This window comes from Dipodomys spectabilis, unplaced genomic scaffold, assembly GCF_019054845.1.
Source record: "Dipodomys spectabilis isolate Male_0828 unplaced genomic scaffold, ASM1905484v1 ptg000145l, whole genome shotgun sequence".
Classification (NCBI taxonomy): domain Eukaryota; kingdom Metazoa; phylum Chordata; class Mammalia; order Rodentia; family Heteromyidae; genus Dipodomys; species Dipodomys spectabilis.
The window spans coordinates 23,809,197-23,870,144 of NW_024870822.1; the positions used below are offsets into that span (position 1 = coordinate 23,809,197).

A 60,948-nucleotide genomic window follows, 5' to 3' on the forward strand; every position below is an offset into this window, starting at 1 on the left:
CACACACACACACACACACACACACACACACACACCCTTTCCATTTTTATCCAAATCTGTATTATTTTGGCTCAACTACAAAAACTTAGTAATCTTCTCTATCACATACTTTCTTAGTACTTAATTCATCAAACTTATTATTTATAACCTTTTCTCTTTTTTAATCTTTACTTGACTCATTTACCATCATTCAGAAATCACCTCATTGATGCAAAATTGTTTCCGTTCATTTTTGCTCCAACATACATTTAGTTGTCAACTGTCAGTTTTTCCAGTTAATTGCACACATCATACCTTGGCTATTTACAAATGATTTGCATACTGCTTCAATTTTCATCTTTTTTTAGAAGACCTTAGATGTAGGTAATTTAGTATTATAACCAAATAAAACTTGGTAGAGAAAATCCATTATATCCTCTGTACAGTATCTTTACAATAAAATATATAATAAAAAATCCATTACAGTACATATTTATTTAGTGAGTTGTTACTACATTAAGACATAAGCATATATGTATAAAAAAGTGTTCCTAACACTGTTATATATTACAGACTGTGGTAGACAATTTGCTCCAGGGAAGTTAGAATGAACTTGTGACTTTGAAATTATGTAATCATTTAATCACAATCAAAAAAAAAAAAAAAAAAGAACCTCGGGGAAGGGAGGGAGGGAGGGGATGGTAGGGGGAAAACAATGGAGGGGGTAACAATGTTCAAGAGGAAGTGTACTCATAACCTCACTCATGTAACTGTGACCCTCTGTATAGTAGCTTTACAATAAAAAAAAAAAAAAAAGCCAAAACTAAAAAAAAAAAAAAAAAAAAAAAAAAAAAAAAAAAAGTGTTCCTGGATAAAGGGAGGCATACACCTAAAGTTTCTATGTCATGAGCTAGAGTATAGAAAAAGAAAGAAAGATGAAAAATATTGAAGGAGCAGAACACTACTTTCAGCGTATACTGGACAGGTCTGGACGGTACAGGTCAGCGGTACCCACATAGCAAGGCCTCTTCAGGTCACTGGCAGAAGGCAGGACCCACCTCTAAGTGTGTGAGGGGAAGGCCACACCTGCCTCTTCATTGTGGGATCCCCAGTGCCTGGCACAAACCTTGAACAGGCTCCACATCGATATGTGGAGGAAAAGAAGAACAGAATAATTTCCAAATATATGGCACGTTCTGTTTCCAATTACTTCAAGAAGCTAAATCATATATAACTAAGTCAGTGCAACCTTACACAGTGGATGATGTTATTAGTGTGACAAACCCAGAATCAGCAGATCTAGGGAGACAGAAAGTCAACCTGTAGTTTCCCTGGGCTGGGAGGAGGGGAAACGGACAGTGACGGCTGATGGGTTCCTTACTGGCATGATGAAAATATTCTCAAACTGTGGTGATAGTTGAGCAACTCTGAATGCAGTAGCTAAAAACATTAAGTTGTGTGCTTGACATGGATGAGTTCTTTAGTACATGAATTTTATCTCAGTAAAGTGACTATTAAAAATGGTGGCTCAGTAGTAGAGTGCTTGCTTTGCATGCATGGGGCTTTGGGTTCGATTCTTCAGTACTACATAAGCAGAAAAAGCCGGAAGTGGTGCTGTGGCTCAAATGGTGGAGTGTTAGCCTTGAGCTGAAGAGCTGAGGGACAGCGCTCAGGCCCAGAGTTCAGGCCCCACGACAGGACCCCCAAAAAAAAAAAATGGTGGAAGAGGCTGAGCACCAGTGGCCTGTAATCTTAGCCTCTGAGATCTGAGGATCACAGTTCAAAGCCAGGCCAGGCAGGCAAGTCCATGAGACTCTTTTTTTCGGGGGGAGGGGGTAGGAGGTCGGTAATGGGGCTTGAACTCTGGATCTGGGTGCTGTCCCTCAGCTCTTCAGCTCAAGGCAAGCACTCTACCACTTGAGTCACAGCACCATTCCATTTTTCTGGTGGTTAATTGGAGATAAGAGTCTCAAAGAGGGCTGGGAGTTGGCTCAGTGGTAGAGCGCTTGCCTTGCATGCATGAGGCCCTGGGTTCGATTCCTCAGCCCCACATAAGCAAAAAAAAGCCAGAAGTGGTGCTGTGGCCAAGTGGTAGAGCACTAGCCTTGAGCTGAAGAGCTAAGGGACAGCGCCCAGGCCCAGAGTTCAGGCCCCACGACTGAACCAAAAAAAAAAAAAAAGTCTCACAGACTTTTCTGCCTGGGATTGGCTTCAAATCTTGATCCTCAGATCTCAGCCTCCTGAGTAGCTAGGATTATGGGTGTTCTAATTTTTATTTTTGTTTTTATTATTTGGTTAGTGGTGGTGGTCGTGGGGCCTGAACTCATGCCCTGGACACTGTCCCTGAACTTTTCTGCTCAAGGCTAGTGCTCTACAACTTGATCTACACTTCCACTTCCAGCTTTTTGTTTGTTAATTGTCTGTCTGATTGGGAGGCTTGGGTTTATCGCTTTATCCTGCCATCTGCAAGCTGTTTAGGCCCCAATTACCTAACTTCCTGATTGTGTCAATATGACAGTGGCACTATGGCTGCCACATTGTTCCTGGTCTGAACATGATGCCAACGTACAGACATGGACAGAACAAAGAGCATTGAAACAGAGCCTGGCTGGGCACTGGTGGCTCATGCCTGTAATCCTAGCTATTCTGGGGGCTGAGATCTGAGGATCACGATTTGAAGCCAATCCCAGAAAGAAAAGTCTGTGAGACTCATCTCTACTTAATCACAGCTGCAAGTGGCACTGTGGTTCAACTGGTAGAGTGCTAGCCTTGAGCAAAAGGAGCCCAGGGATAAGGCCCAGAGTTCAAACCCCAGGACTAGCAAAAAGAAAGGGGAGAGAGCGAGTGATGGAGAGAGGGAGGGGGTCAGGGGAGAGAGAGAAGGAGGGAGAGAGGGAGGGAGTCAAAGTTTTCTGTTATTTTTCAGCCAAAAGGAAAGACTTACAGGCAAATTTTCTAAATAAAGGGAAGTTTTCTAAGTTTTGCTTGTTAAACATCTCAATTTGATAAACTAAACATCAATTCTATTGCAAGTTTTAGATTCACACCGAATCCCTTAGCACATTAAATAATCTAGAAACAGTGCAGAAAGACAAATTTCAGAACTTCATCCTCTGGATCCTAACCTGAGGACTGACTGATAACATGAGAAAAGTCTTAAACTAGCTGGGCACCAATGGCTCACGCCTATAATACTCAGGAGGCTGAGATCAGAGGATTGTGGTTTGAGGCCAATCCCAAGCAGAAAAGTCTGTGAGACATTTTTTTTTTCCAGTTGTGGGGTTTGAACTTGAGTCCTAGGCACTATTCGGAGTTTCTTTTGCTCAAGGCTAGTGCTCTAGCACTTGAGCCACAGCACCACTTCTATTTTTTTTCTGAGTAGTTTATTGGAGGTAAGAGTCTCATGGACTTTTCTGCCTCGGCTGGCTTTGAACCATGATCCTCCAATCTCAGCCCCTTGAGTAGCTAAGATTACAGGCATGAGACACCAGCACTCAGCTTGAGTACCTCACTTTTTTTGTTGGTGGTGGTCATAGGGCTTGGGAGCTCTCCCCACGCTCTTTTGCTCAAGTGGAACCACAGCTCCACTTCTGGTTTTTTGGTAGATAAGAGTTCATAGACTTTCCTGCCCAGGCTGGCTTTGAATCGTGATCCTCAGCTCTCATCCTCTTGAGTAGCTAGGATTACAAGGGTGAGCCACCAGGACCCAGCTAAGAGTACTCTTCCTTCACTCTCTCCAAGTTTTTCCTTTCCATCACCACCCATGGTCTCCTTTTTGATGGAGGAAGAGCCTAAAGGAACAGATGACTAGCAACTATACTTTCCAATACTGACCAAAAGGGACTTTTACAGGCATAGAGCCTCCAGTGGAAATGCCTTCAGAGCATGTGACAGATATATGACAAGCAGGTGACTCATGCCAGTCCACACATGAATGAAACTAACCGGAAGGAAAGCATCGGGAAATGGTGGACCTATCTAAAGAGGCCATCTGCTCTCACATCCAGAGAATGTCACCAAGAAGAAAAACAGCATTCAGATCCCCAAATCTTCTTCTATTCTTCAAGAAAAGCTAAAAACTTATATCCTTTACCTCTATCAATGTTTAGATTTGGGCTTCTAATTCAACTTTTTTTTTTTTTTTTGGGGGGGGGGTGTCCGGTCGTGGGGCCTGAACTCTGGGCCTGGGCGCTGTCCCTCAGTTCTTCAGCTCAAGGCTAGCGCTCTACCACTTGAGCCACAGCGCCACTTCCGGCTTTTTTTTTTCTTTTTTTTGCTTATGTGGTGCTGAGGAATCGAACCCAGGGCCTCAGGCATGCAAGGCAAGCGCTCTACCACTGAGCCACCTTCCCAGCCCTCTAATTCAACTTTAAAAGCAAATATATAACACAATGGTAGAAAAGAAAGAAACAAATCCACACACATTTATAGTCTGCCTGTGGTCCACAAGTGGCCACCTCAGCCACAAGGTTGCCTTAGGTAGCAGAGTGGTTATGCATTCCAGTTAAGGGATCCATCCCACACACAGCCAAACAGAGCTAATATTTCTCACCCATGGGAGCTTCTTGGAAATTTAGATTGTGGGCCAGAGTGCAGAAAAGATATGATTTAGACTAAGAACCCAGCAAGAAGTAGCTGACAAATGTTTCCAAGTAACTGAGTGGATTGACCTGATGCATGGGACTATTTAGTGTCGTCTGCTGAAAGAAGACCAACACAAAATTATCTTTTTGTTGTTGATGTTGGTGTTGGTGTTGGTGTTGAATTTAGGCTTGCACTGACTGTCTCTGACCATTTTTGCTCAAGGCTAGCACTCTACTGCTTTGAGCCACGGCACATCTTCTAGTTTTCTGGAGGTTAATTGAAGATAAAAGTCTCACAGACTAATGGATGTGGTGGTGGCTCATGCCTGTAATCCTAGCTACTCAGGTGGCTGAGATCTGAGGATCTTTTCAGCCCAGACAGAAAAGGCCATAAGACTCTTATCTCCAAGAAACCATTCAGAAAAACAGAAGTAGTGCTGTGGCCCAAGTGGTAGAGAGACAACCTAAAACTATTGGAACCAGCAGGACATGAAGCTTAAGGAAGATGGAGTATTGTCACATTTCTTTAAAAAAACTTCCCATGGGCTGGGAAGGTGGCTCAGTGGTAGAGCACTTGCCCTGATTCTCCAGCACCACATAAGCAAAAAGGAAAAAAGCCGGAAGTGGCGCTGTGGCTCAAGTGGTAGAGTTCTAGCCTTGAGCTGAAGAGCTGAGGGACAGCGCCCAGGCCCAGAGTTCAGGCCCACAACTGGACCAAAAAAAAAAAACTTCCCAGTCTAGCCCAGTACATCATGACCTGCAGAAATCACATAACAACTATTCACTGGTTTTTTTCTTTTTTTTTATTTTTATTTTGTCAGTCCTGAGGCTTGGACACAGGGCCTAGGGGCTGTCCTTGAGCTCTTTTGCTCAAGGCTGGCCCTCTACCACATTGAGACACAACTCCATTTCCAGTTTTGTAGTAGTTACTTGGAGATAAAAGTCTCACAGGAGCTGGGAATGTGGCTTAATAGTAGAGTGCTTGCCTAGCATGCATGAAGCCCTGAGTTTGATTCCTCAGTACCACATACACAGAAGAAGCCAGAAGTAGCACTGTGGCTCAAGTGGCAGAGTTTTAGTCTTAAGCACAAGAAGCCCAGGGACAGTGCCCAGGCCCTGAGTTCAAGCCTCAGAACTGGAAGAAAAAAAAAAAGCCAGGTGCTGGTGGCTCATACCTGTAATCCTAGCTACTCAGGAGGCTGAGATGTAAGGATCGCAGTTCAAAGTCAGCCTTGGCAGGAAAGCCCATGAAACTCTTATCTCCAATAAACTACTCACAAAAAGCCAGAAGTAGAGCTGTGACTTGAATGGTAATGCTAGTCTTGAGCAAAAGGACTCAAGGACAGTGCCCAAGTCTGAGTTCAAGCCCCAAGACCTGCAAAAAAAAAAAAGTCTCAGCCTCCTGAGATCTCAAGCTAGGATTACAGGCATGAGCCACCAATACCCAGCTATTTACTGGTTTCTCTGAACTTGTATGTCTCTGACTCATAGGAAAATCAGCTCATTTTCATGGGTCTGAGTGTTATTTTTAAAATAAGTGTGCTATGACACATTGGAGCAAGAAGAACTTAAGTTAATTATTAGGAACAATTTCCTCACTGGGCACTAGTGGTGCATACCTGTAGTCTTGGCTACTCAGGAGGCTGAGATCTGAGGACCATGGTTTGAAGCCAGACTGGGCAGGAAAGTCTATGAGACTCTTATTTCCAATTAACTAGCTAAAAGCCAGAAGTGGATCTGGGGCTCAAGTGGTAGAACACTAGTCTTGAACAAAAAAAAGCTCAAGGACTGTGCCCACACCCTGAGTTCAAGCCCCACAACTAACCAACTTGAAAAAAAAAAAAAGTTATCATGGGGCTAAACACCTGTAGCTCATGCCTGTAATCCTAGTTACTCAGAAGGCTGAGATCTGAGGATCATGGTTCATAGTCAGCCAGGGCAGGAAAGTCTGTAAGACTCTTTATCTTCAGTACACAAAAAGCCAAAAGTGGAGCTGTGGTTTAAGTGGTAAAGTGCTAGCCTTAAGCAAAAAAGCTCAGGGACAGTGCCCAGGCCCTGAGCTCAAACCGCAGGACCAATACACACCAAAAAAAAAGTTATCATGTGGAGGAGGGAAGACAGCATTCAGGGGATATGTGTACATCAACAATCCCTAGTAGTAAGAGTCACCCTTTGGAAAAGATTAATTTGCTTACACTCCTGGGTTCCTTATACTTCACATCATAGCCCAGAAAAACACCATCCTGAATGCCATAATTTCAAATGTTGAAATTCCAAAAGAGAGAAACTTCTGAAGTCTAAAATCTCCAAAGATCCAAATACTGAAACTATAATTCTAAAAAAACACATGTTTAGGGCTGGGAAGGTGGCTCAGTGGTAGAGCGCTTGCCTTGCATGCCTGAGGCCCTGGGTTCGATTCCTCAGCACCACATAAGCAAAAAGAAAAAAGCTGGAAGTGGTGCTGTGGATCAAATGGTAGAGTGCTAGCCTTGAGCTGAAGAGCTGAGGAACAACGCCCAGACCCAGAGTCCAGGCCCCACAACTGTACCCCCCCAAAAAAAAACATGTTTATGGCTGGGAATGTGGCTTAGTGGTAGAGTGCTTGCCTAGCATGCATAAAGCCCTGGGTTTGATTCCTCAGTTCCACCAAAAAGCCAGAAATGGTATTGTGGCTCAAGCGGTAGAATAGCAGCCTTGAACAAAAGAAGCTCAGGGACAGTGCCCAGGCCCTGAGTTCCAACCCTAGGACTGGCAAAAACAAGTTTAGATTTTTTAAATTCTTACCCCAGGTTCTCACTTGGCTGGCTTGCTCATGGATATTGCTCTACCATTTGAACCACATCTCTAGGAGAGCATATTTTGTGTCAGTCCTAGGGCTTGAATTCAGGGACTAGGTGTTGTCCCTGAGCATTTTTGCTCTACCACTTGTACCACAGCTCCACTTCTGGCTTTTTGGTGGTTAACTGGTAGTAAGAGTTTCATTGGCTTTCCTTCCTTCTCTGGCTTCCAATTGCAACCCTCAGACCTCAGCTTTCCAAATAGCTAGGATTAGAGGCATAAACCACTGGTGCCGGCTTTAGCTCAGCACTTTTTAAAACTGGTTTTTGTTTTCTTTGGGGGTTTTTGTCTTTTCTTTTTTGGTACTTTTTTTGAACCCAGGACATTGTACTTGCTAGGTACTTTGCTACTGAGCTACATCCCAGCCCAAGTTCAGTATTTTTTATAACTAGCCAGAGATAGTCTGGTAGACTTTTCTATCCCATCTTTGAACCACAATCCTCAGATCTCAGCCTCCTGAGTAGCTAATATTTCAGGGGTATAAACCACTAGTCTCCAACTTTAAAATTCCTTAAAATCATAGCTTACCTCTTAAGAACATGTACACATTTGTTTTTTACATGATGGATCTCCATGCTAGTCCATTCAAAACACCAATCTCCTCTAGGAAAACCCTCACAGATACTCCCAAAACAATATTCAACCAGATTTCTTCGTTTCTGACTGACATAATGTCCTGGTACAACTAAAACCTGTATTAATTCCTTCCTCAAATTTGTGATCCTCCTGCCTGGACCTCCCAATGTTGAGATTACAAGCATGTAACAAGCATGTACCACCATACAGCTTCTATGCCTTTTATATAACTTTTTCTTAAAAATAGGACTACTATTCAATGTTGGGCTGAGAAAGTGGCTCAGTGGTAGAGTGCTTGCCTCGCATGCATGAGACCTTGGGTTTGGTTCCTCAGCACCACATAAGCAGAAGAAGAAAAAAATCCGCAAGTGGCACTGTGGCTCTAGTGATAGAGCGCTAGCCTTGAGCTGAAGAACTGAGGGACAGTGCCCAGGCCCAGAATTCAGGCCCTATAACCCACCAAAAAGAAAAAAAAAAAAAGATGTCAATGTTCTGGACTTTAATCCTTCAGGATTTTAGACTTTGAAGATTTTCATCTTTCAAGATTCCAACAGTTAGGATTTGGGGGTCATTTCCCTTTTTTTTTTTTTTTAATCAAATCTTCACAGATTAATCATCCCCTTTTCACAGTAGAAGAACCTGAACATCTGCTCCTTTAAGTTCACCCCATTAACAAAAGGAAGAGAGGATTAGAATCCACATTTGTGGCTTCAAAACTGAAGCCTCTTCCACAAAGCCATACTGTTCCAGGTATCTGAGCAGAGCATCAACATCTATCTGTATGTGGGAAAAGACCCAATGGTAAGCACAGCCCAAGAAACTTCTTCTCCAAAGAAGTTTCAAAAGCATTGGTGGCTCATATGTATAATCCTAGCAGCTTAGGAGGCTAAGATCCAAGGATCATGATTTGAAGCCAGCCCAGAAGAAAAGCCCTGTGACTCTTATCTTTAATTAACCAGCAAAAATCTGAGAGTACAGATGAGTCAAGAAGTAGAGCACCAGTACTGAGCAAAAAAAGCTAAACGAAAACTCCAAGGCCCTGAGTTCAAGCCATAGTATCTGCCCCAAAAACTAAAGTTTTCAGTGCATGGCTGAGACCTGAGGAAGCAGTCAAGATTAGGAAGAGAGAGATGACATGCCTGCTGGGGAGAGGCAAGGTGGTCAGAATCTGAAAGTCAAGGCATATCCTTCCAGAAATCAGTTTGGAATGATTGGCACCATCCAGGAAGGAAACAGGGAGTTCCTTTTAGGCAACACCCAGAGCCTGCAAGTGCCAGGCTCAGACTTTCCTTTGCTAGTCCCTGGTCTATTGAAAATGTGTTTGGTAGTTCTCATTCCTAGCCACTTTCCCCAAGGGCTGGGCCATTGTTTCCATCAATGATTCTGCAATCTACGTAAATTCTTAGGTCCTTCCTTTGAATATCTAGTCATGAAACTTTACTTCTCAAAAAAAAATGCCCTACTGAGAACTAGTTTCTTAAAACAGTATTTTCATGCATGAGTAAAGGGCAGGCTGCCAGGTGCTGGTGACTTATACCAGTAATCCTAGCTACTCAGGAGGCTGAGATCTGAGGATCATGGTTCAAATCTAGCCCAGGCAGGAAACAACTGAAAGATTATGCCCAGGCTTAATTGGAGATAAGAGTCTCTTGGACTTTCCTGCCCTGGCTGGCTTAAAACTGTGATCCTCATATCTCATGAATTACAGTCATGAGCCACAAGTCCCCAATTGGTACTTTTAATTCAACTCAAAATTTCCTGAAAGCTCCAGGACCAGGAGACAGTCCAAAACCTGTCATTTCTTTGGGAGAAATTATGTCATTCTATTTGTGCTTTGCTAAACTCATCCCTTTTAATGAGGGCAGGAAGAACAAAACTAACTAGAAATCAACAAAAAAAATAACAAAATTGAAGGACTTTTTCCATGTCTAAATGATCTTAACTTTGTTAGCTAAACAAATAAATGCAAGCACAGATCTTCCTGAAAGTGTTCATCTAACTCTACCCACTATGAAATAAGTTAGAGCTGATTTATCTCCAACTCCAGGGAAAGGCTAAAGTTCTCCAGTGTTCCCTGAGATTTTGGCCTAGGGATTAACTTAAGTCTGGAGGAATGCTTTGGATTTTAGATGCCTTGAGCTACTCCACAATCATTTATTGAATATCTTCTATTTTCTAGTTGCTGTTAGAAATAGAATGAATGTTGTTGCGGAGAGTCTTAGCAGAGATGTTGCTAGTGCTTAGCCTCAAACATTATCTTAATAAAAGGGACCATTCTTCTTTTTTTGGGGGGTCTGGTCGTGGGGCCTGAACTCTGGGCCTGGGCACTGTCCCTCAGCTCTTCAGCTCAAGGCTATCACTCTACCACTTGTGCCACAGTGCCACTTCCGGCTTTTTCTGCTTATGTGGTGCTGAGGAATCGAACCCAGGGCCCCAATCATGCAAGGCAAGCACTCTATCACTGAGCCACCTTCCCAGCCCCCAACAATTCATTTTTTGAAGCAAACAAGTCGATTCTAAAGTTTATGTAAGTTAGGTGCCAGTGTCACATGCTTATAATCTTAGCTATTGAGAGGGCTGAGATCTGAAAGAGCTCAGTTTGAGGCTACCCTGGGCAGAGAAACTCATTGGACTCATCACCAAAATGCTCAGTAAAAAGTCAGGCAGACTGCATGGCTCAAATGATAAAGTGCCAGACAAGCAAGTAAGCTGAGCCAAGTACAAGTCCCTGAGTTCAAACCCCAATACTACAGGAAAAAAAAGTACACGTAAAAAGCTTATATTTAAAACAATTAACAATTAGAAATGGGAAATTTCTGACAAAGAAGAATAAAGAGGTAGGACAAGTCCTACCAAAAAATATAAAGCTATGATAATTAAAACATGGAATATTGAAGCATTAATAAACATTTTAGCAAAACAAAAGAGAAAATCTAGAAGATTCAAATATATGTAAGAGGGCTGGGAAGGTGGCTCAGTGGTAGAGTGCTTGTCTTGCATGCATGAGGCCCTGGGTTCGATTCCTCAGCACCACATATGCAAAAAGAAAAAAAGCCGGAAGTGGTGTTGTGGCTCAAGTGGTAGAGCACTAGCCTTGAGCTGAAGAGCTGAGGGACACCACCCAGGCCCAGAGTTCAGGCCCCATGACCGGACCCAAAAAAAAAAAATCAAATATATGTAAGAATTTTATTATGTTAATGGTGGCATTTCAAAACTGTTTACTTAATAATTAAATAATTAATTATTGAATAAATAGATTTAGATTATTGGATAGTGATCTGAAACTCAGTAAAGTTGGATTCCAGAATTTTATCTTATACCAAGCTAATTCTATACATGAGCAAAAAAGAAAAAATTATAAACTTAACCCAAAAAATAATAAAAGAAAAAAAGGTATTAAAAAATCATTGAGCTGGGCACCAAAACCACAAACAACAATAATAATTTCAGAGTAAAGTAATTCATCCTAAGCATAACACAAAAATAAGATATTAATTTTTTATGTATTTGAACTGGACATTTAGTGGTTCACACCTGGTAATACTAGTATTCAGGATGCTGAGATCTGGAGGATCACACTTTGAGGCTAGCATTCATCTCCAAAATAACCAGCAAAACTCAGGGTTAGAGACATGGAGCAAGTGCTAGAACTCCAACCTATCAAACACAAGATCCTTTGTTCAAACCTTAGTAACACCAAAAAGAAGAAAAAAGAAAGGAAAAAGCAGAAGTCATGTAAGACTACAGCAGCCAGGTACTGGTGGCTCACACCTGTAATCCTATGGAGGCTGAGATCTAAGGATCTTAGTTCAAAGCCAGCCCCAGAAGGAAAGTCCATGAGACTCTTATCTCCATTTAACCACCAGGAAGCCGGAAGTCACACTGTGGCTCAAAGTGGTAGAGTGTTAGCCTTGAACACAAAAGCTCAGGGACAGCTTCCTGGCCCTGAGTTCAAGGCCCACTACTGAAAAAAAGAAAAAGAAAAAAAAAAAAGATTAGGCCATTGAATTTGGCAGTTTAGAGATCACCAGTGACGGCTGGGAAGGTGGCTCAGTGGTAGAGCGCTTGCCTTGCATGCATGAGGCCCTGGGTTCGATTCCTCAGCACCACATAAACAAAAAGGAAAAAGCTGGAAGTGGCGCTGTGGCTCAAGTGGTAGAGCACTAGCTTTGAGCTGAAGAGCTAAGGGACAGTGCCCAGGCCCAGAGTTCAGGCCCCACGACCGGACCAAAAAAAAAAAAAGAGATCACCAGTGACGTTGACTTATGGTTTCAGCAATGGGTAAGGACAGAAACAAGGTGGAGGAGATTGAAGGCTATACAAGGAAGTGAACTTATACTCCAAAAACCCCTTCATTTCACATACCTAAGCATGACATTTAAAATACAAAGCTGACTTTTTAAAAGCCTGAACTGGATTCTGACAAACCCCCAAGAACCAGAAACAGATAGCAATCGAGGAAAGATGAGGTCAGACTGATAGGATTCTAAGTCTGAAAATCACACACTAATGACTAGCCGAGAGCTCAGCCCATGTGCAGACAGGGTGCTCTCTGTTGGATGCCAGAGGCCAGAGTGGCCTCCACTGCCTGGGACGAGGAGGTGAAGGCAATGGCAGTCTATCTGTGGACTGTGGTTTTCTTAGAGCTGAGGGAAGTGAGGGGCAAAGAGAACACCTGAGTAGCAGAATGGTCAAGCTGTCTGCTGGCCCCACGGTGACACTGACCCCATCCCTCAACACCCAGGGTAGAGAATCATGATTCAGTGAGACTCAAGTCTGGTTTGACACCCAGAGGCAAGATGGAGACATCCTGAAAAGGTAAGGGGGAAGTGAGAGAAGAAAAAAAAAAAAAAAAGAAAAATCCTTTTTTTTTTTTTGGTTGGTCATGGAACTTGAACTCTGGGCCTGACTGTCTGTCCCTCAGCTCTTCAGCTCAAGGCTAGCACTCTACCACTTGAGCCACAGCACTACTTCCGGCCTTTTCTGCTTATGTGGTGCTGAGGAATTGAACCCAGGTTCTCAGGCATGTGAGGCAAGCACTCTACCTTCCCAGCCTTGAAAATAATCAGGAAACACAGAAAAATACTAGTGGCAAGAAATATTTTTTTTTGGTTGGTTGTGGGGTTCAAACTCTGGGCCTGGTCGCTGTCCCTCAGCTCTTCAGCTCAAAGCTAGCGCTCTACCACTTAAGCCACAGCGCCACTTCCAGTTTTCTGGTGGTTTATTGGAGATAAGAGTTTCAGGGACTTTCCTGCCTGGGCTGGCTTTGAGCCAAGATCTTCAGATCTCAGCCTCCTGAGTAGCTAGGATTACAGGTATGAGCCACCAGCACCTAGCAAAAGATACTTTTTGACCTTTAAAATCTGACGAGAGGGATGGGAAGGTAGTTCAGTGGTAGAGTGCTTGCCTTGCATGCATGAGGCCCTGGGTTTGATTCCTCAGCACCACATAAGCAGAAAAAGCCAGAAGTGGCGCTGTGGCTCACGTGATAGAGTGCTAGCCTTGAGCTGAAGAGCTGATGGACAGCGCCCAAGCCCAGAGTTCAAGCCCCACGACCAACCAAAAAATAAAAAAAATAAACCAAGCTCAATGCTGATCTTAACTCCCCAGATGACTCCACGCACAACTTCTCTGATCTCACTTGACAGTAGCATCTTTTTTTCTGTTTTGGTTTATTCAAACAAAAACTGAATTGTTACACATCCTTTTTCTCTCACCTCTAATATCCAATCTGTCAGAAAATTCTGTTGGCTTTGCCTTCAAAATATATCCAAAATGAGCCAGGCACCAGTGGCTCACAACTGTAATCCTAGCTACTCAGGAAGCTGAGATCTGGAGATTGTGGTTCAAAGCTAGAAAGTCCATGAGATTCTTATTTCCAATTAACAATCAAAAAGCCAAAAATAGAGCTGTGGCTCCCGCAGTAGAATACTAGCCTTGATCAAAAAGCTAAACAACCAGGCACTAGTGGCTCACACTTGTAAAACTAGCAACTCAAGAGGCTGAGATCTGAGGATCCCAGTTCAAAGCCAGCCCAGGCAGAAAGTCCATAAGACTCTTATCTCCAATAAACCACCAGAAAACCAAAAGTGGCGCTGGGCTCAAATGGTAGAGCTCTTACCTTGAGCTGAAGAGCTCAGGGACAGCGCCCAAGACCCACGACTGGCAAGAAAAAAAAAATTAAAAATACACAAAAAGCCAGAAGTGGAGCTGTGACTCAATGGGTAGAGCCCTGAACACAAAAGCTCAGGCCCTGAGTTCAAGCCCAGGACCACCAGACACACACACACACACACACACACACACACAGAGTCAGAACATCTCATTCTCTCACTCAAATCCTTTCACCTTTTCTTAGCAGGAAAACTGTAGGTCCCACCAGATGTGGCCCCATGCTCTAAGCATACAGGGTTTTTCTTTCTTCCTTTCTTTCTTTCTTTCTTTTTTTTTTGGTCATGAGGCTTGAGCTCTGGGCCTGGGCGCTGTCCCTCAGCTCTTCAGCTCAAGGCTAGCGCCCTACCACTAGAGCCTCAGCCCTACTTCTGGCTTTTTCTGCTTATGTGGTGCTGAGGAATTGAACCCAGGGCCTCATGCATGCAAGGCAAGCACTCTACCACTGAGCTATCTTCCCAGCCCCTTAATGCTTTATTTTTTTATTTTTATTTTTTTTAGGTCGGTCGTGGGGCTTGAACTCTGGGCTTGGGTGCTGTCCCTGCACTCTTTCAGCTCAAGACAAGCGCTGTACCGCCTGAGCCACTGCTCCACTTTCCATACAGGGTTTATCTTTCTACTCATTGCCCCATCTTACTTCCCTCCAGTCACGCTGGTCTCCTCCAGCATACTAAGCACGCTCCCGCCCCAGGGCCTTTACGTTTGTATTTCCTGTCTAGAGAGTGTAACAACTACAACTGCTTTTCTGAAAAGCACTTACTCCTTACTTGAGCCCAGGAATGAACTAAAAGCAGAAGTAAAGCTTGGCATCCCTGCTTCCATTTTTGTAACTCATTCAGAGTCATTCTCTCTACAGTCACTCACAACCCAGGGAGGACAGGATTCATCAATAATATCTTTATGACAAGGGACCAAAAATACCCCTAAGGCTGGGTGCCCATGGCTCACACCTGTAATCCTAGCTACTCAGTAGGCTGAGATCTGAGGATCACAGTTCAAAGCCAGCCCAGGCAGGAAAGACCAGGAGACTCTTATCTCCAGTAAACTACTAGAAAACCGAAGTGGCGTGGCACTGCGGCTCAAGCGGTAGAACGCTCGCCTTGAGCTGAAGAGCTCAGGGACAGCGCCCAGGCCCAGAGTTCAAGCCCCATGACCGACAAAGAACAGCAGAGCCTCATTGGACAGACCCCTCCCACATGAGGACAATTATCTATAATGAGAAGGCTGCATCAGGAGCGCAAGTAGTCATTTGTAGAACTAGACTGCTCCTCAAAAGTGATTACAACAATAATAACAACTTCTCTACAAACCCAGGGAGCCGAAAGTGAGATAACGAACAGCCTGGCCACACCTATAATTGTGCCTGTTTACAAATACCCACACACACGAGGAAAGCAAACAAAAAATTGTATATCCAATCTCATCCACACTGCAAACCCTGTTCATTTCTGTATCCTCAGTGATGGGCTTCTCTGGAGCTAGAAATTGGCCTGGAAGCAGACTCACTGTAAAAACTCTGAGCACATTATTACGAACACACACACATACACATACACACAAACTTGGAACCCATGCAAATGCACAACAAAGGGAAATGATTAAGTGTACTTGTAGGGTAGAAAAGTATACAACCATTAAAAATATGAATTATGTTCATGTGTAGGTGGCCCATACCCGTTATAATCCTAGCTACTCAGGAAGCTGAGATCTGAGGATCATGATTCAAAGCCAGCCTTGGAAAGAAAGCCATGAGACTATCTCCAATTAACTACTAAAAAGCTGGAAATGGCAGTGTGGCTCAAAGTGGTAGACCAGTAGCTTTGAACACAAAAACTCAGGGACAGGCCTAAGTTCAAGCCCCAAGACTGGCACACACACACACATACAATACTAATTATGCAGACAGTAAAATGCTCATGGTATATTCCAGAAATGTAATGATTGTAAAACACTCTTACTTTTTTTTTTTTTTTTTTTTGGTCGGTCATGGGGCTTGAACTCTGGGCTTGGGTGCTGTCCCTGCACTCTTCAGCTCAAGGTGAGCACTCTACATTTTCTGGTGGTTTATTGGAGATAAGAGTTTCATGGACTTTCCTGCCCGGGCTGGCTTTGAACCATGATCCTCAGATCTCAGCCTCCTCAGTAGCTAGGATTACAGGCGTGAGCCACAGGTGCCCGGCTTCTTACTATTATTTTTAATATTCAGTTATACAGCTACAATCATAGCAATGTAAATTGTGAATATGTAGGAAAGCCACCATTAAAAACAAAATTATTGTTGAGTGGTTTTGTAACTTTATTCACAATTAAAACAATCTGGTCTCTTCTATTTTTTCCCATAAAAGGAACACACTTTGACTCCCTTAGGCACACTAGCTGAGGGAAATCCCCAAGTGAAGTCAGCACACAAATTCACCTCCCCCCACCCCCCAGGGACTCCATGCAGATGTGTGGCAGTGGAAAGGACCTGAACAGGGGTGCGAAAGAAGAGCCCCAGGGCTGAGAGCTGGTGGTAAGTGAGGCATGGAGAGTTTGCATGACTAACTGGGGGGAAAAAACCCACCAGAGAGCTATTTCTATTTAAACTCAACAAAATGAAGAAGTAAACATGCTTGAACTTAACTTGGCTTTAAAAGGAAACCAATGGTGCCCTTGGAGTTTTTGTTGGGTGAGAGGTGGGAGTGGGTGGGGAAGGGATAAGGGCAGTCCAGTCAAGACTCCAGTGACCTTCACAGGAAAACCAAACTATCCCTGGGACAGCCTGATTACCCAGCCTCAGGCAAAAGTTCAGTATTAGCGGGAAGCAGGTCTGATTCCATAAAACCCATTAGTATTGATTTTAGACCAGCAAACTAAAAAGATGAATTCTAGTCATCACAAAAACCAAGCCGGGCGCCGGTGGCTCATGCCTGTAATCCTAGCTACTCAGGAGGCTGAGATCTGAGAATCACGGTTCAAAGCCAGCTCGAGCAGTAAAGACCGTGAGACTCCTATCTCCAATAAACCACTAGAAAACCAGAAGTGGCGCTGTGGCTCAAGTGGTAGAGTGCTCGCCTTGAGCCGAAGAGCTGAGGGACAGCGCCCAGACCCAGAGTTCAAGCCCCATGACCGACCAAAAAAAAAAAAAAAACCAACAGGTGTTCCGGGGATGTGTGGTAAAGCACTTATCCTAGTTCAAGACCCTGAGTTAACACCACAATACAAGAGCCACCACAATAAAGTGATCCAAGAAAAACTACACATCAGCCCAGAAAAAGCTGAAACAATTTTGGAAATCTTATGGACCTCCTGAAACTCTGTCCTTCCTAGTTGAAACCAGACCTAATTAATGACCCCCTGATGGCTCTGAATAATTACAATGTGTTCGACGTGGACGCTATTTTTCTAGTCTACTAATAGGACTGTAATGACTAAAGACAAATTCACGGAAAAGAAATCCCAAGTTCGGGGACTTGTTAAGTATATTCTCTAGATGGGCTGTAGATGCCTATGCAGAGCAAAGGAACATAGGAAGAGGGTCCCTGGGCCTTGCAGCAAGGATATCTTCCTGAGGGCTCAAAGGGACCCAGTTTTCCCGTCCCAACGTGCAGGCACTGAAGGCTCTGGGCTCAGTGGGCTCAGGGCTTCACGCCCAGCTGGTTTGTGAGGCTGGATTAGGTTGGCTCTGTTTTGCTTTGTTTCCATGGAAATTCGGGGGCTGCAGGTCGGCTCACCGGTATTTAAGTTTTAGTCTCCAGTTCTGACCGTAGATTGTCAGCACGTGTCCAAGAAGTAACCAGCGTGATCTGGGCGCTAGGCTCAGCCACACGACCCTTAGAGGGATGGGCAGAGTGGAGCCCGGAGGGCCCAGGCCCGCGTGGGCCCTGCTCCCTGGCGCCTCAACCCGCGGCCTGGCACAGCCCGCGGGCTCCCTCTCCTGGGCGCGCCCGGCCACTGCCCGGGCCCCGGCGCCCGTACACAGGCGCGCGCGCGCGGGCCCTGCCACGAGCTGCACGCGCGGTCCCCGGCGGTGGCCGCAGCTGCAGACCTAGGACCGGCTGTGAGGCTCAGATCGCTGAAGAACCGGGAGAGGGGCAGGGCAGGGACGCAGTGCCCCGCCGATGGCCCATCGCAGCCGTCTCCTGGACCGTGTTTCCCAAAACCTCGCCACCCAACCTGGCTTAGGTGTCAACGGTTGGCTCCTTGCACGACACTCCACACTCCCGGGTCTGGCACCGCAGCTGAACCCCTAACGAGGGCGCTTTGCGTGTCGGAACCGTGGGCGTCAGCACGCCTTGCAGCAGGGGGTCCTGGTCGGGGAGATGAGCTGCCTCGGGGGGGGTCGGAGGGGAAGCCGGGGAGAGGACACGGAGCGGGTCCCGAGTTCAGCTTCTGCGTGGACCGCAGGCCGCGCCGAGAGCCCCTCGCAGCCTGGCGCCGTGTGGATGGCGGTGACACGGTGGGGATCCTGCGTGGGGCCCCTCTAGAAGAGCTAAGGCCGGACACTGGAAGTTCTCAGGCGGCCAGTGAGCAGCGGGCCTGCGGTCTATGGGTAGAGCGCCGGCTTAGCGCGCGGGAGACTCCAGCTGGGTTCCACTCCGCGCGAAAAGAAGGGAGGGGAGGGGTGTCCTGGCGCAGCGGCGCGTCCCCGGGGCTCAGCGGAGATTGGGTGCGTCCAGCGGGCCCGGCCCAGGTTTCTCAGGCCTTGGGCGCCAGGGCCGCCTGCAGGGGGCGCGATGTCCCCTGGTGACGGCTGGGCTTGCAACTCCAGACCCAGAAATAGAAGCTGACATCAGCTGAAAGGAACGAGACTGAGAGGGGAGAAAAAAGAAACCCAACACAGCTATGAATAATCCTGACGAAACCCGTGTGGACAAGTATTTCCAAACATGGAAGCAAAGAAGGGTTAACTATGGCAGGAATGCGAGGGGCAAGGAGTGTGGGAGGAGGGGGGAGGGTAGAATTCCATGTGCTTCAAATACATTCCAAGGGGAGTAAAATGGTAATTATTTTAAAGAGATACCATAGGCAAACGATGGTAAATGGGAGAAAGCAGGTATAGGTATGGTGTTCGTGGATAAGTGTCAGCCTTCTCAAAACTTGGAAACAATGGGAGACATCACAAAACAGGAAATCAATATGCAAAACTATAAAAATTGGACAGCTTTTAAAATATATTTTTATTGTTATTATAAAGGCGTATACATAAGGAGTTAGAGTTACCTAAGTCAGGCAAAGAGTACATTTCTTTTTGAAATGTACAATGTCACCCCTCCCTTCTCTCTCTTCCAGTTTTTCCCTCCCATCCCTACCCACAAGTTATATAGCTCATTTCCAACATAGTGTCTAGTGATACCATTGCTGCATTTGTTCACCCTTTGTCCCTCCTAGACATGACTTTTAAAACTAAGCTTGAGAAAAATAGCATTACTGAAAAACAAGCAGAAAAAACAGTTTTAATGGACAAAGTTTACTTAAATAAATAAAAACAAAACCTGTTATTCCAGCACTCGGAAGTCAGAAGATTCTCAAATTTGGAGCCAGCCTGGGCTACAGGAACTTACAGCAACCTTGCCTTTAGCACCTTTACTACAAAAGACTCAAAACATTTTAAAATTATAATGCATATTGAAATGGTAGCGCTTAGGGGTGAGGAGAAAGGGATTAATAGTAGAACTCATGTTCCAGACCCTGAATTGGGTCCACAAAAAATAAACAAACACAAAATGGTAAAAATAAATGAATAAGTTCTTTCTCTTCAGTATGGAGCATTAAACTCAAGGGCTTGTAGTTCCCAGAACCCTATCATTTAAGCCACACCTCCAGTTTTGCTCAGTTCTTTTTTATGTAAGTATCTTGAGGATATCAATTAAAGAATTGCCACATTTCAGACAAAGGGTCATGAAAGGGAAAGAAAGAATGTCTTAAGTGTGTCTGTCCAAGTTCGTGGTTTTAAATACCAATGCTGCTCTCTGTGATCTTCAAAGAATCCCTAACCCAGCCTCTGTCCAGAGCTCCACACTCAAAGGTCCTTCTGTCTACTTGACCTTTCCACTTAGATAGTTAATGAGCATCTCAAATGTAAGTGCCCACAACTGACCATTCATTCTCCGTTTGCTTCACCCAAACACTCCCCCTATACACACACAATCGTTTCTTTCTGAGAGTTAATAGCAAGTCAGTTTTTTCACTTGCTCTAGCCCAAAGTGCAGACTTATCCTTGACTTCCTCTCTTTTAGTATCATTTTTTATTATTAGTTTCAAGTAGTTGTACAAAGGGGAGTCAGTCCAATGTGTCAGTTTATGAGTATAATTCATCTCGACCAATGTCACCTCTTCCACCGTTCTCCCCCATCTCTCCCAACCACAAAAATCCTCTAAAGTTACCTGGTTCCATTTTCACGTATGTACATTGAATGTATAACTGTACTTGCCTGCTCTCCTTTCTTTTTTTCTTTTCTTTTTTTCTTTTTTTTGCCAGTCATGGGGCCTGAGCTCTGGGCCTGGGCGCTGTCCCTCAGCTCTTCTGCTCAAGGCTAGCACTCTACAGCGCCACTTCTGGCTTTTTCTGCTTATGTGGTGCTGAGGAATCGAACCCAGGGCCTCATGCATGCAAGGCAAGCACTCTACCACTGAGCCACCTTCCCAGCTACCTACTCTCCTTTCTTCCTTCCTTCTCTCTCCCTCTCCTCCCTCTTTCTCTTCCCCCTCCCTCTCCCTCATCCCTCCCCCCCCACTGTTTTTTGTTGTTCTTAGACGCTGAATTCAGCACCTTGGCGTTGTCCTAGAGCTAGTGCTCTACCACTTTGAGGCACAGTGCCACTTCTGTTTAATTGGAGATCAGAGTCTCACAGATTTTCACACCCCAGCTGGCTTCAAACTGTAATCCTCAGATCCCAGTGCCCTGAGTAGCTAGGATTACAGGCATGAGCCATGGGCACCTGGCTACAACTGGGGATTTTCAGGTTGTAAATCCTTAGATTATACCATCCTGAAATTACTGAGTTTCAGTCTTAGTTATATCTACCCCAAAGCAATGGCCAGGAAAAGAAGCTAACATACTCAAAAGGCAGAACTGCCTCAGTCCCTTTCCCAAACCAATTGCTGGACCATGGGGATGATGTTTCTCTGGCTAGTTTAGGACAAACTGCTGGGGCTGATCCACTAAGGGCCTAACTTCCTCATAGGCTTCTCAGGAGAAATTCTACCATTTTCCTGGATGGTCTAGTGTCCCTGTGGATAACACATTCTATAGTTTCATCTTAGAATCTCTGACCCCTTGGTGTAATCCCTGTTTTCACTGTATTTGATGTCAGTGACCTGCATCTTGAATATACATTTTTCTGATTTGGGGAGGGGAAGGGAAATACCAAAATGCTGAAATAAGGATAGAGGTTGACCCATTGTTATAATGAGATGTACAAGACACTATGCTGAAAACCAACTTTACAACTTGGCAGGGGAGGGGGGGAGAGGGAGGTGTTGGAGAAGTGGAGGGGGAAGGGATGGTAGGGAAAAACAAAGGAAGGGGTAACAATGCTTGGTAGAAAATGTACTCACCTTACTCATGTAACTGTAACCCCTCTGTGCAATATCTTTATTACATATGTTTAAAAAAAAGAATCTCTGACCCGTGGTCTCTCATGACCTGTGCCCTTCTTATAACTTGTCTCCCTCTATTACCACCACCCCTCTCCCCACCCCACTTCAGTAACACGCTGGCTTTTGCCATTATCTAGAAGTATGCTGACAAAATCCCAATTTCCAAACACAGCCACCTGCTCTTGCACTGTCCCTTCTTATCTCACTCCATCTGTGTGTCTTACTTCTTGTCCCCACATACTGCTGGGCAATGAGAGGTAAATCCTACTAATCCTGTGGACTGCTGCCTCCTGCATCTGGCCTCTTCTAGCTTTGCAGTGCTTTCTGTTTTGTTTTTTGTTTTTGTTACTACAAAGGCCCTTCAGTTATTTTCTTCTTAGTCCTCTTCTCTGACAGAACCCTCTTCCTTCTTTCCTTTTTTAAAATTCCTTTTTTTTCCCTTCTTCCCTCCCTCCTTTCCTTTCTCCTTCCTTCTACCCTCCCTCCCTTTCTCCTGCCTTCCCTTCCTTCCTTCTTCCCTTCTTCCTTCCCTCCTACCTTCCTCACTTCCTTCCTTTCTTCTCTCTTGACACAAGGTCTTGCTATTAGCCCAAGTTTAAACTGCAAATCCTGTGCCTCAGCCTCCAGAATGCTGAGCTCGCAGGTGAGTAGCAATACATGTGACTCATAGATTTCACTCTTGAAATTTTCTTTTCCTGGGGCTATTAAGGTGTTAAGCACCATACATTCTTTTCCTTGTTAGCTATGTTTGATCTTTTTTTTTTTTTTTTGGTTGGTGGGGCCTGAACTCTGGGCCTGGGCGCTGTCCCTCAGCTCTTCAGCTTAAGGCTAGGGCTCTACCACTTGAGCCACAGTGCCACTTCTGGCTTTTTCTGCTTATGTGGTGCTGAGGAATCAAACCCAGAGCCTCATGCATGCAAGGCAAGTGCTCTACCACTAAGCCACCTTCCCAGCCCCTTGATCATTTTTTTGAATACTTAAGGTTTCATGTAATTGTTTTTTTGGTCAGCTGTGGGGATTGAACTCTGAGCCTGGGCACTGTCCCTGAGCTCTTCAGCTCAAGGCTACAACTCTACCACTTGAACCAAAGCACCACTTCCAGTTTTCTGGTGAGTAATTGAGTTTCCACAGACTTTCCTGCCCAGGCTGGCTTTGAACCGTGATCCTCAGATCTCAGCTTCCTGAGTAGCATGAGCCACCAGTGCTTGGCTTCATGTAATCTTAGTATTAGCTGTAAACATAGCAATTCTAATCCTCCTTGTGTAGATAAGATAGTCAAGGACCTCAAAGGCCAAACAAGACAAAGTTAAATGTGTGTTGAGTGACAGAGCCAGAATTCAAATCCTTATTGGGTGTTTTGGGACGTCTCACTGTGTAGCCCAGATTAGCTTCAGACTCCAGCCTCAACCTCAAGTGTTGGGATTACAGAAGTGTGATACCATACCTGGTTCTGTTCTATTTCCTGGGATGTTCTTTCTCCCTCTACCTTAGTGGTAATTCCTTTTCCTTCATCAAACTTAATCAGCATTGCCATTCCCAGGCTCTGTCCTAGGTTAACATATCTGTCAGATGACCATACACCCAAGAGTCAACTATCTATAAATGCCAATTATGCTCAAATCAAAATCCTGGGCCTTGGCATGTAGCTTATTGCTCATTGGCTATTGCTACACAGAAGCCCTCAGAAACCTTAAACTCTCGTGGCTCAAGTGGTAGAGTGCTAGCCTTGATTAAAAGAAGATCAGAGACAGTGCCCGGGCCCTGAGTTCAAGCCCCAAGACAGGCAAAAAAGGAGAAAGAAGCCTTAAACTCTGTGTCTACAACCAAACTTCTAAGCAGAACCTGGTGGAACACACCCACAATCCTAGCCTTTACAGGGGAATCACAAGTTCATGTCCATGCTGGGCTACATAACAAGCCATTATACAAAAAATACAAAAAAAATTAATGGAATATTCTAGGAAGGTAATGTTACTTACTGGCAGAGCACTTACTTAGCATCTAGGTTGGAGCTCTAGTATTAGATAAAGCCCTAGATTCGATCTCTAGCATTTCAAGGAGAAAAAAAAAAGATTGTTATCAAAATTGAACTAAAACATGTTGCCTCGTGTGACATGCATACTGCATAGCAGGGTATAATTAAGACCTCTCTCCTGGATAGAAAAGAAATTTGGCCAGGTGCTAGTGGCTCACACCTATAATCCTAGCTACTCAGGAAGCTGAGATCTGAGGGTATGGATTCAAAGCCATCCTGGACAGAAAAGTCCATGAGACTCTTATCTCCCATAAACTACCTCCAAAAAAGCTAGAACTGGAGATCTAGCTCAAATAGTAGAGCAATAGTCTTGATCAAAAGGGACAATGCCCACACCCTGAGTTGAAAAAAAAAAAGAAATGAAAAAGAAAAAAAAAAGAAACTTGAGCAGTATTTGTTGTAACCAATTTGAGTTCAATGGGCACCAGAGGCTCATACCTATAATCCTATTCAGGAGACTGAAATCTGAGGATTGAGATTCAAAGTCAGCCTGGGCAGAAAACTCCATTAGACTCTTATCTCCAAAAAACCATAAGTGGCACTGTAGCTCAAGTAGTAGAGCCCTTGCCTTGAGCAAAAGAAGCTGATGCCCAGTCCTAAATGTTCGTTTTCTTCAAGTTAACGAATATAAACACACAATTCTGTGTTCCCTTTAAGATCTTCAATTGTTGAGCTATGAATTCTCATCCTGCCCCATGTCCTCGGGGCTAGGCTGGGCTCGGGCCAGCTGCCCACTGTGCACTGGGTTAGACGTGGACCATAGAGGGCACAGCAGAGTTGGTATGAGCACACACAGTGCACTTGCCTGCATATTTAGACATAGTCTGGTTTTATTGTAGTTACTAGGCTTAGTGCAAGAAAAGGCCAAGTCACAAGGAAAGTTGAAAAAACAGATGTCTTTCCCCTGAGTAACACTACCAGCAAGCATTTACTTTTCTTTTCTTTTCTAGTTCTCATGCTTTCTTCTGAACTGCAGAAACAAGGTTTTATACAAGCAGACTGAGAATTTCCTGGAAAGGGAAGCAGGCTCTGGCAACAGAGCTTCAAAACAAAACTAGCTATGAAGTTGGGAGGGGGTAAAGGCTAAGTGCTTGGTGACTAGGTTTCTTGTGAGTTCCCATTGGGATGGAAGGATGGAGAGCAATCTGAGTCTCAGAAGAAACTTTAGATAGCCCTAAGGAAACCCAGTTGATCTGTGAGTGAAAATACTTTCCTCCCCACCCCAGTCCTGGAGCTTGAACTCAAGGCCTGGGCACTATCCCTGAGCTTCTTTTGCTCAAGGCTAGCACTGTACCACTTGAGCCACAGGGATACTTCTGGCTTTTTCTATTTATGTGGTACTAAGGAACCAAACACAGGGCTTCATATATGCGAGGCAAACACTCTACCACTAAGCCACATTTCCAGATCCATGAGTGAAAATTCTTAAGAGCATGGAAAAAGTAACCAAGGACTTTTTTTTTTTTTTTCTTTTTGGGTCCAGTCATGGGGCCTGAACTCTGGGCCTGGGCGCTGTCCCTCAGCACTTCAGCTCAAGGCTAGCGCTCTACCACTTGAGCCACAGCGCCACTTCCGGCTTTTTTCTTTTTGCTTATGTGGTGCTGAGGAATCGAACCCAGGGCCTCAGGCATGCAAGGCAAGCGCTTTACCACTGAGCCAACTTCCCAGCCCCTAACCAAGGACTTTTTAAGAAAGAAAAATTGGGGGCTGGGAATTTGACTTTGTGATAGTGTGCTGGCTTAGCGTGCATGAAGCCCTGGGTTCAATTCCTCAGTACCACATAAACAGAAAAAGCCAGAAGTGGGGCTGTGGCTCAAGTAGTAGAGTGCTAGCCTTGAGCAAAAGAAGTTCAGGGACAGTGCCCAGGCCCAGAATTCAAGCCCCAAGACTGGAAAAAAGAAAAATTGGGAGATAGGCCATCAGAAAGAATGATACCGCCCCATTTGTTGGGAAATGGAAAGACTTGGAAAAATTATATTAAGTGAAGTAAGCCAGACCCAAAGGAACATAGGTCCCATGGTTTCCCTTATTTGCAAAAACTAGTATACGTATAGGATAATCTTACCAGACAAACAGAAAAGGTCAAAAGCTTATGTACATATGACCTTATAAGATAATGCTAAGCGAAATGATATGGACACAAGAGATTTTTTTTCTTTGTTGCTGTTATTTTTAATGTACTATGTGATTTTTTTTTTGTTTCTTTTGTATGTTCTTCCCCTATGGTATAACCCCTGTTGTCACTGTATTTGATACTGGTGCCCTGCATCTTATATATGTTTTTCTAATTTGGGGAGGGGAAGGGATGGGATAAAATGTTTAAACAAGAATACAGGTTGATCCCACTGTAACAATGAGACATACAAGACACTATGTTGAAAATGAACTTTACAACTTTGGGAGTGGGGGAGGCTGAGGGAGAGTTGGGGAAGTGGGGAAGGAAGGGATGGTAGGGGAAAAACAAAGGAGGGGTAACAATGGTCCATAAGAAATGTACTCATTACCTTATTCATGTAACTGTAACCCCTCTGAAAACTTGGGAGACAGGGCTTTCTAGAAGGACAATTGAGTCTTCAAGCAGCAGCTAAACTAGAAGAATGGAAGGGAAATCCTGAATGTGGGCCTCAGATAGATCAAGGATCAGTGACTGGTTCCAGATGCTTCAACTTTCCCCATTGAAGCTTAGAGTCATTTGACTGATCTCAGCCTCCTGAGTAGTTAGGGTTACAGGCATGAGCCACTGGTGCCTGGCCCGCTCCCATTTCTGGAAAATAATTTGTTGGTACTTAACTGTGCTTGTCTCTTCATCCTCACCCCACTGCCAAGTGGCTTTTGGTCCCTTCTCTACTGGCATTGCTCATCCAGTCTCCTAATAAACTCTTTTTATTTTTTGTCGGTCCTGGGGCTTGAACTCTGGGCCTGGGCGCTGTCCCTCAGCTCTTAAGCTCAAGGCGAGCGCTCTACCACTTGAGCTACAGCGCCACTTCCGGTTTTCTGGTGGTTTATTGAAGATAGGAGTCTCACAGTCTCTCCTGCACGAGCTGGCTTTGAACCGCAATCCTCAGATCTCAGTCTCCTGAGTAGCTAGGATTACAGGCGTGAGCCACCAGCGCCCGGCTTCCTAATAAACTCTTGAGAGACATTTTCTTGGAAAATTTGAGCCATTTCCTAGCCATTTTTAAAATACTCACAGTTATTTTTCCTCCGGACATTTTTCTTGGTGTCCACATTAAGTGTTCCAATTTTCCTAATTCTTATTTTGTTCTGTCTTTGCTCAGCTTTGCTGACTTTACTCTGATCTTTCATTAGTATTTGTTCTCAACAATCATAGGTTGGAAAAATATGATTCTTTGCAATAAGATCTAGTTGAAATTGTCTCTGCTCTTACTATAGTTCTTATTCCTAACTTGTTTAACTCTCTTGAGCCTCTATATTCTTGTCTCCACAAAGGTAACTTCTCTTCTAAATTATCATCCTAAATAGTGGTACACTGAACTGACCTGTATTTCCTGCTAGCATAATGGATTAGCAGACATAAATTAGAATTACTGGGGCTGGGAAGTGGCTTAGTGGTAGGGTGCTTGCCTAGCATACATGAAGCCCTGGGTTTGATTTCTCAGTACCACATCAACAGAAAAAGCCAGAAGTGGCACTGCAGCTCAAGTGGTAGAGTGCTAGCTCTGAGCAAAAGAAACTCAGGGACAGTGTCCAGGCCCTGAATTCAAGCCCCAGGACTGGCAAAAAATAAAATAATATAAATTAGAATTACAGATGTGCAAACTGATGATAGCATAAGGATATCAGAACTCCAAACAAACATATAGTCTTCAAAATATTTATTAATCATATAAAAGTAAACAATATGATCTATGATAGAAATGTCCTTTGGAAGTATGTTTCTTCAAGGGCTCACCTGGCCGAAGTTTCTTAGATTCTTAGTTTAATGAAGTTTCAATAGAGCATGACATCTTTTCCTGGTAAATCTTCCTAGAGCATAGATAGATATTTCTCCTTACTCCAGTGACTTTTGAACTGCATTGAAAATTAGGGACATCTGCCACAAAGAAAAAAAATTCAGTGATGTTCAGATGAGTGCCTATTAACGTATTTGAAAGCTAATTGTCGGGAGAGGGACAATTTCAATGATGTCTTATTCTTTCATTTTTTATTTAAATAAAAATCTACTTTGCTGAACTTCTGAGAAATTTGGAACAATATAACCAGTTTGAAGTAGTAACTACTACACCCACTAACTCTGCAATGTCTGCAATTTAAAAATAATGAGACAGGAAGTGGCACTATGGCTCAAGTGGTAGAGTGCTGGCCTCAAGCAAAAGGTCAGAGACAGCACCCAAGTCCTGAGTTCAAGCCTCAGGACAGGCACCAGAGGTAGATGAGTGGGGAGATAGGCAATGTCTATCTGTTTTAAAATAATGAGACAGGTTGGGTGGCAGTGGCTCACACCTGTAATCCTAGCTACTCAGGAGATCTGAAATATCACAGTCCAAAGCCAGCTTGGGCAGGAAAAGTCCATGAGACTCTTAACCACAAAAAAGCTGGAAGTGGAGCTGTATCTTAAGTGGTAGAATGCTAGCCTTGAGCACAAAAGCTTAGGGACGGTGCTTAAGCCAGGAGTTCTTTTTTTTGTTTGTTTGTTTGTTTTTTGGTCCGGTCATGGGGCTTGAACTCTGGGCCTGGGCATTGTCCCTCAGCTCTTCAGCTCAAGGCTAGCGCTCTACCACTTGAGCCCAGCGCCACTTCCGGCTTTCTTTTTTTTTTTTTTTTTTTGCTTATGTGGTGCTGAGGAATTGAACCCAGGGCCTCAGGTATGCAAGGCAAATGCTCTACCACTAAGTCTCCTTCCCAGCCCCTAAGCCAGGAGTTCTAAGACCAGCATAAAAAATAAAAATAAAAAGCATTTCCTCAAAATCTCTAGTCCCAGAATTCACTTGATTTTCACAATATTCATAAAACCTTGAAAACTTTTTTTACCCGCTCTCCTTGATTTTTTTTTTTTTTTTTTTTGTCCGTCAGTGGTGGAAGTTGAACCCTGGGCCTGGGCGCTGTTCCTCAGTTCTTCAGCTCAAGGCTAGCACCCTACCACTTGAGCCACAGCACCACTTCTGGCTTTTTTCCGAACCCATGGCCTCGTGCATGCGAGGCAAGCACTCTATCACTGAGCCTAAGCTTCCCGTTGGCCTTCAAAGTGTTCACAAGAATTTCTGGGTACTGGTGGCTCATTCCTATAATACTAGTCAGGAGGCTGAGATCTAAACCAGCCCAGGCAAATCTTCAAGATTCTTTTTTTTATTTTATTTTATTTTTTTATTTTGGGTCTGGTCGTGGGCCTGGACTCTGAGCCTGGTTGCTGCCCCTCAGCTCAAGGCTACCACTTGAGCCACAGCGCCACTTCCGGCTTGTTTTTTGCTTATGGGTGCTGAGGAATCGAACCCAGGGCCTCAAGCATGCAAGGCAAGCGCTTTGCCACTGAGCCACCTTCCCAGCCCCCTAAGATTCTTATCTTCAATTAAATAGCAAAAACCCAGAACTAGAAGTATGACTGAAATGGTATGGCACTAGCTGTGGGGAAAAAAAAGCAAGGCAAGAGATCTGAGTTCGAGCCCCAGTACAGACACACAGGCACACATGGACATATACAGTTCACAAAAAATGCCTTAAGGAGGACTGGAGACATGGCTCAAGTGGTAGAGCACCAGGCATGAACAAGAAAGCCAAGCAACTAAAAAGAAGAAAAAAGACAAGCAGCTGAGTTCAGTTGGTACCTAGAACCAACATACACACAAAAATGCAGGAAAGCAGCAGCATTTTCATTGGTTGGCTAAAGTCAAGGAGTTATTTTATGGAGAAGAAAAACTAGTCTAGTGCCAGGATGCTGTTATTTAAGAATTAGGTGATGGCCCTTTATAATAATAATTTTTTAAAGAATAAACATTCACAAAACAACAACAACAAAGAATTAGGTGATGACCTGAAGTATTACCTAAACCCAGCTATTGCAAAACTTTTTGAGCTATGCTTCCATTTCTGTTTTTTGCTGGTTAATTGGAGATGAGTCTCTCAAATTTGTCTGCTTAGGCTGGTTAATTGGAGATGAGTCTCTCAAATTTGTCTGCTTAGGCTGGCTTCTAATCTCATTTCTCAGATTTCCACTTCCTGAATTGCTAGGATTACAGGTATGACCCACCAAGCACCCAGCATAATTTTTTTTTTTTTAGTTGGTCATGGGGCTTGAACTCTGGGCCTTGGCACTGTCCCTGCAACCTTCAGCTCAAGGCAAGCGCTCTACCGTTTGAGCCACAGCACCACTTCCCGTTTTCTAGTGGTTTATTGGAGATAAGAGTCTCACCGACTTTCCTGCCCAGGCTGGCTTTGAATCATAATTCTCAGATCTCAGCCTTCTGAGCAGCTAGGATTACAGGTGTGAGCCAACGGCACCCGGCTTCATAAATTTTTTAAAACATCATTTCTTGACTTCTTAAACAAGAGTGAAAGCTTTAGAATTGGCTCAAAATATTACTTTCACTAATTAAAGGGACACTGCTCTCTTGAATTCTTGATAAAACTAAGGAAAGTTTTCATTTGCAGTCAGCTTCAATGTGATTCCTATCTTACTTCCTTTGCTAGTCAGCTTTTGAAAAATGTTTAATCATTGGTAAATAAGTATTTATCAAACAGTAACATACCTCTACACTTATTATTTTCTCTAAGTTCTTCAGTAATTCATTGGCATTTAAATTCCTAAACCTCAGCCAGGTGCTGGTGGCTCACGCCTGCAATCCTAGCTACTTAGGAGGCTGTGATCTGAGGATCACGGTCCAAAGCAAGCCTGGGCAGGAAAGTCTGTGAAACTCTTACCTCCACTAAACTACCAAAAATTCTGGAAGTAGAGCTGTGGCTCAAATAGTAGAGAATTAGCTTTGAGCACAAACACTCATGGACCAAGGCCTGGAGTTCAAGCCCCAGAATCAGCACAAAAAAAAAGGAGGAGGGGGAAACAGAGAAGGAGGAGGAGAAACAAGGAGGAGGAGAAGGAGAAGAAGAAAGCTTCATGTTTATAATTGGTCTTATATGAGGTCTTTAATATAAGAATGTTTTTCCTGTCAGGTGCTGGTGGCTCACGTCTTTAATCCTACTTAAGAGGCTGAGATCTGAGGATTGTGGTTCAAAGCCAGCCCTAGGCAGGAAAGTCCTAAGACTTATCTCCAATTAACCCCTAGAAAACTGGAAGTAGAGCTGCAGTGCAAAGTAGTGCAAAGGGCACACCAGGCACTGGTGGCTCACACCTGTAATCTTAGCTACTCAGGAGGCTGAGATCTGAGGATCACGGTTCAAAGCCAGCCCGGGCAGGAAAGTCTGTGAGACTCTGATCTCCAATAAGCCACCAGAAAACTGGAAGTGGCGCTGTGGCTCAAATGGTAGAGCACTAGCCTTGAGCTGAAGAGCTGAGGAACAGCTTCTAGGCCCAGAGTTCAAGCCCCACGACCGACAAAGAAAAAAAGAAAGAAAAAAAAGTAATAGGGCACTATCCCTGAGCAAATGAGCTCATTTGCTCATTTGCTCAGGGATAGTGCCCAGACCCTGACTGGCAAAATAATAATGATAAAATCAATCAATCCTAAACCTTGATTTTTTACTTTCTCATTCTGTTACTGAAAACAAAAACTGCTCAAACTACCATACTCCCATCTAAAGAAATCTCATTCCTCTTTCATTACAGTGACAACTCTTGACACTATCTCCTGGAATCCAGTCTCCACTATCAACACCCTCCAAGGTATGCCATCTTGAGAACACTATTCTACCTTGCCTAGCCCCCTTTCCTAAAGCATTAAGCACATGCTACTGTCATTATAAATTTACATGAATCTCCTCTATTTCACTGTCTTTGGTCTACCAGTTGGCACAGAATGCACTCCACAAAGATGAAAATGAACCTCTTATACTCACAGAGAAATAGATAGAACTAGAAAAAAACATTTTGAGTGAGATAAGCCGAGAGCAAAGAAATAAACGGCACATGGTGTCCCTGATATGTGGATGCTAAATCCAAAATGCAAGGAGATACCACAGGACTCAGGAAACAAAGGACCTCCACTCATTTTGTTTTATCATTACTAAATGACCCCATGTTTTTTACTATATATATGATATATATATAGTATATATATATATATGATATATAGTATACTATATATATGATATATATATATATATATATATATATATACTATATATGTGCATATCACCTGATGTGAAAGAAATAGTTGTATTGTCAAAGTTCATAGAATTCACAAAGTTTGGGCTGGGAAGGTGGCTCAGTGGTAGAGCACTTGCCTTGCATGCATGAGGCCCTGGGTTCAATTCCTCAGCACCACATAACCAAAAAGAAAAAAAGCCTGAGTGGCATTGTGGCTCTAGTGGTAGAGTGCTAGCCTTGAGCTGAAGAGCTGAGGGACAGCACCCAGGCCCAGAGTTCAGGCCCCCCGACCGGACCCAAAAAACAAAAACAAAAACAGAATTCACAAAGTTTATAGAACACGATGACTATTTGCCTTGCCTTATGAAGGTTAGGATGTGTTTGTGATTTTAACTTAGTATCACTATCTCACAATACTGTGAAATCTATGTAATCACTTAACCACAATAAAAAAAATTATTTAAAAAAAAAGAATTTAAGACAAAAAAAAATGAGCCTACTAGCTTTCTGATGGCTTAAGAATTCCCTCTAGGGCTGGGAATGTGGCTTAAGGTAGAGGGTTTGTCTAGCACATATGAAGCCCTGGGTTTGATTCCTCAGTACCACATAAACAAATAACAACAAAAAAGCGAGAAGTGGTGCAGTGATCTCAAGTGGTAGAATGCTGGTCTTGAGCAAAAGAAGCTCAAGGACAGTGCTCAGGCCCTGAGTTCAAGCCCCAGGACTGGCAAAAATTAAAATAAAAATCCCTCTAGACACAAAATACCAGACTTTTCTCCTAAATCTAATATGCTTTAAGCAGTATGTGAAGTTTCCCACAAATCTTGATGAAAAGCACCTTTTCTTTGAAGCAAGTACACTAGAGAAAAATGTACCATAGTGGGGAGCGGGGAATGTACCTAGCCAGGCACCGGTGGCTCACACCTGTAATTCTAGGTACTCAAGAGGCTGAGATCTGAGTTCGAAGCCAGCCTGAGCAAGAAAGTCCTTGACTCTTATCTCCAATAAACCACCAAAAAACTGGAAGTGGTGCTGTGTCTCAAATGGTAGAGCACTAGCCTTGAGCTGAAGAGCTGAGGGACAGCGCCCAGGCCGAGATCAAGCCCCATGACAGAGAGACAGACAGACAGACAGACAGACAGACACACACACACACACACACACACACACACACACACACACACACACACACACCCCTTAGTGACACACACACACACACACACACACACACACACCCCTTAGTGCCGCCCAGGCCGAGATCAAGCCCCATGACAGACAGACAGACAGACAGACAGACAGACAGACACATACACACACACACACACACACACACACACACCTTAGTGACTTGGGAGTAATCAAGACATTACATTGTCTTTTTTCCCCCTGAAGGCTATTGAAGTACTTCGCCAGTCTAAACAGCTTCTATATCTAAGTTACCCCTCACCTATCTCTCATAGTTCTAAATTTTCCTTTTTAAGATGCCACAGGGGCTGAGTATAGTGCTACATACTGATCTATAACCTAACACTCTGGAGGCTGAGACAAGAGGATAAATCCAAGGACAGTCTAGGCTATATAGTAATATCCTGTCTCAAAAAGCAAAATGCAAGCAAGATTCCATAGGCTGAGGAGCTAAAATAATTACAATGATGTTACAAGATCTATTTTAATATACTCAATAGCCTTCACAGGCTTCTGATTCTGTCAGAAGAAAAAACACAGTAAAACTACCACTAGTCACTTCAATTTACACTAAATTCATAAAAAGCCAGCCTAATTTAGTGAGTTCTCAGTACATATCAGTTACAAATCAGCTGCCATGGAGGAGGATATACCTGTAATCTCAGTTTATCAGCAAGTGAGATTGAGGCTCTGACAGACATCATCTGGTCCAAGACAGATGTGAAGGCTTGAGCATGTAATACACTCAGGAGGTCCTAAGTAGAAGGACTGAGGCCTAAGACTAGCCTGACCAAAAGAGATCCTGTCTGAAATACAACTAAAAGTAAACAAGGGCTAGGGATGTGGTTCAAGTAAATGGTAGAGTGTATGCTTAGTAAGCAAAAGTCCCTGAAACCACCAAAAAGTTCTTATCACTTGATTTACTTAGTAATCTACAGCTATTTTAAATAACGTTACATAGCACTTGCAGCAAGTCTGACACCTAAATACATAATGTATTATATTTAGCCAGATGCTGGTGGCTCCCATCCATAATCCTACTCAGGAGACTGAGATTTGAGGATTGCAGTTCGAAGCTAGCCTAGGGAGTAAAGTCCATGAGACTCTTATCACCAGTTAAGCCAGAAGTGAAGCTGTGGTTTAAGTGGTAGTGAGCTAGCCTCAAGTGAAAAAGCACAGGGGCAGTACACAGACCCTGAGTTCAAGCCCCAGGACTGGCACACACACAAAAATTTTAAGTTGATGGCCATATTTTCATGCAATCCCAAAATATCATATCAACTGTTGCTCCTCATTCAATAGCCAGTAGGTACAATATTTCACCAAAAACATGTGCTCCACTTTTAGTACTTTATATGTATAATACAGTAGCAAGAGATAGAATAGAAAACAGGACCAGAGATTTAACTAATTAAAGTAAGCTCAGAGTGATTTTTAATATGCCAATGGATGTTGATGAAACATATGTAACAAACAAGTGCAAACAGGATTTAGACCCAAATTAATGAGAAAGCAAAGAAACAATGTTTTTTTCTTTTTTGACAACATTAGCCAATATCATTAGTCAAGTGGCTAATACACATAAAATGTATTTAGTGAAGAACTTGCAAGAGTCATTCTGGCATTTTAAACAGCTATGTACAGTATTATCAAGGTCAGTTTATATATACAAATATTGAAGAGAAACCAGGTCAAACATTTAAAAACAGATTAACTATACATCAAGTACAAAACTTGGGCAGAGAAAAGAGACATTTTTAAAAAAGAGTCAGGAAAGCACATTATCAGAAAAATTACAAAACTAGTAATAATTACACTATATTAATACATCATTCCAAAGGTGGGGTGGGGTGCATTTTTTTCAATGCACTAGCTTCAAAGTTAAAAAAAGCAAATAAGACAAATTAGCTGCTTTTATCAAGAGCAGCTACGTATTTCACATAATTGTTTCAAAAAGAAAGCCTATTAACAACGATGATTGTTTAATGCTACAATTTTACAGCAAAGACAAAACTAAAATAGCAGCAAATTCACAAGGCAATACTTCCATAGAATTGTATCACTCCATGGTTTATGCAATGCCTACAAAGTGCTCCCAGTTGAAGATACAAGTATAATTCACAATTAAAAAACAAAAAGATTGACACACAGGTGCTTCAGAGGCTGAGTAGTACTGAGTCTTAGCATTGTATGCTTATAATAAAGCCATTGAATCCTTTCTACAAGTCACTACAGGAAAGATTCCTTTTATTGCAATGCAACACAAAGTATGCACAGCATACCACCACAGTGGTTAATCCTGCAACAGCTGATATAACATCCAACAGTGACTGACATCCTAAACAAAAAGTCCAGCAAGATTGATTAGACAAAAGCCTGACATAGCAACTGTTGAAATACAGCTTTCAACTGTAATTCACAAAAAAGATACTAAAAGGTATTTTAGTAAAACCACTGATACCAATCAATAAAGTAATTGAAACGTGAATTCTAGCAGTGATTTCAACCTAGTTTCCTCTCGTCACAGTTTTTTGGGGAGGAGGGAAATGAGCAGTTCAGTATATAGTAAGGCTGACAGAGCGGTTCATTTTCTTTCCAATAAGTCGAGAGGTTCTATTACTCTGGGTGGTAGACCTCGTGGCCATCCGGTCAGTGAAGAGTACTCTTTCCTCAGCTGCAGCTTTTGCCATCTGAGCTTTCTTGAGTTCTCTGAGGACAAGAAACAAAGGATTTTTTACTTGTTTATCTACTATATTAATCCTAGGAAGAAATTCTAAGAGGCCAAACACAAACTGTGTTATCAATTGAGAAATATCCACCTACCATCATTATTCTAAGATATAAATGACAAAAGGAAAAATAACATGAAACTTTAACTTACACTCAACTTCGTTTTGTGCTTTTGTAATTACAATATCACATATGCTTTTTTTTTTTTTGGGGGGGGGGGGGCCAGTTGTGGGGCCTGAACTCTGGGCCTGGGCACTGTCCCTCAGCTCTTCACCTCAAGGCTAGAGCTCTACCACTTGAGCCACATCACCACTTCCGGCTTTTTTTTTCTGCTTATGTGGTGCTGAAGAATCGAACCCAGGGCCTCATGCATGCAAGGCAAGCGCTCTACCACTAAGCCACCTTCCCAGCCCTCACATATGCTTTTATACCAAGTGAGATGAAAGGAAAATCTTACTTCTTATTCTCAAAAGTATGATGGGTATCAAACTAGTATATAAACATTCTAATATTTAATATAAAATTTCTATAATCTTAAAATTTAATATAAAACCTTTTGAGTTACTTTAATTAGGCCAGAATCAATATGGTAGCAATAAATTAAAAGAATTAGAAATGACAGATGTGGTGGTACATGCTTGCAATCCCAGCTATTGGGCAGGTGGAAATAGAAGGATTAAGAGATGAAAGACAACAAGACAACTGGGCACTGGTAGCTCACACCTGAAATCCTGGCTACTCAGGAGGCTGAGATCTGGGACTATGGTTTGAAGCCAGCCCAGGCAGAAAAGTTCATGAGACTCTTATCTCCAACTAACTACTCAGAAAAAGCCCGAAGTGGCACTGATTATTAAGTAGTAGAGTGCTAGCCTTGAGCACAAAGTGTCTCAGGGACAGTGCCTAGGCCCTGAGTTCAAGCCTCCAGACTGGCAAAAAAAAAGCAAGATCTATCTCAAAGCCAACATTAGTGGCTCACACCTATAATCCTAGCTATTCAGGAGGCTAAGATCTGAGGATCACAGTTAGAACCCAGCCCAGACAGGAAAGTCCATGAGATTCTTTTTTTTTTTTGTCAGTAGTGGGGCTTGAACTCTAGGCCTGGGTGCTGTCCCTCAGCTCTTCAGCTCAAGGCGAGCGCTCTACCACTTGAGCTACAGCGCCACTTCGGTTTTCTGGTGGTTTATTGGAGATAGGAGTCTCACAGTCTCTCCTGTCCGGGCTGGCTTTGAACCACGATCCTCAGATCTCAGCCTCCTGAGTAGCTAGGATTACAGGTGTGAGCCACCAGCGCCTGGCAGTCCATGAGATTCTTATCTCCAATTAATCACAGAAAAAGCCAGAAAGACATTATAGCTCAATGGTAGAGTGCTAACCTTTAGCAAAAGGAGTTCAGGGACAGTGCCCAGGCCCAGAGTTCAAGTCCCAGGTCTGTCAAAATAAATACATTAAATAATAAATCAATCTCAAAAAAATAAATTGGGGGACCAGGAAGGTGGCTCAGTGGTAGAGTGCTTGACTCGCATGCATGAGGCCCTCAGCACCATATAAACAGAAAAAGCTGGAAGTGGTGCAGTGGCTCAAGTGGTAGAGCGCTAGCCTTGAGGTGAAGAGCTGAGGGACAGCGCCTAGGCCCAGAGTTCAAGCCCCACAATGGACAAAAAAAATAGACAAACAGGGGGGGTGGCTCACTGACAAAGCACATCAGGTATAGAGTTTGAGTCCCAGTCTCGGAGGGGAAGGGGAAAGGGAAAAGAGGGGTAAAGGGAAAATAAAGGAGGAAAGGAAAAGGAAAATTAAGCTATGTGGGATGCCAGTGGCTCACACCTGTATTTCTACCTACTCAGAAGGCCAATATCTGAATATCTCCATTCAAAGCCAAGTGGGCAGGCAAGTCCATGAGATTCTTATCTCCAATTAATCACAAAAAAGCTGGAAGTGGAGCAGTGGCTCAAGTGGTAGACCACTAGACTTGAGCATCAAAGCTTAGAACAGTATCTAGGTTCAAGCCCCAAGACAAGCACAATTTTTTATTTCAAATAAGGAACAAATGGTGAACAAATGCAGCAGTGGTACTCACTAGACGCTATATTGAAAATGAACTGTACATCTTAGGGATGTGAGGGAGAAACTGGGAAAGAGAGGGTATGGGTGATATTGTCCCAAAAGAAATATACTCTTTACCTGACTTATGTAACTAGCTTCGTACATCACTTTTACAATAACAATAAAAAAAAAAAATTTAACTAGCCAGGTGCTGGTGGCTCACACCTATAATGCTAGCTACTCAGGAAGCTGAGATTTGAGAATGGGGTTTGAAGGAGCCCAGGCAGAAAAGTACCCATGACTGTTATCTCTAATTAATCACTCAAAAACTGGAAGTGGTGCTGTGGCTCAAAGTTATAGAGTGCCAGTCTTGAGCAAAAGAGCTCTAGGACAGCATCCAGACCCTGAGTTTAAGCCCCACACTGCCAAAAATAATAAATAAATTATAAGCTGGGTATGGTAGTACATACCTCTCTACTCAGGAGGCAGAGGTAGGAGGATCACAATGTGAGACTGACCTGGGCAAAAATGAGACCTTATCTGAAAACAAAGCAAAAAAGCTATGGGTATGGTTCAAGTGGTAAAGAGTGGCTAGCAAGTGTAAGGCCTTGAATTCAAATCTCTATACCAAAGGGAAAAAAAGTGATCTGTGGTTACTAATATCCATATTTCTTTTTTGATATCCTTTCACCAAATATGTAGAAAGGAATGTTGTAAGGGAAATATTTTTGTGAAAGGGTCTGAGGAACAACAAAACTGGCATAGGCTCTTGTAGCTTTTTCTCTTTTACCAAATGGAGAATATAAAAATTTGTAAACACACACTAGTCTTGTGTGTAACTACAAAGCTTATTAACTACATAGACTTAATAGTTAAAACTTTCATTGTTTAACAACCTACCAAGCTACTACATGCTTCGTTGACAGAAAGCTTAAATAACTTTTTATTACATACAACCTAAGAATGAAAAAGAAAAATACAAATGGTACTTACTTCTGCAAAAGTGAGTTTTTAAACTTTTCAGCATTCAATTCTATTCGTAACTGTTCTGCACTCTTTCTAGAAGCAGACAACAATACAGAATGCTTCACCAGTGCCATTGCTGAAGGTCTTTTCTCAGGATCTGGATGAATCATAACCTTAGAAACAAAAGTAAAATTGAAATAGAAATGTACAACTTAACTTTGAACAGTGTCAATAAAGTGCTTCATATAAAAAATGCTTACTTTTAGCAACTCTGTAAATTCCTGGGAAAGCACTTGGGGAATCCGAGGTAATCGACCCTGTCTGATTTCATGCCATTGGTCTCCATTTCTGGGAAGAGGTTCAGCACCAGCAGCACATACTACTGTGAGGGCGAGGGCAAAAATATCTGCTTTTGGTAGGTGGGTATAGTTCTGAAAAAAAAATTTTTTGAAAATTTAATGACAATATTAAAATGGTCAAAGTAAAAGATTATATATCAATGGTAATTTAATTGAAGTGTTGGACCAAAAAAAAAAAAAAAAAAAAAACCCTCTAATGTCACTATGTCTTCAGAGACCAAGCTAAATTGGAGATTTTTTTGTGTGCTGGTCCTAGAGCTTAAACTCAGGGTTTGGCCACTGTGCCTAACCTTTCTTGCTCAAGGCTCTACTTCCAGCATTTTGCTGGTTAATTGGAGGTAAGAGTCTCAGGGACTTTCCTGCTTAGGCTGCTTTAGCTTTTTTGATTAAGGCTATTGCTCTACACCTTGAGCCACATTCTCTACTTCTGGTATTTTGATAGTTAGCTAGAGATAATAGTCTTTCAGATTAGTCTACAGAGGCTAGCTTTGAACCTTGATCTGAAGATCTCAGACTCCTAAGTAGCCAGAGTTATAGGTATGATCCACCAGTGCCTGGCCTGACATGATTTTTATTTAGTTTTGTCAGTTGTGAGGCTTGAACTCAGGGGCTGGGTGCTGCCCCTGAGCTTGTTTGCTGAAGGCTAGGGCTCTGCCACTTTGAGTAATAGTGTTACTTTTGGTTTTCTGGAGATAGGAGTTTCATGGACTTTCCTGCCAGGGCTGGCTTTGAACCACAATCCTCAGATCTCAGCTTCCTAAGTAGCTAGGATTACAGGCATGAGCCACCTGCACCCGGCTTCTGACATTTTAAAATACTGAAAGACACTAATACTTTGATCTTCAAAAACACTATGAAATTTAAAAATTCTACCAGTAAAATATGGTCATACCTCTTTAACTATAACACTATTGCTATAATACTCTCAGATGTTTCCTATTTCTATTTCATTTGTTTTTAAAGTTTTGACAAAAGCTAATTTGTATTCTATCAACTAATAGGTATCACAAAGCAAATATTAATATTTAAGGAGAAAAATTACCTCCTGTAAAACCTCATTTGCAAGAAAACGGCTATCACCTTCTTCAACTTGTGGACTAGAAATTCTTGTTACATGCCCAAGATCACCTAGAACATTAAAAAAAGGTATAGCCAAGAATTCAAGTATCTCTAAATTTTAACATAATAATCCAGTTATCTGTCTTACCTATTTTAAACATAACTTTGTTGGATATCCACTCATCTTCATCTCCTTCTTCAGAAACAGCATTTGGGATTGAGGTTCGAGATATGAAAATATTACCTGTTAAAAAGTTAAGTAAGTAAGCTTCACTAATAGTATAATCAAAGCTTACAAGTAATATTAAACACCATGCAGGAAACTTTAAAAATTCAGATTCTTGGGCTGAGAATGTGGCTTAGTGGTAGAGTGCTTGCCTAGCATGCATTAAGCCCTCGGTTCAATTCCTCAAATCCACATAAACAAAAAACCAGAAGTGGCACTGTGGCTCAAGTGGTAGATTGCTAGCCTTGAGCAAAAGCAGCTCAGGGACAGTACCCAAGCCCAAGCCACAGGACAGGCAAAAAATAAATAAAAATGCAGATTCTCATGTCCATTCCAACTAAATAAGGACCAGACTGTGTTTCCTTGGAATTTGTTTTCAAGATTAGCAGTGGCCTCTGAATATAAGAAATTCACTGTTAGAGCTTTGTCACCTGCATACTACTCTCCACCAAATTATCAATAAACATAACAAAAATAAGTCATTTGTGGTGGGTTTTTTTGTTGTTTTTTTTTTTACTATTATGTTTTTGTTCTGGTCCTTGAACTCAGGATTTGGGCACTATCCCTGAGCTTTTTTGCTCAGTCTTTTGGTCCCTGTACTATGTTAACTCAGTGATAGCTTCAATTTCTTTTTTTTTGGGTTGGTCATGGGGCTTGAACTCTGGGCCTGGGTGCTGTCCCTCAGCTCTTCAGCTCAAGGCAAGCGTCCTACCACTTGAGCCACAGCGTCACTTCCAGTTTTCTGGTGGTTAACAAGACAAGAGTTTCACGAACTTTCCTCCCCGGCTGGCTTTGAACTGTGATCCTCAGATCTCAGCCTCCTGAGTAGCTAGGATTACAGGCATAAGACAACAGTGCCTGGCTAATTTAAAGATTTTTAAATGTCACATTCCTCTACATTTTTTATCCTTTGTATATTGTAATATAAGGTCTACTATATGTATCTTAACACTTTCTGCAACATAAAAATATAGTTAAGCCGGGGCTGAGAAGGTAGCTCAGCGGTAGAGTGCATGCCTTGCAAGCATGAGGCCCTGGGTTCGATTCCTCAGCACCACATAAACAGAAAAAGCCGGAAGTGGCGCTGTGGCTCCAGTGGTAGAGCACTAGCCTTGAGCTGAAGAGCTGAGGGACAGCGCCCAGACCCAGAGTTCAGGTCCCATGACCGACAAAAAACAAAAAATATATATATATATAGTTAAGCCTTACTAATTCAGATTTACTGCCATTATTCCAAATATATTTTTTTCCTTTTGAAACTATTAACTTCAGTGAGTTCCTTTATAGATAGAAATTTTTACACGAAACTGAGAATGAGTAAAATGACCTAAATTCTTATGAATCAACTCATTTCTATAGACTAAAAATTTAAAAACTATAAAGCTCAGCTTACACCAGGTGTAGCTATTCAGGAGGCTGAGATCTGAGGATCGTGGTTCAAAGCCAGCCCAGAAAGGAATGTCCATGAGACTCTTATCTACAATTAACCACCAGAAAATCCAAAGCAGAGCTGTGGCTCAAAGTAGTAGAGTACTTGAGCAACAGAGCTCATAGATAGTGCGTCAGCCCTGAGTTCAAGCCCCATGACTGAAGGGAAAAAAAAATACACACACACAAAAAAAACCAAACCTCAACTAACAAACAAGCAAACAACCTAAAATGACTTGTCTGATTCCATTAACACTTCATTACAACTTTCTACTCATAGGAAATATAGGGAAGAAACAAGTTAAAGATACAAGGAAGCAGCCTTATTCTGCAAAACAAGTCTGTATCATTGGGAAAGAATAAAACCTACAAAAGTATATATAACTAAATGCACTACGTGGTCCTAAAATAGATGCCAATTTTAACAAATCAACTGTGAAAATCCTGTATCAAATGGTCTGGCAGAGAAGAGTGAACAGGTTTTTAGTTTCCCCATCATACTTTCCCCATACTTTTACTAAAAGGTCTGGACTCTGTCTCTGAGCTTTTGTGTTCAAGGATAGTGCTTTACCACTTGAGCCATCACTCAACTTCCAGCTTTTTGGTGGTTAATTGGAGATAAGGGTTTCATGGACTTTCCTGCCTGGATTAGCTTTGAACTGAGCTCCTCAGATGTCAGCCTCCTGAGTAGCTAGGATTTACAGATGTGAGCCATGGATGCCTGGTAACAATGAAATAACATGTTTTCATATTGTCAAAATGATTTGTTTTCTATAACACCCAAAAAGCACAGGATCAAGAATCTGAAATACTTACTAGGTTTTATGTCCATGTGAACCAAAGACATTGAATGAATGTATCTCAAACCCCGACCAACTTGCAGAAGGAGATCTTTCAACTCTGCTTCTGTAAAGTAACTCATGATTCTGTAGTTTTCACTTATAGCATCAGCTAAACTTCCACCTACCAAAAATAACAGAAATCAACATTTTCTTCTTTTGGAAAGTTATTTTGCTCAAACAAGAAAGCAACATTCAGTGGAACCACTACTTTCTCTCTGCTATGAAATGAAGGTGGGTTTTTTTTGTTGTTGTTGTTTTATGGGATTTTTTTGTTTTTGACACCAGTACTGGGAGTTGGAGTCTGTGAGGCTATTATCTCCAATTACCCACAACAAAATCAGAAGTGGCACTGTGGCTCAAGTGGTAGAGCGCTCACCTTGAGCTGAAGAGCTCAGAGACAGTGCCCAGGCCCAGATTTCAAGCTCGATGACCGACAAAAGAAAAAAACTTTCTAAACTCATACTTTGTCTCAACAGTAGAATTACTATTATTACTATTTAGATCTTAAGAATAATAAAAACAGGCTGGGTGTTGGTAGCTCATGCCTATAATCCTAGCTAGTCAGGAGGCTGAGATCTGAGGATCACATTTCAAAGCCAGCCCAGGCAGGAAAGGCTGTGAGACTCTCCAATTAACCACCAGAAAACAAAAAAAGAATAATAAAATCAGGGCAGGTAATATGGCTTAGTAGTAGTGTTTGGCCTAGCATGCAGGTAGCCCTGGGTACAATCCCTCAGTACCATATAAAGCGAAAAGGCTAGAAGTGGTGCTACAGTGATAGAGGGCTTAGTTGAGCAAAAGAAGTTCAGTGACAGTGCCCAGGCCCCGAGTTCAAGCCTCAGGACTGGCAAAAAAAAAAAAAATAAAGGTCAAACAATATTTAGTCAGGAAAGGAGGTCCTACAACTTGGAAACTAAATAATGTAAAATGTATATTTAAAACAAAAATAGGTGCAGCTGTGAAGCTGGGGGAAAAAAAAAAAGCTATGACTTATCATAGAGCATTAGTCTTAAGCAAAAAAAGCTAAGGGGCAATGCCCAGGCCCTGACTTCCAGCATTAGGCCAACAAACACAAAACATAAAACATAAATTGTTCAACCTCAGATATTGTTTTTTGTGTTTTTTTTTTTTTTTTTTTGGGGGGGGTCCAGTCCTGGGGCCTGAACTCTGGGCCTGGGCGCTGTCCCTCAGCTCTTCAGCTCAAGGCTAGCACTCTACCACTCAAGCCACAGCGCCACTTCCAGCTTTTTTTCTTTTTGCTTACGTGGTGCTGAGAAATCAAACCCAGGGCCTCATGCATGCAAGGCAAGTGCTCTACCACTGAGCCACCTTCCCAGCCCCTTTTGTTTGGTTTTTATCAATACAAGGTTTTGAACTTGGGGCCTCACATTTGCTAAGCAAACAACTCTACCACTTGAGTTATTATCTCCAGTCCTTTTTGCTTTAGTTTTATGTATGTATGTATGTATGTATGTCAGTTGTGGGGCTTGAACTCTGGGCCTGGGCACTGTCCCTAAGCTCTTCAGCACAAGGCTAGTGCTCTACCACTTGAGCCACAGTGCCACTTCCTGCTTTAGTTATTTTTAGTTCCTGCTTTTAGTTATTTTAGCTTTTTATTTATTCCTGCTTTTAGTTATTTTAGCTATTTGGGCCGAGATCCGATCAGCTGCCTTCCATGTACGTAGGATCACAAGCACAAGCAACCATGCCTGGTTTTGAGGTAGAATCTCACTTTTTGCCTAGGCTGGCCTCAAACTGCACAAATCTCTTATCATCCACAGTAAGACTGTAGGCCTGAGCCACCACACCTGGCCTTCAGGCATCTTTTATAGATGCCAAAAGTGAACTAGGACAATTTTAAATACTATGTAGTTAACATAAGGACACCAGAAAATACAAGGAAAAGCCACTGTCCTTCCCCGAGATGACCATTTTGTAATAATATAATCTAGTATACAAAGTTCCATTACTGTATTATGTACAAAGTGCTTCAGAGGGAAGATTGCAATGCAATTGCATGCAAAATTTATGTTATACCTCTGATCACTGAGTCTCTAAGAAGCCGAGGCTATAGCTCAGTGGGGTTAGCACATGTGAAGCCCTGAGCTCTATCCCCAGAAATGCCAAAAGAAAAACTTAAAGATAGTAATAATATATTTCATTATTGTTTTTTCAAGCTCACAAGTTTATACAAACTATTACTTACCATTACAATATTCATTCTGTATAAGCATATGATCGTCTTCTGCCCAGGCAGAGAAATATCGAACGACATGAGAATGCTGTCCAAGCACTGCGTGAGCATATACTTCTCTCAAAGCATTCTGCCTTAGAGAGATTAAACATTAACAAAATTATAAACATTTTTACTTAAGACTAAAGCAAATTAATTTTACCTGAAGCTTTCATAAAATAATTTTACTTTTATAACTATTATGCTGAAAAGCAACTTGCTTAAAAGGGGGTTTACCATAAATGGTTGATTTTTTTTTTTGGGGGTCCAGTCGTGTGGCCTGAACTCTGGGCCTGGGCACTGTCCCTCAGCTCTTCACTAGCGCTCTACCACTTGAGCCACAACGCCACTTCTGGCTTTTTTCTTTTTGCTTATGTGGTGCTAAGGAATCAAACCCAGAGCCTCATGAATGCAAGGCAAGTGCTCTACCACTGAGCCACCTTCCCAGCCCTAAATGGTTAATTTTTAAAGCCTGTTTCTTTTGTTTAGTTAACATCCATGAATTTATATTATAATGAAGTCAGATCTTTTCTCAGTTGTAGAGCTACCAAATTTTCTGACAGTCTTTTTTCTTTTTTTTTTGTGCCAATCCTGTGGTTTGAACTCAGGACCTGAGTGCTGTTTTTTTTGTTTAAGGATGGTGCCCTTCACTTGAGCCACAGCTCCACTTCTGGCTTTTTTGGTGGTTAACTGAAGATCAGATTGAAGATCAGTCTCACAAACTTTCCTGCTCAGGCTAGCTTCTGTGATTGTAAGATCTCAGCCTCCTGAGTAGCTAGGATTACAGGTCTAAGCCACAGGCACATGGCTTTGACAATCTTCTTTAATAGAAGCCTTTGGAATAAAAATCAGAAAAAAAAATCTGGGGTAGGAGAAGCAGGCTCAAACTCACAGTCTTCCTGCCTGAATGAAATTATAAGTGAGTGCTACCATGTCTATGAAATTACGTTCTAAAACAAACATTACATATTCCCTAATAAAACCAGTAAAAACAAATGACACAAAAGTAAAAGGATATGGTTAAATCTGTATCTTCTCAAAAAGTGTAAGAGTTTAGTATTTTTGTGTGTGTATGTTTGTCGTGGGGCCTGAACTCTGGGCCTGGGCACTGTCCCTCAGCTCTTCAGCTCAAGGCGAGCGCTCTACCACTTGAGCCACAGCACTACTTGTGGCTTTTTCTGCTTATGAGGTGCTCAGAAATTGAACCCAGGGCCTCATGCATGCAAGGCAAGCCCTGTACCAGAGCCACCTTCCCAGCCCCAAGAGTTCAGTATTTGATAAATTAAAACTTATATGCAATAACATAAGAGGCAAAAACCAAACGACAGCCAGGCACTGGTAGCTCATGTCTGTAATCCTAGCAATACAGGAGGCTGAGACATGAGGGTCGCCCTTCAAAGCCAGACCTGGCAGGAAAGGCCATGAAACTCTTACCTCCAATAAACTACCAGAAAACTGAAAGTGGCACTCTGGTTCAAGTGGTAGAGGGCTTCTTTGAGCTGAAGAGATGAGGACAGCGCCCAGGCCCAGAGTACATGCCCCATGACAAAAAAAAAAAAAAAAAACCACAAAAAAAAAAACTTAATACATACTCATCAACAGAGCCCGCCAATGGCTTTTTTGATCGCTTAATGGCATAAACGCATCCATCCAGCCTCTTCACACACTTAAATACAGATCCAAATTCTCCAGACCCAATTTTCTCCAACTCATGAAATTCGGTCGTGTATCGTGACTTCATATTGCTTTCAGTAATTGTAATTCTCTGCAATAAAAAGAATATTCCTTGGAAGTAAAGCTGTGGCTCAAGTGGTAGAATACCAGCCTTGAGTGAAAAAGCTAAGGGACAACACCCAGGTGGCTAAGTTTAAACCCCCATTATCACTATTGAAACAAAAACAAAACAATATTCCACCTTTGTAAAATTGATTTTTTTGCTATGGTGACAGGACAGTATGTAAAACTTTTAAATCATTCTACCTTACATTTTACTGCTTACTCAGCATATTTACATCATTACTTATTAGGGCAGAACATTAGATTTCTTAAATAGCTGAAAGCAACTTATAAGCCAGTATGGTGGCCCATACCTATAACCCCAGCATTCCAAAGGCTTACTACGTTTGCCACCAGAATGGGCTATACAATAAGACCGTTTCAAAAACACAAAACAAAAATCACCAGTACACAAAACAAAAAAGTAATTTACTTTAGCAGGTCTTGTTTCATCTTCAAACTCACAATCACTGACTTCCATATCTTCACAAGAACTGAAAAAAAAAAAAAAAAAAAACCACATAATTTTCATAAATATATCTAATAGACTTGTCTTGAGAACCAAAGCTTTATCTTTGTGTGTGTGTGTATGTGTGAGAGAGAAAGAGAGAGAGAGAGAGGACTGTGTCATGGGGCTTGAACTCTGAGCCTGGGCACTGTCCTTGAGCTCTTCAGCTCAAGGCTAGTGCTCTACCACTTGAGCACAGTGCCACTTCTGGTTTTCTGGTGGTTTATTGGAGATAAGCACCAGGCCAAAGCTTTACCTATTAAGTACACAGTATATAGCTGGGTGCCGGATGCTAGGTATCAGTGGCTCTGGCCTGTAATCCTAGCTACTCAGGAGGCTGAAATCTGAAGATCACGGTTCAAAGCCAAGCCTGGGCAGGAAAGTCCTTGAGACTCTTATCTCCAATTAACCACCAGAAAACCGGAAGTGGCGCTGTGGCTTAAGTGGCAGAGTGCTAGCCTTGAGCTGAAGAGCTGAGGGACAGCGCCTAGGCCCAGAGTTCAATTCCCATGACCAGCCGACTGACCCCCTCACCCACACTAGTATACAGTACAATGAGTTTTAATGGATAAAAAGAGGGAAAAAACACTTAATTTTGTAATCATGAATTCAATCCAGCTGATGGAAAAGTCCCTGATGAGACAGGCTCCCTAAACCACTAGGACACATAACAAAACACATTCTCAACCAACTTTTCGCCTGCCTCATTTTTGACAGCAGACATCCAAAAGGTATCCAGGTTTTTTATTGCTTGCTTTCTCTTTTGTTGTTGGTGGTGGTGGTGGTGGTCATGGGGTTTGAACCCTGGGCCTTGGTGCTGTCCCTGAGCTCTTCAGCTCAAGGAGAGTGCTCTACCACTTAAGCCACAGCAACATGTCCGTTTTTTGATAGTTAATTGGAGATAAGAGTCTCATAGACTTTCCTGCCCAGGCTGGCTTTGAACTATGATCTCAGATCTCAGCCTCCTGAGTTGTTAGGATTATAGGAGTGAGCCACCGGCACCAGGTCAAATTTCATTTTTTGAGTGTCATGTACGTTTGTGCTCTCTGTTCTTCTCTTGGTAGCATTTAATCTCAGGAGATAGTGAAAAGTAATCGGTTGTAGGCAAGGAATAGTATAAGAAAGCAATAGCCAGGCACCAGTGGCTCTCGCCTGTAATCCTAGCAACTCAGAAGGGTGAGATCTGAGGATCACGCTTCAAAGCCAAGACCAGCAGTAAAGTACATGAGACTCTCATTTATCTCCAACTAACCACCAGAAAACCAGAAGTGGAGCTGTGGCTCAAGTGGCAGAGTGCTTGTCTTGAGCTCTAGAGATCAGAGAGAGCGCCAAGGCCCAGAGTTCAAGCCCAATGACCGACAAAAAAAGAAAAGAAAAAAATGTGGCAAGTATATGAAACCAATCAGGTGTGCAGGCAAATCATTAAATTTACTTACTCATTCCAATATGTTCTCTTTCTTCGACGACACTCTCCTGAGGAATAAAGCAATAAAGAATCTGGGGTAAAAGGATTAATATTCACTTGAGGAGTTGGTCGTGGGTCAAATTCTCTTTTTCCTGATCGTTCTGTGTCCGTGAATAGAGAACAACCCCGGAGTTTAATAGCACTGGAATCTATTCCTCGGGCTTTAGACAGCAAACTCTAGGGAAGAGAAGAAAACAAAACAAAAAATTGGACCCAAATCCAGTTTTCTCAACAGGCCTTTTAAGTGGCTTAATGTGTAGGGGGCTGTAAAAGTAGCTCAGTAATAGAGCACGTGCAATTCCATTTCTAGCACCCCACAAAAAACAAAAAAACATGGGCTGGGAAGGTGGCTCAGTGGTAGAGCGCTTGCCTTGCATGCATGAGGCCCTGGGTTCAATTCCTCAGCACCACATAAGCAGAAAAGGCTGAAAGTGGCACCGTGGCTCAAGTGGTAGAGCACTAGCCTTGAGCTGAAGAGCTGAGGGACAGCGCCCAGGCCCAGAGTTCAGGCCCCATGAACAGCAAAAAAAAACAAAAAACACAAAAAAACATACGACACAGATTTGCTATACTGCAAGTCAAACAGACCGTGGCTAAATTAGGGCTGTTAAGGGGGAATCCTACCTACCTACCTATCTGAAAAAGCCAGCAAAGTAAGGTCTGTAATCCTAAAAGGAACATTTATGCTGACTAAAACTAAGTTCATCTCATTTTTCAAAAAGTTAACAAAATCTTTCAACCATCTAAAAAGAGAAAGCAGTGTGCCTTACAATCTCCCCTCCCCCATCCAAACGGGGCTTTGAAAACCACAGGCAGGACTCCGCCCCTCCCCTGCAGAGGGATCTTGCCTTGGGCAAGTCTCACAAACACTAAAGTTCCCAGCGCACGAACTCCTCAGTGGTGATTAACGGTACACCGAAAAGAGGCTGTCCGTGCAGACTCACTTTAAAGTTACGGAGCCTTCAGGTGTGATATGAGGATCCTCACTTGGAAATGTCCCCTTCCTATAGTGTCGTGTGGTCTCTTCAGTCCCAAGGGTGGTCACCTGCACACTCAGTGGCCATCCCACAAAACAGGTGCTCCACACAGCCACTGCTGGAAGTCACGTAACACACAGGTGACTTCCTGGCCACACATCACTCGCCGCCCAAACGGACGGACACGACTAGCCCCAGGCCAGAACGAAACGTTCTGGCCCCCAAAAGAGACTTAAAAGCCAAAACCTTCACACACACACACACACAGCCATAAAAAAGGACTTAAAAGCCACCCTGAGTTACTTAGGGAGTGTGTCTCCACGCCCGGAAATGCAAGGAAGGCTAGCTTTCCACTCGCAAGTGGAGGCGCAGACACCCCCCCACCTCACCTGCCCCCCCCCCCCCGCATCGCCACAGGCTACAAAACCATAGGCGCAGGTAATTTTGTTTTTAACCGACCTCCTTCTGCCCGCACCGCCCAAATTACAAGCCCGACAGCGGAGTTTCAAAAGGCACCATATGGCCCGGGAGTGTCGGGTGGTGGGGCCCGCACCCTCCCGCATCTTTGCACACCCGGGCTAAAAAGTAGCCGGGGCAGCAGCTCCCCACCCACCTGCCCTGCCCCCCGTGTAAAATGAAGACGCTCCCGAAGAGGCCCATTGTTCAATTACATAATCTTAACGGCCAGCAGCTTCTGGGCCGGGCTAGAAAGAGGGGCTGCCAACTTTCAATGGCAGCGCTTGAGAGCGAGTGGGGTGCGGCCGGGCGGTTATGTAACCGAACCCCGGCGGCAGCGGTGGCGGCGGAGACTCGGCCTTTCAAGGAAAAAAAAAAAAAGGCCCGGCCACCCCGCGTCCCGCCAGCTCACCTTCGGTGTGTGCGGGGTGTCGAAGAGCCGCAGCTTGCGGAAGGTCTTGTGCGGCGGGGTGCCCGGCTGGTCGGGCAGCGGCGAGCAGGGCACCACGATGGCCCGCCGCGCCCCGCACACCCGCGGGGACGCTTCCCCCGGGGCCCCGCAGCGCACCGGAGAGAACGAGCTGCCCAGGAAGTAGCTGGCGGTCGGAGACTTGACCGGCGATGAGGAGCCGAAGCCTTCCTCTTCCCACGAGTCGCCCTCCGCCCCGCCGCCCGCAGCGACCGCGTCCGGGCTGGCGCCCTGCAGCAGTATGTCCTCCTCCAGCTCCCCGGGACTCCCGGGGGCCGGGCCGGGAGAGCGGCGGTGCTCCGGCCCCGGCTCCGCGGGGCTGCGCGCGGGCGGCAGCGGCGAGTCGGGCTCCTGAAAGGCCGAGTCCTCCCCGGTGCTGTGGCCGCTGCCCTCCTCCTCCTCCTCCTCCTCCTCTTCCTCACAGTCGCTGCAAGGAGAGAAGATCAGCTTCTGCCGCAGAGTGCAGGCGGCTCCGAAGCGGCGGGGCGGCGGCTGTCGGCTCAGGAAGCTCATCGCTGGCCTGGGGTTGGGGCCGAGGGCCCGAGAGCCGAGGCCGGCCGAGTCCAGGTCGCGGCCGGCCCAGGGGGGCGGGTCCGCCACGTGCAACTGGGCGCGTCGGGCGGCGGCGGCGGGCCTGCGCGGCGGCGGCGACCTCTCCCGGGCGCTGGGAGCTGGGGGCGCGGCGGCGGGCACGGGGCGGACTGTCCAGAAGACGCTGGGTGGCTCGGGCGCCGAGGCTGGGGTCTCGGAAAGTCCAGCCGCAAGTTCGGGCTCTGCGGCTTCCCGCGACCGTTAACCACGTGAGGGCCCAGCCCACCAATCCCCGCCCAGCCCTGGGTTTGAAAAAAAGGGAGGGCGCGACGTAGCCCGCGGGGGTGGGACCAGCTACGCGATTTTGGCGCGAACCTGCTGGCTCCGCCCTCTCACTCGGCGCGCCGCCAGGCCGGGGCGGAGCCGCGGAGCGCTAGTGCTCTCTCGGCGGTGGTGAGGCCGGGCTCGGAGCCCCGAGGTCACTGTGGGAGGGAGAGCTGGAGGGAACGGTCGTCTGGCCGGAGTCGGGGGCCGCCGCAGACCGTGAGGCCCTTCAGCCCCACGCTCCTAGGGGCTGGGCCTCGGGGACGTCCTGGGCGTGGCTGTGCGAAGTCACGTTCCGGTGGCAAGGTCTGGAGGGGGGGGTGGCGACTACTGCCTCAGGCTGCTTCCGAACCGCCGGAGCTCAAGTGCGTCGGCCGAACCCTCCGTCCATGCGGGAAGGGCGAGCGAATTGAGCTGTGCGTGCTGGGACACTGGCACCGGTGTTCTCGGTCTGTCCCCCTCACCCCGGGTGGCCACGTGCCCACCCCGACGGGAGCTCCGCCGGCCCGGAGCCAGCTCGGCGGCGGGGCCGGACTTCGCCTGGTAAACAAGCAAAACCCTGGCCCCTCCCCCCGCCCCTCCCCTCCCCCTCCCCCTGCGGCCTTCCCCCCTCCCCCTCCGTCCCGCCAGCCCCGCACCACACTGAGCGACCACTAAGCTACTACGGTGTTTTGGTTTGGTTTGCGTTGGCCGAACTGATTGGCCTGGTGCGCAGTTCTCCCTCGTAACAGGACTCTTCTTCCTTCTTAGTGGTGGTGGTGGTGGTTTGCGGGTCCTGGGGCTTGAGCCTCTTTGTGCTTGAGCCACGGCGCCACTTTTTCTGGGTAGTTTTATTGGAGTCTCACGCGGACTTTCCAACTGCGTCCTCAGAGCTCAGCCTCCTGAGTAGTTAGGATTACAGGCGTGCGCCACCAGCGCACTGACAGTAGGAATTCACTGACAGTAGGAATTACCAGAGTCCAAGGACATCAGATTGTCAAATTTACCTGCAGAAAATCAATTTGGATTTTCATTCACAGTAGATTAGAGCTCACTTTTTGTGAATTCTGGATATAAGTGTCTGTTCTTGTGGATTTGCTCTGATTCACATTGCTAGACAGAAGTCTTGGGTTGAATGGCCTTTTACATTTTTTTTTTTTGTCAGCTGTGGGGCTTGAACTCTGGACCTGGGTGCTGTCTCTTCACTCCTCAGCTCAAGGCAAGCGCTCTACAGCTTGAGCCACAGTGCCACTTCTGGTTCTTATAGTGGTTTATGGGAGATAAGTGTCTCACAGACTTTCCTGCCTGGGCTGGACTGTGATCCTCAGGTCTCAGCCTCCTCAGTAGCTAGGATTACAGGCATGAGCCACCACACTCAGCTTTTTACACTTATTTCTGTTATCTTTTAGCCCTCTGTGAGTTCCAGCAGTTTCTGATGTATGCTGTTCTATTCCAACACTTTTCAAAGGCTCAGATCAAAATAACTTTTTTTTTGTAAAGAATCTATGAAACCTGGCATCTATGGTTATTGCCTGTAATCCTAAGGATTGCCTTTCAAAGATAGCCTGAACAGGAAAGTCCCAGAGACTCTTCTGCAATTAACCGCCAGAAAAAGGGGAAGCAGCACTGTGGCTGAAAGTGGTAGAGCACTAGCCTAAGCAAAAAAAGTTTAGGAACATGTCTATAATCCTAGCTACTCAGGAGGCTGAGGTCTGAGGATCGAAGTGCAAAGCCAGCCCGGCAGGAAAGTCTATGAGACTCTTACCTCCCATAAACCACTAGAAAACCGAAAGTGGCACTGTGGCTCAAGTGGTAGAGCACTCGCCTTGAACTGAAAAGCTGAGGGATAGCACCCAAGCCCAGAGTTCAAGCCCCACAACCGACCAAAAAATAAAAATGAAATAATAATGATAATAATAAGTTTAGGAACAGTGCCTAGGCTCTGAGTTCAAGTCCAAGACTGGCAAAAAAAAAAAAAAAAGGTCAACGATTGTATCTCAGACTGGCCTCATCTTCTGGCCATCTTTCCTGCTCCAGCCTCTGGTGTGCTGGGATCACAGCACCCAGTCAAGCTGAATTTTTAATGAAAATATATCTTAGTACTTAACAGAGAATTTCCTGAGATCACAACTGATGGCCCAGTAAAGAACCAACAATTGTCAGGCATTTCCTAGCAGATACATAAACATATCTTTTTGGAGGCTAACCCAAACTTTAAACTAGTACAGGATCAGAACAGTGCTCTGGTCCATTTCAGGGAGAAGCATTCTCAGATACACAGATGCCAGAACTAAAGAAGTAATAGCTAACACTCCTGCTGCTAACTCTTATCCTCTTCTGTCACATCTGAGGACAACATTATTTGATTATTTAGATATTTAACATTTACTCAATTGTATGTCAATGTTAATAAACAACTTTTAAAACATTTTATTGGTCAACAGCTTGAGTTGTGTGTAAAAATGTGCTTTTTATGTAAATAGGAACTTTAAAGGCTCCTGGACACCTGTTGAGTTTCCAATCAAACCTTGCTATATGAGTTCTGTGACATGCAAACTCACCCCCCCCTACACATACACGTGCTCAGACACACGCACACACCCTTAGTGCTTTCCCAATACTGTTTATTGCCTTAACAGCCTTCATAGTTATCTTAAATTATATTGTCACTATACCCTTTTAGAAAAATGAGGTTCTTGTTGATAGGGACCTTTTCTGCAGTGTTCATTTTAGTGACCTGATATGGATTAGGTGCTCGCTAATAAGAGCCAACCAGTAATGGTTTGTTTCCTAAATTAGCAGATTTGCTGATATTCTTCCCTTTGTAAGACTTTGAGAGGTTAGAGGCATGACTCAATTGGTAGAGTCCTAGCTAGCCACTGGGCAAAAGCATCAGGTACCTCATTCAAGTCCCGGACCTAAAAAAAAAAACAAATTTGAACAGATTACAACTTTACTCAATGAAAGTTTGGACTAGATTAATGAGTATCACACCTTATTTATTTCCTCCTTTATCTGTATTTTCCTTTTCCTGTCTCAAATAAAAATACAAATTGTAGGCTTGGAAGATGGCTTAGTGGTAGAATGCGAGGCTACCATGCATGAAACCCCTGGTTTGATTCCTCAGTTCCACATGAACAGAAAAAGCTGGAATTGATGCTCTGGCTCAAGTGGTAGAGTGCTAGCCTTGAGCAAAAGAAGTTCAGGGAGGCTGGGAAGGTGGCTCAGTGGTAGAGCGCTTGCCTTGCATGCCTAAGGCCCTGGGTTTGATTCTTCAGCACCACATAAGCAAAAAGAAAAAAGCTGGAAGTGGCGCTGTGGCTCAAGTGGTAGAGCACTAGCCTTGAGCTGAAGAGCTGAGGGACAGCGCCCAGGCCCAGAGTTCAGGCCCCACCACCAGACCCAAAAAAAAAAAAGTTCAGGGACAGTGCCCAGGCCCTGAGTTCAAGCCCCAGGATTGACAAATTTAAAAAGTTTCTTTAAATTAATATCTATCTATCTGTGGTAAGATACCAGCTCAATTCCCTTCTCTGGAGGTAAAACTTTTTTTTCTTTTTTTTTGGGGGGGGGAGGGTCCAGTCGTGGAGCCTAAACTCTGGGTCTGGGCGCTGTCCCTCAGCTCTTTAGCTCAAGGCTAGTGCTCTACCACTTGAGCCACAGCGCCATTTCCGGCTTTTTTCTTTTTGCTTATGTGGCACTGAGGAATCGAACCCAGGGCCTCAGGCATGCAAGGCAAGCGCTCTACCTCTGAGCCACCTTCCCAGCCCTCTGGAGGTAAAACTTTTAATTGTTTTGTCTTCTTTTCACTCCTACTTTGCTACCTATGAGCTCCCTAAAATGGGCTGGAGCAAAAGGGCCTGGGAATAGTCTTGGTTCAGAGTGAAATGAACAACAAATGTGTAGAATGACTTAGGGGAAAATAAGCATTTTTATAAAGTTGAAAATGTGTGTGCATATTGGTGAGGCCCTGGGCTGATTTCCACACAGGAAAACAACAAAATCCTAGAGCCACTCACTTCCCTTATAATGCCTTTGCCTACGTGTCCCTCATACCTACACTGGACACATCCATTACTGGTCGTTGGTTATCAACTTGCACTTGATCGGGTATTGCTGTTGTGGAATTGAGGATTGTGGAACATTTATTTTGTTTACTCCTCTCCTTCCCACCCAGTTTTGTCTTTATTTAGAGCCTAGTTCTATGCCTCAGTCCCTGAGGAAGTACTTAGTAAATGTTTCTGGAATGATTAAAGGAAATTATAGTCATTTTTAAAACCAGTTCAGAAGTAGGAAACCCAAGTCCTGTGTCCTCCAACTGAACACGTGGCACAATGTTATGGTTTAAATACAGCCACAACCTAACTGAAGTTTTAAGTAACTGTCCTGATTTTTTTTTTTTCTAATTTCAAACTGAAGTAGAGGACACACTGTACTAGAGAGAAGGGTTCCACCCACCTGCCTGGCATATCTAAGTCATGTTTTTAGTCCTTTCCCCTCCCAGTATTATTTCCAAGCATAATGTTGCCTGGCAACTTGTGCAGAATTCACATGCTTGTGGTAATGTTGCAATAACTGAGTAAAAATTGTGTGTACAATGGGGGGAAAGAATCTTGTTTGTCTTCTTTGACCCATTAGCCAGTAAAAGGCTTTAATGCCACTATTGTCAGCCCATTTAGTCTTCTTTGACAGCAAAACAACTAACATTCTTGTCCTAAAGATTTATAATTGAGATTTTTAAATCGCCCTCTCTACTTTAAATACATATAGCAGAGTCTAAATGCATATTCTTAATAACATTAGGTTTGAAATCTTATAGAACTAAGAACTTGTACTCACTAGATAGGTGCTTTAACCTTCAGCCTTTAGTTCCTTTCTACTGGGATGGAATGTAGTAACTCTAGTTTTTTTCTCATGCTTCTCCCCTCTCTTTACAGATACATAAAAGACTGTTTGGGGGAGTTGTCACTTATTTTGGCAATACTGACCCGAGCTTGCTAGGCAAGCTTGCCAGTCTCTACCACTTAAGGCATACCTCTGTACTTTTAAGGAGTTTCAATAACTGAAAAGGTCACTTCACAAATCATTAACAGGAAATCGTGAATTCAGTATGCTCAAAAAAAAAAAAAAAAGAAAAAAAGCATAGATAATTGTTAATTTGTCTGCCCTTTGGATTTGAGACATACAGGAAATAACCTGGATAACCGAGAAGAATGAGGACATGAGGACTGGTCATTTGTGATTATTTATCAGCTGTGTTGAAATGACTGCAGCACAAAATATGTTAAGACTCTTCTTCAGTGAGTGGAGGTTGTGGGGGGCTGTGTTACTAGCAGGGAGAGGAGATAAGATAGACACACCCTAGTAGAGCAGTGATGGCTCACTCCTGTAATCCTAGCTAGTCAGGAGGCTGAGATCTGAGGATCATGGTTCAAAGCCAGTCTGGGCAGGAAAGTCCATGGGACTCTTATCTCCAATAAACGACCAGAAAACCGGAAGTGGTGCTGTGGTGTTTGCCTTGAGCTGAAGAGCTGAGGGGCAGCACCCAGGCCCAGAGTTCAAACCCCACAACCAAAAAAACAAAACAAAAAAAAAGACACACCCAATTGCTGGGTTTTTGTTAGCAACTTGAGCTTGTTTGGTATTGCTATGTTTTGATGATTCAGTGGTGAGTCACTTTTAAAGTTCTGCAAATGTCCTGCTCAGCTCCAACAGAGTTGAGAGATACACTCATGGAGTTGCTACCTGGATAGATAATCCAGGTGTGTGACATATTCAGCCAGTTGGAAGCACAAATGCATATATAGATGACACTGGTTCCTAAATGCAGAAATAAGCTTTAGTTGGAGGTCTTCTGTTGAGTGTCTGTTTTTTTCCCCCAAGCATTTATTTCAGGAGTCTGGGAATGTAGCTTAGTGGTAGAGTGCTTGCCTAGTATGCATGAAGACCTGGGTTTGATTCCTCAGTACCACATAAACAGAAAAGCCCCCCTGAACTTTTTTTGCTCAAGGCTAGCACTCTACCACTTTGAGCCACAATGCCACTTCTGGCTTTTTCTGTTTATGTGGTACTGAGGAATTGAACCCAGGGCTTCATGCATGTTAGGCAAGCACTCTACCACCAAGCCACATTCCTAGCCCTTTACTTACATTTTATGGACAAATAAAATGAAATGTATTGTTAGAAATATAGCCCAGTGGGGGCTGGGAAGGTGGCTCAGTGGTAGAGTGCTTGCTGTGCATGCATGAGGCCCTGGGTTTGATTCCTCAGCCCCACATAAGCAGAAAAAGCAGGAAGTGGCTCTGTGGCTTAAGTGGTAAAGCGCTAGCCTTGAGCTGAAAAGCTGAGGGACAGTGTCCAAGCCCAGAGTTCAAGCCCCACAACGACCAAAAAAAAAAAAAGAATATAGCCCAGTGGTAGAGCACTTGCTTAAATATGCTCAAGGACTGGATTTTACTGTAGTACCAAAGGGGGGAAAAGTCACAGATTTAAAAGTGCTGCCATTGCCGGGCTCTGGTGGCTCAAGCCTGTAATCCTAGCTACTCAGGAGGCTGAGATCTGAGGATCATGGTTCAAAGCCAGCCCGGGCAGGAGAGACCGTGAGACTCCTATCTCCAATAAACCACCAGAAAACCGGAAGTGGCGCTGTGGCTCAAGTGGTAGAGCGCTCGCCTTGAGCTGAAGAGCTGAGGGACAGCGCCCAGGCCCAGAGTTCAAGCCCCACGACCGACAAAAAAAAAAAAAAAAAAAAAGTGCTGCCATAAATTATTACTGATGCTATTTTTATTATATATTAATTGAATTATATAGTAATTGAATAAGTTTCCTATGACTCATTCCTATAATCCTATTCAGAAGGTTCACATCTGAGGATCAAGATTCATAAAAAAATCCATGAGACTCCTGTTTCCAATTAACCACCAAAAAGCTGGAAGTGGAGCTGTGGCTCAAGTGATAGACTGCCAGCCTTTGAGCAAAAACTGAGGCACAGCACTCAGGACCAAATTCAAGCCCCAAGAGTAGCCAAAGTAAGAAAAAAGAAAGAAAGAAAATGTCACAGTGAAACTTAGGACTTTTTGTTGTTGTTGTTTGGTTGCCAGTACTGGGGCTTAGCCATAGCTGTTGCTAGCTCAAGGCTAGTACGCTACTATTTCTGTTTCAGCCACAGCTCTGCTTCCAGCCTTTTGGTGGTTAATTGGAGATTAGAGTCTCACAGACTTTCTTGCCCAGGCAGACTTTGAACCTGGATCTTCCGATGTCAGCTTCCTGAGTACCTAAGATTATAAACATGAGCCACTAGCATCTGGCAGGACTGCAGACTTTTATTGGGTCCTGGACACATAAGGGTAGTCAATTCTAGAAAACTGGATTATGATATACTGAAGCCACAGCACCACTTCCACATCTGGTTTTTTGGAGGTAAGAATTTTTCATGGCCTTTATTGCTGGGGCTGGCTTTGAACAGTGATCCCTCAGATCTCAGCTTCCTGAGTAGTTAGGGTTACAGACATGAGTCACCAATGCCCACCTTGTACTTGTCTTCTAGAGACTAGTTTGCATTATCAACTATTCCCAAATGTTGGGTAGGGAAAGTCTTGACCTTAAATGGTCAGACCAGGTTGTCATTTTTCACAGGCAGTGTGGGGATGTGTCATTAAGTGCCTGTTACAAGTCATTGCATTGACATCAGCAATCCAGGATGTGATTGTTCTCAATATCCAGGCTAGAATTCTCAGCCATCCTCTCTTTGCCTAACTCCTGTATTATTCTTCCTCCACAGAGAATGCATTGGGTAAGATGAAAGGTAAGAATTGGGAAGAGCTGGGAAGGTGGCTCAGTGGTAGAGCGCTTGCCTTGCATGCATGAGGCCCTGAGTTTGATTCCTCAGCACCACATCAGCAAAAAAAGCCAGAAGTGGCACTGTGACTTAAGTGGTAGAGTGCAAGCCTTGAGCTGAAGAGCTGAGGGACAGCACCCAGGTCCAGAGTTCAGGCCCCACGACCAACAACAACAAAAATTAATTAGGAGATTTGGCTAGTCACTGGTTTCAGCTGTTGAGGCAGGATACACTTGATGTGAGATTGGGAAGTGGATCCAGAGGAATGCAGATTTGCACTTCTACTTTTTTGTTTTATCATAAATCCCAAATGGCCAGGCACTGGGGCTCACTCCTGTAATACTAGCTGTTCAGGAGGCTGAGATCTGAGGATTGCGATTCCAAGCTGGCCTGGGCAGGAAAGACCCAGTGAGACTCTTATCTCCAGCTAACCACCAGAAAACCAGAAGTTGTGCTGTGGCTCAAAGTGGTGGAGTGCTAGTCTTGGGATAGCACTCAGACCTGAATTCAAGCCCACTACTGGCAAAAAAAATATATATAAAATAAAATCTACATATTTTATTTATGTATTATTTATCTTTTTGTGCTGGTCCTGGATCATGAACTCTGAGCCTGAGATTTGTGCTCAAAGTTAGAGCTCTACCACTTGAGCCACAGCTTCACTTCTGGCTCAGATCAGCTTCCTGAATAGCTAGGATTATAAGTGTGAGCCATCAGTGCCAGGCAATTACTTCCCACAACCCTTTTTTTTTTAAATTTTTTATTGTGAAAATACCATACAGAGGGGCTGAGAAGGTGGCTCAGTGGGAGAGTGCTTGCCTTGCATGCATGAGGCCCTGGGTTCGATTCCTCAGCACCACATAAGCAGAAATAAAAAAGCCGTAAGTGGTGCTGTGGCTCAAGTGGTAGAGTGCTAGCCTTGAGCTGAAGAGCTGAGGGACAGCACCCAGGCCCAGAGTTCATGACCGGACCCCCCCCCCAAAAAAAAATATATATATATTTATATACCATACAGAGGGGTTACAATTACATGGGTAAGGTAATGAGTACATTTTTTTTTTTTATTCTTTTGCTTTTGCTTATTATTTTTTCTTTTTTGCCAGTCCTGGGGCTTGAACTCAGGACCTGGGCACTGTCCCTGAGCTTCTTTTTGCTCAAAGCTAATGCTCTACCTACCATTTGAGCCACAGCACCACTTCTGGCTTTTTTCTGTATATGTGGTACTGAGGAATCCAGGGCTTGATGCATGTTAGGCAAGCACTCTACCACTGAGCCACCTTAACAGCCCGATGAGTACATTTCTTATCAAGCATTGTTACCACCTCCTGTTTCCCCTTCCTATCCCTTCCCATCTCCCTCTCCCCCCCCAACCCTTTTGTTTTTTTGTCAGTCGTACTGATGAGGTCAGCTCCTGGAAGGCAACTCCACCCTCCTCGCAGCAAAGTCTCCGCCCAGAACCTGTGTTACCTAGGCAACTGGCACACCTGAAAGAGGTCACCTCTGGATTCGATGTGGCCACACCTTTCCCTACCTCTACCCTAGATAAAGCCTAGCCCAGTGCCAGCCGCCCTCTTTCC

The 60,948-nt window shown here is 43.9% G+C and overlaps 1 protein-coding gene across 1 annotated transcript; it reads right to left on the reverse strand.

The window, feature by feature from the left end:
* Positions 1-34,568: 34,568 nt before the first annotated feature.
* Wee1 (WEE1 G2 checkpoint kinase) lies at positions 34,569-51,480 on the reverse strand. Its single transcript, XM_042691670.1, has 11 exons — positions 50,647-51,480; positions 48,773-48,978; positions 47,262-47,322; positions 46,645-46,817; positions 45,026-45,147; positions 42,794-42,940; positions 40,472-40,567; positions 40,307-40,392; positions 39,166-39,336; positions 38,933-39,078; positions 34,569-35,875 (listed from the first exon to the last, which is right to left on the reverse strand). Exons 1-11 carry the CDS (start codon positions 51,214-51,216, stop codon positions 35,722-35,724), a joined length of 1,932 nt encoding a protein of 643 aa, XP_042547604.1. The 5' UTR covers positions 51,217-51,480; the 3' UTR covers positions 34,569-35,721.
* Between the last annotated feature and the right edge of the window lie 9,468 nt (positions 51,481-60,948).

Excerpts from the sequence above, each read along its gene's own strand:
- Wee1 (XM_042691670.1), bottom strand. The coding sequence starts at position 51,216 with ATGAGCTTCCTGAGCCGACAGCCGCCGCCCCGCCGCTTCGGAGCCGCC. Across the intron at positions 42,941-45,025 it reads ACAGAATGAATATTGTAATG|GTGGAAGTTTAGCTGATGCT; the intron begins GTAAGTAATAGT and ends TATTTTTGGTAG. Across the intron at positions 39,337-40,306 it reads CAAATGAGGTTTTACAGGAG|AACTATACCCACCTACCAAA; the intron begins GTAATTTTTCTC and ends TTTTTTTTTCAG.